The sequence below is a fragment of the Oryza sativa genome, chromosome 12 (assembly GCF_034140825.1).
Source record: "Oryza sativa Japonica Group chromosome 12, ASM3414082v1".
Classification (NCBI taxonomy): domain Eukaryota; kingdom Viridiplantae; phylum Streptophyta; class Magnoliopsida; order Poales; family Poaceae; genus Oryza; species Oryza sativa.
Genome location: NC_089046.1, coordinates 10992870 through 11064554, shown reverse-complemented (window position 1 = coordinate 11064554; position 71685 = coordinate 10992870). Strand labels below are relative to the sequence as shown.

Genomic DNA, 71685 nt, shown 5'->3' with positions numbered 1-71685 from the left:
AGTTCAGTTTTTTAATCCACAGAATCACCAAAATTATATGATCCATGGTATTAGGTGGTAGGACTACCTATTCATCCTTCGGCAATTTTGTTTTCCAAATCACACGAATTCGGCACATTCTTTTCACCAAATCACTTGACATCTTTTTTTATCTCTGGACCATGCAAAAATTATTCCAGCAAGATTAACGGACAAGCAACTAACATAATGGTTTGTCTATATTCATGGTATCACATTTTTATCAGAAAAAGAACAAAAGAAATTTCATGTATAGTTTACATTGTAATTCCATATAACTTATACTGTAAACTCTATATATTTACACTGGAAAGTTCAAATCTTACAATGCAAATTGCAAAACTTACACCATAATTTTACATATACACACGAAAAAAAAAGGTAAAAAAAATAAAAGTAGTGCATATCAACATTTTTTTTAGCAACATGCCGTACAAGTGAAGACAAATTAAGCAGGAGGCACAATAATGGACTCCTAAAAGTCTGAATGATTTCAGGGTAAAAAGGCGTATACAAATATATAGCAAAATTGTTAGGTGGTTTTAATTAAGCAAAGTGCTTAATAAATACTCGAAAACCCAAAACAAACAAATTAAATCAATTGCACATTCCCCACTTGTATAATTAACAGATTATATATACATCTGAAACAGCTAGCTAGCTTTCCCAATTTGTAGATGGGCAAAGAACACACTGCCGTATTTGCAAAGGAAACTCGAACTTGTGCCTGACAGATATCACTACATCAAATTAGTTTCTTTACTAAAAGCGTTTGCAGATGCAAACGAAACTTCAGTTTCGCCTTGTCGTCTGCATGCCGGTTGAGGATAGACAACAAATTAGACATCGAAAAGTTGTGAATGAACGCCCCAAAACCGTGACTCAATAAATCAGTTGCTTCCCTACACGTCTGTGTGTGAGCATACCCATACAATACTTGCTGTCGTCGTTGAGCCATACTTGTGCTGTGGTGTGTGGTCTACTCTCCGTACTATAAAAACCCAACCTAATGCCAGATATGACACATCTTATTACTATGAGTCTGAACATCCATCGGTCCAGATTCATAATACTAGGATATGTTACATCTTATTCTGATTCGTTTTTTATGAGACAGAGAGTATGCGTGCACGTATATGCATTCTGATGTAATTAGTCTTACTGTCTCGTACCATAATCCATTCATTGCCATGTGTGTATAAATACTACCTCCTTGGATTCCTTGCTGCAGAACACTTATCTTCTCTCTTGAAAAAGCTCTAAGGGTACCAACATGATGGCAGAGACGATGACCACGAAGACGAAGCCAGGGATGGCGGAGCGGTTACTGCTCCCATTGAGCATGGTACTGGTCCAGCTATTCACCATAGGTGCCCTCCTCCTCGCGAAGCTATCATTCAATAGTGGGATGGCACCTTTCGTCCTCCTCGCATACCGCAACCTCATTGGCACCGTCACCATGTTACCCTTCGCCTTCTGGTTCGAGAGGTACGTAACACTTGTGCACATGTGACTTCGGAGCAATTATTTGTCTTTTAGGTTGCGTTCGATCAACTTTGTTAGAGGTTAGTTTTTCTTATACATGAAACGAGGCAAGTTATTGATACATGATAAATTGAGTATGAATTATTATAAATTTAGAAAATATATCTGTCTCATTTTTTAAAGAAACTTTTATATAGAAAAATTCTGCACAAAATGATTTATTTACAAGTTTTGGAAGCATGCTAATGAAAAAGAGGAAGTTGCATGTTGAAGTTGCTGAAAAGAACGGAAGTATAACACTTGGTTAATCTGGGTGAGTAAATAAACACGAGGATTTAACAACGTAAAATGATGAAATAGTGTATTGTTTTGCATGTCGCGTTGTTTATGCGGCTTACAAGGGTTATGGAGAATACAATGTCTCTCCTATAAATAAACGTTATTATGTTATGGACGCCACAAAAAGTAGTTATATTTCTTTGGATGCCAGCTGATGGCATGGATGCTTCACATGTCAGTTAGTTTTTGGTTTCCCAGCTTAGCAAGACAAGCAGCAGACGAAAACAACGTAGTACTACACACTTTCCTTCCTTTGAAATGTCACATCCCTCTTTTGAAATTTCCTTTTGAAACATTTTATTTTCCATAACATTCAGTTCAATCGAGTAATTTTTGGTAGCTGACTTTTAAATTTTATGCTTGTCGTGTCTCATAACTTCTAATTTCAGGCAAATGATGAAAAAGGTTAACTACAAGGTACTGGGCTGGATATTTTTCAACGCTTTGTTCGGGTCAGTACTACACCCCTCAAAACAAGAAATCCTCTCCCCTCCCACCCCCAGAAAAATCTGATTTAATTGGTTTCTTTTTTTATTACTGGAGAATTGTTTTGGCTATGGGGCTACACTACTACGGCCTACGCGCTACCAATGCTGGATACACCGTCAATTTCCTAAATTTGGTCCCCGTCGTTACCTTCATCATTGCAGCGATCTTCCGGTACATCGTGGATCGAAACACTCTATATTCTAGGATAGGTGACTGTATGGATCAAAAGAGAGAATTTTCAATTTTGTTTAATGCATTGTGGGATGAACTGGGGGTTCAGATTGGAGAAGCTGAAGCTGAAGACGCGGTCTGGCATGATAAAGGTGATTGGCACGGTGATCTGTGTTGTGGGCACCATGGTGGTGAGCCTGTACAGGGGCAAGCTGCTGCATTTGTGGCCTACCCACCTGCTGAAGCCGGCGCAGCTGCGGGCGATCGGCGGCAGCGACGACTCCACCTTCCCTACCCACCACAACATGCTCATCGGGACGCTCTTCCTTTGCGGCAGTTGCCTCAGCTACGCCTTCTGGTTCATCGTTCAGGTACAGCGTCCATCCATATTGGCAACATCGATGATCAATAGACTGTAGTGCTATTTGTGAAGTAGTTTCCATGTATGTATACTGATCTTTGCTGAAACCTCAAACCTGCAATAATATAATGCAGGCCAAAGTGAACAAGGAGTTCCCATCTAAGTACTTCTCGACGATGCTCGCATGCTTGATGGGGACAATCCAGGCGGTGGTGATCGGGATCGCCGTCGACCGGGACCGGTCGGCATGGGCACTCCACTGGGATCTGCAGCTGATCACCATCATCTATTCGGTAATAAAGCTTTAATTTAGCTCGATGGTATATATCCATCCTTAGAGGCATCTTATAGTAGCACCATCTCAATTCTGATTAGGCTAAATGATGTGTGTTTTTTTCCTTTCATTGACAACGAACACAAATCACATTGACAGGGGGTTTTCAACACGGCTGCCACCTTCTGCTTGATCACGTGGGCGGTGTCACGGCGAGGGCCAACCTACCCCTCCATGTTCAACTCGCTTGCGCTGATCATCACCGTCGTCCTTGACTCGATGCTGCTTGGAAGCGACATCTCTGTCGGGAGGTGAGAATTAATACTGCGACAGCATGTCTGTATATTCAGTCTTAGGGTCGTACTGTTTTATATATGTACGGTATCAAGTCCGGCAAAAGCATGGACTAGCTACCACATGAGAGGCACTATATATACTACTCCATCCGTTTCATATTATAAGACTTTATAACATTGCCCACATTTATATAGATGTTAATGAATCTATACACATATATGTCTAGATTCATTTACATCTATATGAATATGGATAATACTATAGAAAGTCTTATAATATATAACATGCTTTGCTTGCAGCTTGCTAGGGGCATTTATGATAATCATTGGCCTCTATTCCTTCCTCTGGGGAAAAGGGAAGGAGATAAAAGAGCAGCAGCAGCAAGTTCCCACGAATACAGAGGCAGATCAGAGCAAAATCACTTATCCTAAAAGTAATGGTGAGGTGCGAATTATGTTGGATACATAGACAATGTAGATTGTAGAGATCGCTAGATATAACAAAGGATTGTATTTGGATTACTATAGACTAGAATTAAGTCGCTTGTTTATTGATGAGGTATATGTTGATTCTTCTATCGTCAATAGAGAAAGATAGGAAGGTGAGTGTAGTTTAGCCATTTCTCTTTGCATACATGGAAGGTAAGTACTATATATGGCGAAATAGGAAGCGTTATCACCTCCCGGATGAGGCCACACGTACATTTATATTAATATGACGTGAAAACAGCCTTTCACCGTGGCAGTACATAGATCAATCCATTGTATACCGGTATAGATCACATAAAATGATAACCAACTCCTCTATCCTCTACTTTTCTGTTACAAAGAGATAAACCCTGACATATATATCTAACAAGTATGCCAAGATGGTGGTATGAAAATGGGAGATGGAATTTTTGTTAATTTGAAAGAAAAATGTACTACATCTCTTGCGATCTACATTCACTACTAGAAAAATGATTTTTCCAGGCGGCCCAAAACCATTTTCGCAGGCGGGGAGGAGGACCGCCGCTAACACGTCAACTGTGAAAAAAGACCATTTTCGCAACTGGGCCCGTGGCCTGCCTGCAAAAATCATCTTAGAAAAATAATAAAAAAAAACCACGGGCGCTGCCGCCGGCCAGGGCTCTCCTCCGTCCACTGCCCCACATAGAAGAGGGAGGAGCCGACCTGCCGCATCGGCGCCATCGTCGTCGTTGTCGCCCGTCGTGGCCGGTGGCGGAGGAGGCGAGCCGTTGTCGTCGCTCGTCGTGGCCGACGGCGAAGGGGGCGAGGAGGGAGCCCGCCGGCGGCGCGAAGGTCGTCGTCATCGCCGAGGAGGGAGCCGGCCGGCGCCGGAGGTGGGGAGCCGGCGGTGCACGGACGTGGGAAAGGAGGGAGCTGGCGGCGCGCGGACGTGGGGAGAGGAGGGGAGCTGGCGGCGCGAAGGTCGTCGTCGCGGCCGAGGGAAGCCGTCGGCGCGCAGAGCCGGCGTCGCGGTCGTCGTCGTCACCGAGGAGGGAGCCGGTCGGCGGCGTAGGTGGGGAGCCGGCGGCGCGAAGGTCGTCGTCACGGCCGAGGGGAGCCGTCGGCATGCGGAGGCGGCGGTGCGGTCGTCGTCGTCGCCGAGGGGGGAGCCGGCCGGTGGCGAAGGTGGGAGCCGGCGACGCGTGGACGTGGGAGAGGATGGAGCCGGCCGGCGGCGCGCGGACGTGGGGAGAGGAGGGGAGCCGGTGGCGCGAAGGTCGTCGCCGTGGCCGAGGGGAGCCGTTGGCGCGCAGAGGTGGCGTCGCGGTCATCGTCGTCGCCGAGGAGGGAGCCGGCCGGCAGTGGAGGTGGGGGTGGAGAGAAGAGATTTTTTCTAAGTATGAGAGAGAGAGGGGGGGGAAGGAAATGAGTGGTGGAGAGGAGAGGATAAGGATGGGGGAGGAGAGGATAAGGATGACTAGATTTTTTTAGGTAGGTACAATTTTTGTAGGCGGACCACGTAAGGTGCGCCTGCGGAAATTGATTTTCGCAAGCGTCGCTTAAGTGGTCCGCCTGCGAAAATAGAGAACTTCACTCCGATTTATATTTTTGTAGGCGGTCATTTGGCTTTAAGGGCTATGTTCCACTATGAAAATAAGACCCCACGTCGGGAAAAATATTTTTTCTAAGTAGTGATTGATGGTTTGAGTTGATTGTCAAGCACATATATATAGTAGTGCAGTGTTGTGCAAAATGATTGGTACGTATGGCCATAAATACGGATATGGTGTGCAATCCGCCACATATGGGCACATTAATCATTGCCGAACATATAAATTTCATCATTAGCAGTTAAAGTTGTTTCTATCTAATTGGCAATATAATTGAATATCTCCAAAAGCAACCAAAGCTTGATTAGCAAACATATTATGGACGGGACGTAGATGCGGAGATGGAGAGGCACCACCAACATAATTACCAGCGTCGCCTCGTTGATTTTTTTTTAAGGTTTTAGATTGTTCTGCTTTGATGCGGTGGAAAATTTTAAAGATGTAATTTTCCAAAGTGTGGAGACAATTTAGTATCCCACTAAAATTAAATCAGTGTGAAACACTAAGCTAGGACAAATCAAATCAAATCAAGAATATAGAAGCCCCGTATAGTAGTTTTCTTTTCACTCTCCTTGTAGGTGCACCTGTGACCGAAAACTATCCCCATCAAAGCATTCGGTGGCCGCAAACCAGAAGAATCATGCAAATGCTTGGTTGTCCTCACTCGGTACAAAATACTTCAGGATCACTACACATGACTCGAGTGGCTAAGAGAGCATTATCACTTTTTCTCTTCTAGAATAAAAAAGTGGTACTTTGTGGTTTTCATAGAAATTAATTTTCATATAGGTTTAAGCTCACTTATCAAGAAGAAAAAATATTTATGGATGCAGAGAATAAAGGGTGAATCAAGAATCATATGCTCCCTAAAGTCGATCCATTGTCTTATAAGGAAGGTGTGAACTTTTTATATATCAATTTTAGAATCCTTATTTTCTAATTGCGAAAAATATAGTGCCTCCCATTTTTCATGTCCTTTTATAAAGTTTCTGGATTTCAAGTGTGTTTTTTTGGGGCAATTGTATATTTGACCCTATTTTCATAAGTTTACTTATTTGACTCTCTTTTTTAAAACTGAACCTGTTCTGTTAAAGGAACTTAACGGTGTTAACGAAAATCCAAAATACCACTTTTGCCCTTTCTCATTGAAGAAAAAAAACACAAATGTAGTCAATTAGTGTGTAACAACAATTTCATGAGCAGCAATTAGCAACTAACAATGTTCAGCAGCAATCCAACAAAGAGGAGGCGAAGATGTGCAAGCAATAGCCATGCTAGTGCCTGCCTTACGCCGAGCTCCCTGTGCGCACCGCGCCTGGCGAGATGCCTCCTCCATGACCACGCAGCACGTCGGCGAGTCGCGCGTCTCCATCGCGAAGAACGCCGACGAGCCGCCTATACCTTCTCGGCGCCGCTGCTCGCTCTCTCCCCGTGCGCCGCCAACGCCGCTCCCATCCTCTGCGTGAGTCCCGCCGCCGACGCCCTTCGCACGCCGCAGCCGTGCCGCCGACGCCCTCCGCGCGCTGCAGCCGTGGCTGCTCCCTCTCTCCGCGCGTGCAGCAGGCACGGTCGCCGGCGCCCCTCCCCTCCATGCGTGTGGCAGTAGCGTTGGGGATAAGGATAGGGTTGTGTGGATTCAGAGGGCATTTTGGTCATTTTGGACTAGTAAATGTATGTTTTTTCTTTTTCCTAAATAAAATTTTAACGGTGAGCGAAAAGAGGGTCAAACGGTAAGCTCGATTTTAAAAAACGGGATCAAATAAACAAAACTGAAAAAGTAGGATTAAATTAGTAGTTAGACTTTAAAATAGGATCAACCGAGCAATTATCTTTTTTTTTATTTATTCTACCCCAAAGAACTGTGAGCCCGTTCTGCTGCCTAGGGTATCGCGCGCGCTGTGCAGCCTATGCTGCGATGCAAGCGAGATCACCACGGAGGCATGTTGGCCCATAGGCTACACGTGCTCTAGCCATCGCCTGTCAGCCAAAAGCCGGTCGATCCATCCACTTGTACATTCAATTTTGTTGATTATATGTTTACCCATGTAATGTGTATCAGAGTATCAGACCATTTTAGGACTTTGATTTTTCTCTAGTTTGACTTAATTAGCTCCCTCGGCCCATGATCTAACATAATACTCCCTCCGTCCCTAAATATTTGACATTGTTGACTTTTTTAAATATGGTTGACCGTATATGTTATTTAAAAAATTTAAGTAATTATTAATTTTTTTTCTATCATTTGATTCATTGTTAAATATACTTTTATGTATATATATAGTTTTATATTTTACAAAAGTTTTTAAATAAGACGAATGTTCAAACATGTTTAAAAAAATTAACGGACAGTTAAATATTTAGGGACGGAGAGAGTCAATGTTTATCCACACTGAAGGTTTTCTTTTTTTTTTTTTTTGCCGAAACAAAGCATTGAGCCGCTTGTACTTAACATAGCTCTCAAAAAGTCAGAATTAGCTAGTGAATAAATGTTGGAAATAAGAAAAATAGAAAAATGCCATATTGACTGCTAAACTTGAGACCCATATTGACTGTATGTTTGACATACCTTAGAATCCTTTTAACTGCAAAAATACTGAGGTTGCATATGGTATTAGAGCCACCAAAGTCCGGCGACAAATCCTCAAGCGCGGCGATGGCAGGATCCTCGTCAAGCGCTACTGCTACCAATCCTCTTTTCGGTGTTCAGATTTCAGAGAAACTGAGCAAAGAAAATCATGCGCTGTGGTCAGCGCAAGTCCTACCGGCCATACGTGGGTCGCGCCTAGACGGGCATCTCACCGGCGCCGCTGCTGCTCTGGCCGCGGAGATCGAGTGCGTCACCGATGGCAAATCAGAGAAGATCGCCAACCCTGCTTTCCAGGAGTGGTTTACCTCTGACCAACAGGTCTTGGGGTTCCTGCTCTCCACCCTCTCAAGAGATGTACTCACCCAGGTGGCTACGGCATCCTCGGCGATGCAAGCATGGCAGCAAATATGCGCTATGTTCACCGCCCAAACCAAAGCACGGTCACTCAACGTCCGGCTTACACTCACCAACACACTGTTGCCAACTTTTTGTGACAAGTTGACAAGCACGATCGCAACACCTAAACGCCTTGCGGTGATATGGAGTCGCCAACCACCTCGATCTAGTCAAAGGGCCAAATCAAGAAGGGTTTTGCAAAAAGAAAAGCTAAACCGGCTAGCGGAGCCGATTTAGAGATCAAAATCAGCCTTTAGGCCGATTTAGATCGATATGAAGATAACTACCCATCTCGTGGGCAAAACGGAAGGTTTTCAGGACAAACCTACAAAGAGGTGTCACACTCTCGCAGCGGCGGCGGACGGTTTACGGCGCAAACCGACAAAGATGGACTAAAACTAGGGTAAAATAGAAAACATAGTAAAAGAACGATTCAGGTAAATTGTATTCGGGGGGGTTTTACAATGAACCGGCCTTGTCCCTTAAATAGGGGTTGGTCTTGCCCTCTACAGGCCCTTCTCCACGTCCAACTCGGGATAGAAACTAAAGGAAACACGAAACATGCCTTCCCAAGCAAGGAAACCCGAGACTCGACGAAAACAGACTCGGACTCGGACCCTGCCGGTCTGACCGCCCACATACCTGCGGTCAGACCGGCCCTACTAGCCGATCAGACCGCCCACACACCTGCGGTCTGACCGGCCCTGTGAAGGAAACCCGTCACTTTCCAAACTTTGGCAATTTTCCCTATTTCGTCTATAGGTGCCAAATTTGGGTGTAAACACATGCCCCCTTGCCTTTTTGGTGAACATATGTGAACCTAAAAGCATAGAACATGTTATTTCAGGGCGATAATCCAATTACCGGCCATAAGACTTCCTAAGCATCTTGCCAAATGCTCGGGAAGTATTTCTTCAAGTATTTCCCATTAATTGATCTCTGAAAACACCATCTTGAAGTGTCTTCATCTCCTTCAAAGTCTTCAAATGCTCGTCGATGACATCTTCAAAAATTGCTTCCCATCAAGGTCTTGTAATCTTCAACCGACAAGTCGTCTTGCTTGAAATACCGAAGAGAGCCAAGATTTATCTCAACTGGCAAAACGACAATTTCAACAATGTTTTATTACTCGACTCGGCTTATCCATTAGCCTGAGCGTAGTAAAGAGAAGAACTCAACAACTTAATATCATAAGATTCGGCAAAACTTCTCACTTCCTTGGACATAAAAGAATCTCTTTTAACGTTTGAGGAATACCGAATCTATGAATAATATGCTTCAAAATAAAGTCAATTACCTCCGTACAAGTAATATTCTCGAGCGGCACGGCTTTGGCCCACTTAGTGAAGTAATCCATTGCAACTAGCACGAACCAATGCCCTTTTAATTTGATGACGAAGGATAAATTTGACCAATGAAATCCAAAGCCCAACCTCGGAACGGCCATAGTTTTAATGATAGGGTTCAACACAGCGGTAAGCGCTAATTGAACATTACCAATCCGTTAACAAGTTTCACTCCCTCTGTAGCATTTGAAACAATCATCAATTATTTTCGGCCAATGAAACCCCACTCTCCTAAGCAACCAATTTATCTTACGGGCCGATTGATGAATTTCACAAATCCCTTCATGTACTACTCTCCTAACAACTTTAGATTGATCATTATCTAAGTAATACTCCATCTATTTTTCGGCAATATAATATTTGAACGCTTGCCGCCGAATCTCCCGATCAACCTTAAGTGTAGGATCTTTCAAATATCTAATCAAAGGAATTCTCCAAGCTATTTCTAACTCATGGGCACAAATGTCCGAATTTACAATTAATTCGGCCTTTGAATCAATTGCAACGTGCCCCCCAGCTCTCTGCCCGAGATCGGTCAGACCGGTTATGCAAAGCCGGTCAGACCGCTGGTACCACCGGTCAGACCGGCCATGCAATGCAGGTCAGACCGCCCCTGGTCTATGGTTTTGCTAATTTCGTCCAAAGTTTTGAAATCAAGCATCGGCCTTTAGTATATAATTTTTCTTCACATAATAGCCAGATGCTTGGGGTATCAAATTATTGGACCAAAATTTCTTCTCTCTAGACATATGAAAAATTATGATATCCAACTAATATGTCTAGATGAATACTAATTCAAGTGGCTTTTGAAACAATAATCATCATGGCATTAAAACACTTAGCCAATTGAAGCATGATCAATAATGAATCACAAAAGTCATATGCCTGACACACATGAATTCCAATAAACTACAAATGTAAGTAATCGGCTTGAGCATGTATGAAAAATATTAACAATGCCAATGTTTCTAAAGAAAACAACTCTAGAATAAATCATCACATCGACCATTGACATTAGTCTAATTACTAATAAGCAAAACTTTCATGGTGCAATAATTATAAAATCTATATCTTATATGATGATCCATAAAAACACATACAATTTGGCTTTAAATAAATATCAAAGAGCCTTGAGCCAAATCATACTTCAAACAAATTATATGCCAACCTACCAATTCTACTACCTAGAACTGGCATTTGCAACATGTATGTATAATATTAATTTGATAAGTAAAAACACACATGTGCTAGATAGCAAGCAATGTTCTAACATGGCATAGGCATATAATATAACGATGAACACCATAAACCCATACCTTACCCTAGCATCCAACGAACGGCGGCTTGAAGATGTGATGTTGTATCCATTGCCGTTCTTCTTCTCTTGGTTCCCTCATGAGCATATTAATGTCTTGCCCCCCAAGCAAAATCGGCTTTCTTGATTGCACGATTTCGAAGGCAAGATGAATACCGCACTAACACCCATAGCATCATGTGAAGGAGACATATCTTTAATGACCGATGATTTTTCTCTCACCAAATTGAATCCATCACTACTTCTTTAGGTCTCTACACTCGCTTAGGTGTTGTTCGAGGCTCTAAATTATTACATGTTTTGTTCTCTACATCTTTGGCCTCTTTTTCTTTTTGACCTATGGCTCGAAGATGCTGTAGCCTCCTCTTTTGAGAGCGAGATAAGCCAGAAGGTATCCACTTCGGCTGTGGTTGTTTTCCAGGAGTTAAACAATGATTCCTAATATTTTTTGTCAAAGTAGAAGCTCCCATTTTTCTCTCAATTTTCCCGCTCACCTTTAATGCCCCTCGGTCTGATCGGCCTCTAGGCCCGGTCAGACCGGCTGCAAGCCGTCGGTCAGACCGGCCAGGAAGGTCGGTCAGACCGGGCGCAGTCTAGCGGTTAGACCGGCCAGCTGGCTCAGTCAGACCGCCGATGTCGACAGCAACGACGTCGGCTTTAGTCTTCTCCGCTTGTATAGTTTTCGCCACATCTTCAGTAGGTACTAGAACATCTTGAGATTTCTCCTTGATAGCAACGACCTCCGGAGCTTTGGCTTCTTTCCTCACCCACACCTTCTTCACCTCTTTCACCTTTGATCTACCGGACTGATTCTTTTGTGGGAAACGGTCTTGTCTTGAATTAGATGAATGATTTGGCACTGTCCTAGGTGATTCCTTCCACTCCTGATAATGCGGCACAGGTGGTTGATGCATCCACGGCACGTAATACATAAAAGGATAACCAAACGGTGATATTGGATATGGATATCATGGCATCACAACCGGAAGTTTATATGGAGTTGGTATGGTTGATGGCTCCGATTGCTTTGATGTTTGACCAAATCTCTTCCTACGAGATGATCTTGGTTTTTTCGAATCACTAGTTTGGTTATCAAATCATTGACCGGCTAATCCTTTCTTGTATTTAGCCATAAGCATCTCAAAAGTGAGCTTCGGCTTTTTGGTCCTTTGGATACTAGATAACTCATCCTTTACAACTTTATGATCTTCGGCCTTCGCATTGTTGATCCTATTCTTGGGCCGAGGATCCCCAATAATAACACGTTTCCCTTTCTTTTTGTCAACATCAATAGAACTAACAGGGAAAGGATCACTAACAATTCCGGTCTTAGGCATAGATGTAACCGAAATAGTTTCACAAGTGACCGATGAAGTATCAATCGGTCTTTGCTCCATCAAGCTCGCATCTTTAAAATAATCATGAAACTCATGTTCCATTTATGACCATGTAGAAATTGAATTAGGAGCAAGCGAACTAAACCATGTAGATGAAAAGTTTGACAAAGAAAGAGGAAACAACTTCAACTTAAGCATATCATCCCTACCGGACTTACTACATTGATCAATAAAGTGGCCGATATGCTCCATTGTAGTCATAGCATTCTCACCTGTGAATTTCATGAAGTTGGGCACCTCAAATCCTTGCGGGTATGGGACCGAATCTACATGTTCAGGATACGGCCTTTGATATGTATGCATAGCTACTTTGGATTCTATTTCACCACTATCCCGCAAGACATTGTCATCATCTTTTCCAACATCCACATGACCGATTTGTGATTCGGTCTTAGGTGACAATGCTATTTCACTTTCGCTTGTGATACAATCCGAACCGTCACTTAGTTTGGCTATATTTTCAATGATGTTATTCTCTAAGCTAGCAACACAATCTAAACCATTACTTGGTTCGGCTATTCCATCGTTGTCTAAACTAGTAACACAATCCGAACCGTCGCTTGGTTTAGCTATAATGGTTGTTGCATTATTATCCAAACTAGCAAGGCAATCCGAACCAACTTTTGGTTCGGCTATACTTATTATGGCATCATTGCACAAATTATTAGCACAATCCGAACCATCGCTTGGTTCGGCTATACATGATATTGCATTTTCATCTAAACTAGCTTGTAAGCTATTATCATCCACTCGGCTTTCTTGAGCCAGAGCTTCATGCAACACATGATCAACATGAAGAAATATCTGGCCATTCAATTTCTCTTTAATAGAATCAAGCAATCCATCATATGCAATATCGGCCAAATCTTTGTCAGTTATTTTCAAATTGAAACATCAGCTTTTAATATCTCTAAACCTTTCAATATAATCAGAAACAGATTCATTGTATTTATGTCTAACCGATGTTAAATCAGACAACCTAAGCTCAGTTTCATTAGTGTGAAAATAATCGTGAAATTTTTGTTCTAATTGAGCCCAAGTAGAAATAGAATTTGCCGGTAAAGAAGTAAACCATGTAAAAGCAGTACCGAACAAAGATAAAGAAAACAAGCGCAATTTACATGTATCCCAATTAGCCTCACCACATTGCTCTAAAAATTGATCTACATGCTCCCATGTGGTCCTACTATCCTCACCACTAAACTTGGTAAATTCAGGAATTTTATAACCACGAGGATATGGGATAATGTCATAAAAATCAGGATACGGCTTTTGGTACTCCCTAGCACGATTCCTTAGCTTTGCGAAATGAAATTATCCCTGATAGTATTTCTAAACCAATCCTCCACAGTTTCAGGCTTTGATGGATCTGGTGGTGGACTTGGTGGCCTAAAAGGTGGTTGTTGCGGCACAATATTGTTATATTGGCCATACCTAGTATCGGGAGGATATCCCCTATTAAAATCATCGTAGGCATTAAGGATATGTGGAATAGCATGATTAACAGTATTAACAGGTGATGAATAATTAAAATCAGTACTGCTAGTCGTGGTATGAAAACCTAAAGAAATTCCCAGGACACCAGTCTGACCGGCTATAGATAGCCCGGTCTGACCGGTCAAGCACCCGGTCTGACCGGCCCATGGCCCGGTCTGACCGGTGGTCAATGGTGTGGTCAGACCGGCCACAGGAGGCGCGATCTGGTCAGGATAGAGCACGATCTGACCGGCTATGGTGGGCACGGTCTGACCGCGCGTAGTACACGGTCTGACCGGCCATGGTGGGCACGGTCTGACCGGCATAGGATGCTGTTAGACCGGTGCCATGACCAGTCATACCGTTATCTAGGTTTTGCCTATAGCCGATTTCTGTGTAATCGGCCGTATAAACACCCGCTGACCCCCCCATAGCATTATAAGCATATTGTATAGGAGCAAAACTAGAAGTAGTATATGCATCTACACAATGATTATTAATGTTTTGAATAGCAAAGGACGGGTTGGGCGAATCGGAGGTTACCTTTGATGAAATTACAACTTGAGGTAGCGGGACATTTCCTCTCATGACGCCTTGATCAGTCCTAATGTATTGTGTAGCAATATTGTTGAACCCGTTCCCGCTCGTTATAGTTGATGAAGAAATTCCTTGATTAAATCCGGCCATATAGCTCATAGCCGAAATCGTTGACTGAATAGATTAATATGCTGTCTTTATTTTCCTTGATACGGTACTGTACTTATCAAAATTCCGAAAACAGAAGCTTCACAGTAATAGCCGATGCGAATTGAACCGGCTTTTTGTTTGTTTATTTTTTTTAATACGTGCAAAGCAGTATAAATCGGCTTTGATTCAAAAAACCTGATTTCTCTTCTTTTTGCTCGGTAACAGTTGCCTAATGCACACAAACCAATTCAGTTTTGCTTACTGATTAAATCGGCTTTGTATAGCCTGATTTTTTTTTAACACGTACAAACCGAATTGGATTAAGTCTCTGATCTCCTGGCCGTGTACAGCAGAAAAGCTGCCGGCCCTGCTACTGCTCCACTTCTCCGGTCTGACCGGATTGATAATGTCGGTTAGACCGGCAAGATAGGCAGCCAGATCGGCAGCACAAGAACAATGCCGCCGATCTGAATCAATCAACACAATGATCGATAGATATGTGCAGTGATAGTAGATAGATAGATTGATTTCGGCTGTTTAGCCGAAACTCTAGATTTGACGAAACAGAAATTACTAGATTAAACGAAATTCGACCGTGATATGGCCGATTAGATTGTTCCCTAGCGGAGTCGTCAAAAATCGTGTTGGCAACTTTTTTGACAAGTCGACAAGCACGATCGCAACACCTAAACGCCTTGCGGTGATATGGAGTCGCCAACCACCTCGATCTTGCCAAAGGGCCAAATCAAGATGGGTTTTGCAAAAAGAAAAGCTAAACCGGCTAGCGGAGCCGATTTAGAGATCAAAATCGGCCTCTAGGCCGATTTAGATCGATATGAGGATAACTACCCGTCTCATGGGCAAAACGGAAGGTTTTCAGGACAAACCTACAAAGAGGTGTCGCACTCTCGCAGCGGCGGTGGACGGTTTACGGCGCAAACCGACAAAGATGGACTAGAACTAGGGTAAAATAGAAAACATAGTAAAAGAACGATTCAGGTAAATTGTATTCGGGGGGGTTTTACAATGAACCGGCCTTGTCCCTTAAATAGGGTTGGTCTTGCCCTCTACAGGCCCTTCTCCATGTCCAACTCGGGATAGAAACTAAAGGAAACACGAAACATGCCTTCCCGAGTAAGGAAACCCGAGACCCGACGAAAACAGACTCCGACTCGGACCCTGCCGGTCTGACCGCTCACATACCTGCGGTCAGACCGGCCCTACTAGCCGATCAGACCGCCCACACACCTGCGGTCTAACCGGCCCTGTGAAGGAAACCCGTCACTTTCCAAAGTTTGGCAATTTTCTCCTATTTCGTCCATAGGTGCCAAATTTGGGTGTAAACACACACAACAAGGTAACATGAGTGTATCTGAATATTTTAGGAAGATGAAAGCTCTTGGAGATGAAAATATTAAAAATACCTCTACTCACGGTTTACATATTAAAAATATCCTTCATGTTCGGCAAGCAAAAAAGAATCTTATTTCCGCTCATCGTTTGGCCATGGATAATTTTGCTTTTTTTGAAGTTCATTCCAAATATTTTTTTTTATAAAGAATCGAGCCACGAGGAACACAATTCTTAGGGGTAGTTGTCATCGGCTCTACTCTCTCCCTACTCCACCGGTCAAGCAAGCCTATGCAGCCACTGCTCCTTAATTCTCGAGATGGCATAGTCGATTGGGCCATCCTGCTGTTCCTATCGTGTCCAGAGTCCTTAGCAAAAATAATTTACCGTGTTCTAGTGTTGTAAATAAAGACTCAATTTGTGATGCCTGTCAAAAAGGCAAGAGTCATCAGCTTCCATACCTAAAATCCTCAAGTGTGTCGAGTCGTCCTTTAGAACTTATTTTTTCTGATGTTTGGGGACATGCTCCAGTTTCTGTTGGTGGAAAGAAATTTCCCTTTTCTGAGTTACAACCCAATGCCGGCGCACGCTTGCGAGCTGAAATATCCCTTCTTCCACCATCTCTTTTTCCGCATTCTTCTTCACCAGGGGTACAACAGAATAATCATGTGCTTAATTATCCTCCTGATGTTACTAATCACATTGGTGAAGAAAATGAAGACCAAAATTCAGTCCAAGGAAATGATGCTGCTGCTGCCCCGTCAACAACACAAGTGCATGTTCCTGCTGCTGCTGCTCCGTCAACGCAACTGCAGCCTCCCCATCTATATCATATTTACAGTTAATTTGACAAATCACCATCTATCTCATATTTGCAGGTAATTTTCAGGGCAATATATTAGCTCTGGTATTAGATACAGCTGCAAAAGTGTGAAGATGATGAAGAGCTTATGAAGATTACATATCGTAGGTTTGAGATGACAGTTATGTAACTTTTTGTAAACTATGGATGGAGATCCATAAATAGACTTGAATAAATGTGTACTCGTTATCTCGGTTTGGTCTTTTATTTTAGTTTGGTCTTTTATTTTTATTTTTAACTACACTTTTTAGTACACAAACAAGTAGTACCAAGTAATAGTATAGTATTACTACTTGTGGAGAGACAAATTGCAAAAAAGTCAAGCTTTGAAGAATAATATCTCCCAAGTGATGTAAGGTTTTTTAAAACCGTTTGCACCATGATGCTAGAAAAAAAGAACTTATCAAAAGTAGATCTGTCATGACTATATTTTAACTATATTTTAACGTTGTTACTGCACGTAAGACACAGTGTTACTGTATAGTGGTCATCGTGTTACTGCACCGTCCTGGGACGAGAGCTGAGAAGTGGTGGGTGGTGGGGGGGAGTTAGTAGGTGGGTTTGACCGGTGGGAGAGGCCTTTGACCGAGGTGGGAGGTGGGTTTTGGGCCTTGGTAAGAAGGGGGAAGTGGGTGTGACCCATGGGAGGGAGGGGGGTATAGAATAGTTATTCTATATATCCGGGTGTAGAATAGTTTATATATATATATATAACTACTGTACTAGACCCAGGGTGCGTAGTACCTAAAATGCTCCCCCTCACATCCTACCCCCCCCCCCACCCCCACCCCACCCTACCTGCACCCCAGCACCCCTGCCCCCTCCCCTCCCACATTTACATTTACAGAGTAAATTATTTACAATCAAATCTACATGCTATATATATAACTCTCTCCCTCTTCCTTCGTAGAAACCGTTCCCCCCACTTTCCCCTCTCTCTCTCCACTTTTTACGGATTAGGCAGCGACGATGATGGCTTGCGGGTGCGGCAGGCGGTTGACCGGCGATTGCAGGACGGCGGCGAGCGGGCGACGGCATGGGCTTCCTCGGCTTCCTGCGCCAGCAGCGAGCGACGGGGATGGCCTGCGTTAGCGGCGGGCGACGGGCTCGCCGAGGCGACCTCCGCCCGGGTCCAGCAGCGGTGGCCGTCCCCGCCTTGATCCGACATCGGCGGTGGGAGTTTGAGGCGGAGCTGACTTCGACGGCGGTGGGTCGTCCGGACTGGTCGCCGGCGATGGAGGCGTGGTGGTGCATCGTCCGTCCGTGAGTTGGCGCCGCCTCCTGGGATCTGCCCCGACGACCTACCGCCAAATCCAAGCCCTCGACCATGAAGGAACCGTTCCAGGAGGCCGGTAGCCTCACTGCTCTGGCCTTCCTCCGTGACGGCTGAGATCGTGTGGTGGTGGCGGAGAAAAGCCGACGAAGCGGAGACCACACAGAGGAGGAGTTGGAAGAGGATAACTCCCCGTGGAAGCGTTCCAGGAGGCCGACGGCGTGATTTCCTGCCGAGCGGTGGGAGACCGGCGTGTCCTGGGTGTGGTGCACGCGGTCGGCGGAGTTGTCGCCGGCGGCATTCAATGACGACGTCGCCGACGACGTGTGGTCACTTCTCCGGCGGTACAAGGTGGCTGGTTGATGCGGGACTACGGCAGTGACATGGACAACGCTGCCGCTGCCGGAGCATTCCTTGCATGGAAGGAGCAGCCTGTCGTGTGGACGAGTGCGTGGATGCCTTGAGATCGATTGATCCAACAAGTCCAAATCTGCCATTGCTGCAAATGATCGAGCCTGCGATTCATTTGATTCATTTGTTTAATTTGATTCTCAGTTGATTCCTTTGTTCTTTTTTTTTTTTTTGAACTAGCTGATTCATTTGTATATCTGAATATTCCATTGACTTGTATAGGAGGTAGTGATAGATTATTTGCTTTACCGGTTAACATTGAATCTCACGTTCTTGATGCATGTTATGTATATATCTATGTCCTCTATGCAATTATGAGCTTGTTTGCATTAAGAATTCGACCAATGTTTGGAAGAACTGAAAGGATTGGGATTTTACCTCTAATCGAAGAAATAACATTATGATATGTCTACTGCGTTAGTAAATTAAATTACTAATAAAATGAATCAACTGAGAGTAAATGATTTATCGAGAGAAGGACGTGGGTACAAAAATCAAGAATGAGATAAGGGTGGAGAACTACCTAAGAGTAATACATTTACTGAAAGAAGAAATCAACAGAGAGTAATACATCTATTGAAAGAAGAAATCAACTGAGAGTAAATCAGTAGAGTAATACATTTACCGAAAGGAGAAATCAACTGAAAGTAAATCAATTACTAAGAAAAGGACGTGAGAAGAAAAATCAGGACAGAGAAAAGGTACGAACCAGGGTGTGGGTGGGGGGGTTTTGGGGGGGGGGAGGAGAGAGAAAGGTAGTTTCCTGGGGTAGGAGTGAGGGTGGGGGGGTGGGTTGTGAGGGGAGCATTTTAACTATTACGCACCCTGGGTGCGGTTTAGCGCTGCCCTATATATATATATATATATATATATATATATATATATATATATATATATATATATAGACATACTATACTAGACTCAGGGTGCGTAATAGCTAAAATGCTCCCCCTCACAAACCCCCCCAACACCACCCACCCCCACCACCAACCCAGCAGTGTCGCCAATCCCCAACGTACGCAAGATGTACACCATAACCGCCATCACAAGGACCCCTTTCTATATCCCGACCGCAACTCATCGAGAGTAATTCATTTACTGAAATCGTACATACGCACACGTCTCAATTAGTAACGCGCTTACTCGGCTATCATCTATATTGCCACAGACCACGATCTGTCAAAACGGAACGGCGGAAACAAATCGCCGCAAAAGGGGCGGTTTCCGTTTTACAGTCTCTCTCCTTTATCCTCACGCTCAACCGTCCACCGTCATTCCCCACTTACCACGCTCTCCTCCCCGTCTCTGTCGTCTCCGCCCCTCGCCAATTTCGCCGCTACCCCTTAACCGGGTACGGCGGCGTGCACTCCCCCTACCCACATTCTAGTTGCCGACAACCGCGGAGGCCGCATCGAGGAAGTCAACCGCGCAATCGGCGGCTAGCTGCGCCAGTGGCGGAGAGCACCCCGACGGCGGCGCTCAGCTGCGAGCGAGGCGGCCACCCCCCAGGCGGCCCTCACTGGTACGTACGGCGGCGACTATCAGACGACCGCGGCGGCCGCATCGAGGAAGTCCACCGCTCCATCGGCGGCTGCTATTCGCGGGCGAGGCGGAAAGCATCCAGACGTCGCGGCTAGCCGCGACCGAGTCCGCCACCACCCCGGAGAACCTCATTGGTACGCGCAACTGAGGAATCAACAAACGCACACCAGAGATACACTCATTCTAGCAAAGGTTAGTAGAAGCACCTACACTACCTGTCATGCTCATCCATTTCCCTTATCCAATCCAATACCCATTGTTAGACTACATTGTTCAAGATGAAGCGGAAGGGAAAAATGCCAGAGAACGTTCGGAGCGTCAAGTTCATGGGTTCGCAATCAGAATGCGAGATTGTGCTCGATCAATCCCAGCCGAGCGAGGGCCCAACTACCCGCTCCAAGCGAGCTCGTGCAGACGGAGGAAGTCAACAAGGCGCCGCCAAAAAACGTGGCCACAAGAACCAACAGGATAGAGCCGTGAAGCACGTTGCGCTTGTTGAGGTCAGCCACACTCTATTCTTTGCCACAAACCCTAACCCTTTATTCCATATGTTTGGTTGCTGTCCATTTATTTCTGCATGTGTGGTTGTCGTCTTGTATGATTGGGATTGATGTAAGGACCATGGTACTTCCAAATCTTTCTATTTTTGTCCTTTTCATAAATCTGACAAGAGCTTTGTGTTCTGTGACCCACCATATTTTTTCCCCCACTTGATCTGAATCATGGTAATGCTTTTCATACAATTAAGAGTTAGGATTAAAGGTAAGAGGGATAATGCATGCTTACGATTTAGAGCTGTCACTTGGTTTGTGGGAATTCATTTACCCAACCCACTAGCCAAATAGGGCAATAGTGTAAGAACATACTCAGTGTTAGTAAATGCCTCCCTTTCACCAGAAATGTATCATTTATTACAGTAATTGCTTACCAGACGTGAGATCTGAATACTAAAACATCTAGATTTTGAAATCAAATCAGGGTACTCACACATGTTCCTAACAATCTAGTAGTGAGACGCAAAACTATAGCAAAAAATGATTACAGATGATCCCATTGTTGATGATATAGAGGCTCTTCCATTCGCTTAGTTATCATGTGAAGTAAAATTCATCATTATAACCACTTTAATTATTCAATTCTATGTCCTAAATGCTAAAAACCATATTTGCATTGTAGCCGCCAGCGACAAAGCATTCTGTCTTTACACGCTGCAGCCCGAAGTTTGTAAATGATGCATGTTGTGCGTTGTCGCCGATACACCGACAAGCTTTCGCAGCGCTTGGCCTGGGTGATCTTGCAAAGATGACTCTCAACGGCTTGGAGCAACCTGACCTCACCTGCTGGCTAATGGACCGAACAGACCCAAAATCGATGACCATTGACATATCTGAGAATAAGAAGATGGTCATAACTCCATGGAAGGTTAAAACTGTATTGGGGGTCCCATTGGGAGGGGAACCATTGCAATTACCAGACCAAGATATAATGTCAGATGCACTGGCAGACTTGGCTATTGAGCTTGATCTCCCCCCCAAATCCGACATAACGGCCTCTAGGTTGATTGAAGAGATCAAAAATAGGCCCAAAGACCCATCTATGGTTAGGTACTTTATAATGGTCATTGTGAACAAGATGCTGCTGCCATCCACTGGTCTGTATATCAGGCCTAAGGACGCATGGATTGGATCTGACACTCAAAAGGTAGCAAGGATCAACTGGTCGAAGGCTATTTTTGATGCCCTCCACGACAGCCTTGTACTATGGCACAAGAACAAAACTGGCCCAAGGCAGCAGACATATATACGCTGCTGTGTTGCATTCCTTGTGGTAAGCATCCCTTATTTACCCAACCATTCTATTTCCAATGCAGCTTTCATTTTATAATGTTATTGTCACCCTTCTCTATGCAGCTGTTGTACATCGATAACCTCAAGGTGCCAAAGGATTCATTGACAGTTGATCGCTGCCAAACTCCTCGCATACAGCTCTACACCAAGCAGCTTGTGGAGGATATTTCGCAGGAGGATCGTGTCACTGATTCATCCGGAAACTATGTGTTTGGCAACCTCCCTGTGAGCCCTAACCTCCCTGCGAGCCCTATGTTAATATTGCATTATATTTATCTGTGTAGCAATATAGGGAAGAGCCTGTCAACTATCTGAACTGAAATGCAATGATTTTTTATTGCAGATGAGTGGTATTCTTGGTTCATGCTACAGCCACCCTGACTATGACAAGGAAAAAGAACCACATGGGGACAACTCTAGCACCCCCTTTGCTGATGAGTTGGTATCTGCGGTAGAAATTTCTTTCCCCAGCATGTTTGACACCGTAGGCCCCCATTTAAGTGGTCTCCAAGATGAGCACAAGCAGCGCGTACTGGATGCTCTTGGTGAATATGATCGCCAGTCGAAGTAAAGTGCAGATGCTATTGCCAAACAAATCAGGCTTGTTCAGACGTGCCATGCGCGTGTCAGTGACCATATTGTCAGCATCATCAGGGGTGAAAGCCGCAATCAGCCACCATTGGGTCCACAACCACAACCAGCCTCACATTCACAACCAGACAGCCAACATGGCCCAGTTGCATCCCCAACCAGCGAGGAAGCACAAGACCACCACATTCACAACACCCCGGACATTTCGCCTACCAACTCCCCAGCACCACAGCCCTGTAGGATCATAACACTGGATGTTGCGTTCAATACGACACCACAGATCACATCCACTGAACCACACCCTCATTTACCAGGGGAGCTTTTTCCGACCATGGACAAGACTACCATTGCTGATGAAAATCAAGCCCTCACTCCTCAGCCAGATGCGGATTTTCAAGGTGGCTGCGATGTTGGTATTCCACTGCAAGGTACTACATTTATAACCCCTTCCTTACACACACAACGAGATGTGCACAAACTCACTGTTTTTATTTTTTGGTCCTACTCTTACCTGTTATAGTTTTATTTGTGCCAACTTTGGCCAGCATCCTCAATCATTCGCAAGGTGTAATGCCTTCGCCCGCTTTTATGCAATGTTCTCCTAGTTATTCATTTGGTGGCCCGTCAATTCTTATTCCTTGGACAACATTTACCTTCAGCACAAACCATTACTGCCACACACTTTAATATTTATGTAACAACAATATCTATTGCCAATAGGAAGACATGTTCTAATAACAATGATTACAACTGACATCTACATTTTTTTGTTGCACCAGGAATTATTGATTTTACCATGACTTCCGAGGGCACATGCACAACCCAGTCCCATAGTGCAGATGGTTTTGAAGGGCACCACGATCTACCAGATGTGGACGATGAACATGGCATTGAGACTGACACCTCCATGCAAGGTTGCCAGCGTTTCCAGTTTTTCTTTCCCACTGCATATTTTTCGCAACCTTGTGCCACTATTCTCATTTTTTTTGCAAAGTACAGTCACAATCATATGCAGCGCTGCTATATTTCTGCTTCCTATGCATATCTCCCATCTAATTAGCGTTTATCTTTACTAATTGATACACCTGTGATGTGCAATGCAATTACTACCATGGATTTTTTTTGCCAAACTAAAAAACTTACTGATAGTAATACCTTTACTACCAGCACAATACACACACTGATCGTGTATTGCCCCACCTGCAGCACCATCCCATCCAAACCTAGCAACCCATTTACTACAAGTTCATTACATTTATCTTGTATATCAGTTTCCCGTATATATATGTACATTATTCAAAGTCCTAACCAATAATTTCACCAATGTGCTTAGCTCTGTTTACTTAGTAAAATTTCCTTCATATGTATTAGTGACACATTTTCCCCTACTTTATCGTTGTAACCATGTGCAACAACGTTTGCCAATAGGTTTACTTACTTGTGCCATACCACAGGTAATACTGCAGTTAACGTGACCACCGAGGGCACAAACACAGCCAAATCGCCCTCTGCACATCAAAATGATGGTCACCACCATCATCCAGATGCAGATGTTGAAAACAACAGCAATTTTGACATCCCCACGCCAGGTTTTCTGCTAATCTAGTACATTTGCTTTACAGTATGGTTTTCATAGCGGCTTTTATCTCACTAGATTTATTTCTTACTTCCTAATTTTTTTGATCATGTGACATTGTCCTCATCTTTTGCAAAATTAAACTTCCTATATTCAGTGATGTTATAGTTCTGCTTTGTATTCAAAGTAATTCAATTTCTACCACCTGTTCTATTTGCCATACTACATTCTGCCACATAGTAAGACACTTATTACCATCACAATACACACACCGGAGCCCTACCTTGATGCAATAAAATGCTTTGCTAGTAACACAGTAACTGTCACCTCATTATCAATTTTTTCTTTTATCATTCACTTCCAGAATTTTGCATTACTGATATTCTTAAGTAGTAATCTTACTATGGATTCTTTTTTCCAATCTGCTTACCAATGTACTTAACTATGTTCCATTATTTTCTAATACACTCTTATGCATCAGTAATAGTCTTACCCCTATCACACTGCACCCAAGTGCAGCAAACTTTAGTAATAGGTTTACTGGTCTGCATTCACAATGTGGTTGCCCCTCTAAATATACAATATGTAACAGTGCTGATTACTGTTGGTCCGGGAGCCATTGTTCAATTACTCATGGTCTTTACTATATTGATGGCCTAGCTCCATCGCCAACTTCAACCTCATGCTCACTCACACCATCATCTGCATCTAACCCGTGCACATCTGCCGGAATCTCTTCCAGCTGATTTCTCAGCCCTTTCATCACTGATGTCGCCCTTTCGAAAGCAACTGACGACCTCCTCCCCCACTTTACTAGTTGCTGTGCATCCAATGACAACACCTTTGTCCTGTTTGATAATTTAACACCATCTAGCCCCGCTATTGGACGATCACGCCGGTCAAAATTGACATCACTCTTTGCTTCCCTTGAGTAACGACGCAGTACATATGTATGAGGGATCTTCTCAACTTGAACATGCACGAACGCTCTCAGTAAATGGGGACAGAACAAACCTTCAAAATTACGATTGAATCAGCAAATTTTACAAAAAAATGCACAACTCAACTAAAATACTAATATTCTGCCCTAACCTGTGTGCTCCCATTGCATGCACTCACAGATGAACTGCCCATTAACTACGTCCGCCGTTACCTTGAATTGACGTTGGCACCAGTCATGCTTCTCTGAACGCTTGCTGTGAGAAATAATCCATTGTGTCTGGTCCACTCCATATTGCTCAATCCTAAAATGAACACTTTCATCTAGCGTATTCTCGAACACTTTGAACACTGCACGGGTGTACACTCTAGAAAGCTGCTCTGCAAAAGGCCATGCTGTCTTCACATTTGGTACATCCTGAAAGACCATGCAAACAAAATTACATCCGTTGGTCCAATACAAATAGCAAACATTTTTTTATCAACATTACATTACCTGACAAGCTCGCGTCTCTGCAGCCTCCTTCTCCTTCCTTGAAAGTACCACCTCAAGTATCCTCCGAGCAAACCTGTGCAGTGCTGTTTGGTGGTCTACAAAACTACTCTTCACTAACCTGTTAAAGCTCTCGCTCCGCTGTGTTGACGTCATATGGCCACAGTAATCTTCCTTGAAAAAGGCAGGGACCCAACGATGCCTTATATCATACAAATCCCGCAACTCTGTACTATCATGCAGCCCAAACTTGTCTATGAACTCTTTCCAGGCATACTCAAATTCAATCGGCGTATATGTCTAGTTAATGCACACCATCATCTCTGTCTCAATGTCCTTGTGTCTCATGAAAATAGTATTTAGATGGTCCGAGTGGCCGTCTATAATGTGCCACCTGCACAACCGATGGATAGTTTCTGGGAAAGCACGACCAACTGCAATAGCCATAGCAGTGTCTTGGTCTGCAATTTTTCATAAGCAGGCCACCTATCTGTTAGTCACCTGTTCAATAATATTTTCATAAGAGAATACAAACAGTAAAAATTATCTTAGATTACACCTGTAAGAATGCAACGTGGTGTAGGGCAGTCTCCCATGCAATTCTTGAACGTCTCAAATAGCCACTCAAATGATTCAGCCCTTTCATCTCGAAGCAAGGCACATCCAAACAATGTTGATTGTAGGTGATGGTTAGCGCCTACAAACATGGCCAGAGGCATCCCATAAATGTTAGTCTTGTAGGTGGTGTCAAAAGTAATGGCGTCGCCGAAATCAGCATATTCTGCTTGCATACTAGCGTGGCTCCAAAAGACATTCTTTACCACCCCTTCCTCATCTGTTCTTATGTCCTAGTAAAACTTAGGATTATCCTTCTTGCACTCGTTAAAAAATCTCAGCAGCTTGCTTATGTCGTCCGCATTCCCCTCACAAACATTAGCCGCTTTCCTGCAAAAACACTAGTTTAATTAACACTGCAAAGGTATTTTGGCGATAAAGTCAAGAGCGAAAATTTAAATGTACCATTCAATTTTTACTACCTGTTTTCCAGATCTCGGGTTGTGAAAGGGATGCTTTCACGGTCTCCATGCATATCGGACAGCACACCCATTATACTACTCTGTGGTTCGCGACATTGCTGCATAGTGTCTACAAACTCTATCAATGTGTCACCCCGTTGCTTGTGCGATCTCATGTGCTTCACGGCTGAGGGCGATGGCGTCAACGGGTGGTTGTGTTGTACAACAACATCATCAAAAACCACTGATACCACCTCTCCCTCTATCACAACATTCCTCACCCTCACATATGCACGGCAACCAATCCTAGCTGATCCACGACGGCGTTCACGCTTAGTCTCATCCCCCCGGTATTTGTTCTTGCCCTCTTTGCTGCAACAAATTTCCCTGTATGCTGCCCTGCTTCGACTCTTCCTCACGTTAAAACCAGCGTGCTCTACGTATTTGTTATAGAACGCATAGGCCATCTCGTACGATTTGAATTCCATGCCAAACTTGGGAACCATTTCATCTGGGACATGAGCTCCCTAATTAATTATTTACATTTCACATCATCATATTGTAATCTTTACATGAGTAAAAACCAATGCAATGTACACAGTTCACACTATAAATTAATTGACACTATAGATCCAAAACTATGAACATATCACCAATTTTGAGACTGTCACAAGAATGAGCTCCATAATAAATTATTTACATTTCACATCATCATAATGTAATCTTTACATGAGTAAAAACCAATGCAATGTACACAGTCCAGACTATAAATAAATTGACACTATAGATCCAAAACTATGAACATATCACCAATTTTGAGACTGTCATGAGAAAGACAGCTTACATGAATATGCATGACATTCCTCGTCGGCATCCTCATATGAGCATCATCTACACATGGAGGGCGATCCGTTCTGGTTGACTCGCTCCCTGTATCTCCTCCTCCATCTCCACCACCTAATTGCTGCAAACCCCCTCGTTGAACATCATCATGTAGACGAACATCGTTGCCTTGCATCAAATGCGAGCGATCTGCGACAAGGGCTGGGACGTGTGATCGCACATCAGATGGCCCGGGATCCTCACCCCCACTCGCCATTGGCTTGACCAAGAACCACGGGCGCCGAGTTCTTCTTGTTGCGATCGGTTTCCGAGATCCCACGTTTATCTCGACCCGTATAACCACCTCAGGAGTCAATCTCACCCCTCAAGTCCGTTAGTAAGCAATTTATTCCATAAAACCAGCAGAGATAGGCAACCACTTACGATGTACCACCCCCCGCCAACACCACGTAGAAACATAAGTAACTCAGTTACTAAGTTATTTATATGGCCGATTGACTCTTTCCTTAACAAATCGTGCACCAGTAATTCATTTACTGCACGCGTGCGAACATCTCTCAGTTGGTTAAATTTTTTGGTGCGTGCAGTCCATACAGCTGGGAGACCGATACGGGGGTGGGGGTTACCGAGGGTGGAGGGGGATGGGGCGGGGGTGGGGTGGGGGGTGGGTGGGGATGGTTGTGAGGGGAGTGTTTTAGTTATTTTGCACCCTGGGTGCGGTTTAGCGCTGCCTATATATATATATATATATATATATAAAGTCATACAAAGCACGACTACGGCCCTTTTTTTCTCCAACAAAAACTGGATAAACTTTTGGATAAAAGTGGTATGCTTTTCAAACTGCTAAACGGTGTATTTCGTGCGAAAAACTTTCAATGTTCTAAAATATAAGATTAATCTATTTTTCAAGTTTGTAATAACTAAAACTCAATTAATCACACATTATTACCACCCGCTTTATATGAAATACTAAATATTTATCTTCATCTTTATCTCGAGGAGATTCAAACACTACCCACACCCTTCGTTCCGAAAAAACCAACCTAATATGTGATGTAACCTAAAACAACGAATCTTAAAATACTCTAAATATATCACGTCGTTGCTTAGGTTGTTTTTTAGGGGGGGCACGGAGGGAGTACATGGCTAGTGAGTTGAAAGTTAGGACATGATCATAATTGTCACCATTTGAAAACGGCGAGTATTTTGGCCGAGTTTAGTTACAAACATTTTCTTCAAACTTCTAATTTTTCTATCACATCAAAAATTTCCTACACACAAGCTTCTAATTTTTTCAGTCCCATCGTTTTAATTTCAATCAAAACTTTTAATTTTGAAGCGAAAACACACCCTTTATTCGATCATCCGAAATCCCTAATCCTTTCGTCCACTCTGCTTGCGCGACTCTCCTTCCGTAGTCCGTACCCTCCTCCCCCCTGCCTCGCCGGCGGCGACCGCACGTGCCCCCCTTCTCGCCGTCGCGCACCCACCCCCTCGCCGCCTGCCTCTCGCCCTCTCCTCGCGTGCGCGCCACCACCACCGGGGAGGCAGCCGGCGACCGCCGACCGACCGGAAAGGAACGGGACTCCGTCCGACGGCGCGCATGGTGTCCGCCGCGGCGGCGGCGTCGTCGCTCCGCTGCTTCCCTCCCTCCCTCGGGAACCGTGGCCCCGGGGCCGCGACCGCGCGGGGTGGCCTCGTCAGGCTCTCCTCGCGGCGGGCCCGGTCCACGGCCGGCGTGGCGGCGCCGTCGCGGGAGGCGGAGTCGGCCGCCTCGCTGGGCGACCTCACCCGCGTCGACTTCCCTATCCTTGACCAGGTACCCCCACTTGCCTATCAAGCTTTGTATATCATGTTATCTCTATCATCTGAAATGTTTGAAGTTATTCCTGATTATAGACCATTCTTGAAGTCGGTTCATGCCTATTTTACAGTGTTTTCCACTCAAAAGTATGTTGCAGTTGCATATTAAAGACCATCATGTGTTCTTTAGTGATGAAACTTCTCCCCTTTTACCATACTGGGTCTGGTAGTTCAGTACAGTACATGATTGCAGCCATTAGCATCTCTGTTACTATCTTGGGTCTCAATGTTGATACCGGCATTCAGAAATTGCTTATGGAGCGCTTCTTATTGAGAACCAATGTTCGATTTCCTAGTTGCCTTGTCAACTTCATGCCTCATTTTCTCTGAATGAAATGCCACATAAGTTGTTCTTGCTGCTTGCTAACAAAAAGGAAAACGATGTTGGTTAGTGGGTTGATGCTACTGTGTTGGAGAATGAATGCCTAGTTTGATTTAGGCTGTTTCTTGTAAACTTTCCTTATATGCGGATACTTATTTAAAAGTCTTCTTTGATTAGACCAATTATTTGAACTCATTTTTGGACAAATATGGGGCTTTATTTCATTGTAATTGTTCTGACTATTATCTAGTCTCTTGGTAATAATCACTGTGGAAAAATCAACATTGTTTACCTTTTTCATATGTTGGTCACTGCTCCATGTTGCAACTTTTAGTGTAATCTATAATTGGTTTTCTGTTGATCTGATTACTCGCTATTCCTTGTGCATGATGAGACACACTATTATTTTATTCGTTACCTATATGCTTTGCCTTGAATTGTTGTGGCTGCTGTGTGTTCTGTGACCTTAGGGGGTGCAATTAGTTTCTGTAGTTTTATTTTGTTGCAACCAATAACCTTTTGTTTTCTTACTTAGAGAGAGATGAGCTTTATATCATATTGTTGTCTCTGGTACGCTTACCACTGGGAGCGTGTGGGTTGATGCCAGACTCATGTACTTTGTAAATTGATTCAATTTTTGTTAGTTCTGGTGCACTTTTCATTATGAATGTGTGGGTTGCTACTAGATTGGTGTAATTTTTAAGCTGATTTACATTTGTATTAATTCAAGTCAATTCTTATTTATTCAGTGAAGCATGTGAAAGCTCCATGTTTTAATGATTGATTTTAAAGTAGCTGTTTGACATGGTTGTTGTAGTCAATGTAGCTTGAGGAATTGTAATGTTGACTTTTCTGTTGACATATTGGATTGTCATTCTTGTTACAAAAAAATATTAGCCTTGGAGTTGCCAGATAGTAATCTTGGCATTCAAGGTAGGAAAATTCCATTTTATCTGACAATTGAAACTTGCAGGAATTTGATGGTTCCAAATTAGTTTACTTCGACAATGGTGCAACTTCGCAGAAACCTTCTTGTGTAATGAAAACTTTGGATGAGTATTACCGGTTTTACAATTCGAATGTTCACCGTGGAATTCATGTTCTCAGGTAGTTTTTACATTTATCAGTTATGCCTTGTATGTGTTCAGTGTTTGTGCTTATATAAATCATGTGCCCCACTGATATGCTTGTTTCATTGGCATCAGTGCAAAGGCTACCGATGCATATGAGAGTGCAAGAACAAAAGTTGCAAATTTTGTCAATGCAGCTAATAGTAGAGAGATTGTTTTTACACGTAATGCTACTGAAGCTATCAATTTAGTAGCATATTCGTGGGGCATGTCCAACTTAAAACAAGGAGATGAGGTGAGTCCTCTATTTTTGACCAGCTGATTAATATGTGTTTTAGGCTGACTGTACCAGTTGTTGTAGTTTTATAGTGCATGTAATTGTACAAATTGTGTTTCTTCTAATATTAAGTACTTAAGTTTTTGCTTCAAGTGCTTAGTCAAAATCATTTTCCTTTTTTTAGTCTGGACTCTGGAATTACCAAATTCTTCATCTAATCAAATGCACCTGACCATTGTAGTTAACTCATCCGAATTTCACCAAGTGTCATTATTTGGTATATATCATCTGAAGTTTGTAGTCTTTGTTGTACCCTCCTGATAAGAACTGTCTTCTATTTTGTTGGCCAGATTGTTCTTACGATTGCAGAGCATCATAGCGCTATTGTTCCTTGGCAATTTGTTTCCCAGAAGACTGGTGCTACTTTAAAGTATGTTGGGCTAACCAAAGAAGGGGTTCCAGACATTGAGCAGTTGAAAGGTCTTCTGTCAAACAAGACGAAGATTGTTGTTGTTCATCATGTCTCAAATGTACTCGGTAAGTTGATGTTTTTTTAAAGAAAATATTGTTGAGGTTTTGAAACATCATATTGATCCTTAACTGTAATTGTGATTCCTTTTTTAATGAAACGATCATAGGGTTGGCTTTGATACTGGCATTGCCAAATTTTTGTAGGGTGGAGATGTAGTTGACGTGTTTGGTTTGATGCCAACACTGTATGGGCAATTGCTGAAATTTTAGTAGGGTAATGTTTAGATGAATTGTTTGGTTTGCTACCTTACCATAATTTTGGTATTGTACCAAACCAAACAAGCCATTAGATTTTGTCTTAGAGCTAAAACATGATTGTGGAAAAGACATGTTTTTTATGGCTAACGAAATAATGAAAATGGATAACAACAGAAGTTAGTGTTTGTCCAAAGATATTATAGTTAATGACAGAATATTTAAAACAAATGTTTATTATAACACCCCTAGGTATTGACATACCTAGAGAGCTATCATCATTTGACGGCACTGCAGGAAACAATAGGGGTTGAAGCTGAATTGGGAAGAACCATCTGCACAGGACCCCGCAAAAGAAGAATTATACCTCTGCCACTTATAGAATCTGGGTTCTGTTTGCATACCACAACCATGTTGCCAACCCTGTTGCACATGCAATCTCTCAAAAAAGATACACTATGCAGAATGGCAGTTCTTCCCACATTTGAAGCTAATGAAACCTTGCTCTATTAGTGCTAAGCGAAGAAATGAGATTCCGAAAGCATGGTTCTGAATAAGACTTAGCTCCTAACTCCTTGGGCCTGAAAGACTGTTGAGTGTGGTTTTGCTCATAGTCTCAAAGTTCCTGGATCGATGCGATCGAGGAACGTGGTATGCTTCTTGTGAGAGGTTTTTACAAGGTGGGGATGAAAATGTCCCGTGTTCCTGGAACATGGAAGATGTTCCTGGGTTGAGGAATGCTTCCTTCGACCCTGTTTTCTGTGACTTTGGTTTTTTGCTTGGACTTGTTGAATGGGGATCGCTGGTAATTCTTTTCTCCCTCCTGGTGAACTCTCTTCTGATCACTAGTCACTACTATTGCCACTGGCACTCCTAGTTCTCTTGTGCAGCAGTAAGTTGGATATCTCCAACTCCTAGTCCTCTAAAGAAACTCCTGCCCTTAATGTTCCACACTTCCCACATTAGGCACAGAGGACAATGCTGCTAAAGTTTCTGTCATGCTCATCCAGTCTTATTTTCTTCCCAGATATGATTCAGTTCATCATTAATCCTGTTCCCTCAAGAATCCGGGTGATACTTCCCTGAAGAACTAAAGAATAACCTTTCAAGTGATAGCATCATGCGCAGGGGTTCAGGCTTCACAAATCACTCTTATCATATGTTAGCCCGACCAGTTAGCTGGAAAGACAAAAAATAATCTTCTCCTCTAGTGTCGTCCTAGATCCTTCTCATCTTGTGTAGTGTAGCTAATCTGCAGCATTGTTTTTGTGGTATCCTGAGTTCCTGACTCCCTGACCTAAATTGAGTGAAAACTCCACCAAATGAAATATATAGACTAGACCTACAGCTTGACTGGACCATGTGACTTGATTTCATATGGATTTTTAATCCTAGATTTCAAAACAGCGTTTCATCCTATGGATCAGGAAATTAAATTCAAATTAGCAGCGAGCAAACTTGATTTCTACTTGAAATTGATCCATCTAGGGACTAACTAGAGATTACCCTTGCTGTGAGGAAAATCAAATTTAAATTGCCCCAATTATCTCATCAAGTGGCACAGGCCTAATTCTTCAGCAAGATCTCCTGCATCCAGTTTTCCTGGAGCTTCTGGTTCAGCCAGTGGTGCCGTTCAGATGATGGTAGCTCTCTTGGTTTGCAGATACCTAGGGCATTACATTTGCATTAGAGCCTGTATATGATAAAGAGTAGTTTCTTTGTCACGTAACGAGCTGAAATTAGGTTCATGGTAACGTTGAATTAGTCTGTTTCTTACTGTATCGTGAACTATGGTGTATGGTATTCTGGGAAATTTTCCCTGATTGAATCCATATCCAGTTCTCATTTCATGTGATGTCTGCCTAGACAGCACATTTGGTAACACGGATCTTCATCTTTTCCAGGTTCAATGCTTCCTATTGAGGATATTGTAACATGGTCAAACAGAATTGGTGCTAAAGTTCTTGTCGATGCTTGTCAAAGTGTTCCTCATATGCCTGTCGATGTTCAGAGGCTTGGTGCAGATTTTCTTGTTGCATCATCACACAAGGTTTTATTATCAATTCTTTCTTCTAAATAAGTTTGTAATCATTGAGAGTAGCGCAATAATTGACTTTGACAAGTTATGGGCTAAACTTCTCAGATGTGTGGCCCTACAGGCGTTGGATTCTTGCATGGAAAGTTTGACCTCTTATCATCCATGGAGCCTTTCTTAGGTAAGATACTGTAGGACACTAGAAATTTGCTCACTCTATTATCAGAAGTTAAGTTGGATAGTTAGCATCCATTGGTGAAGCATGGCCATGACTAAGAGGAAGTATTGTTTCCTGTTCTCGGGGAAGTATTGTTCTATAACTACCCTCGAAATTCTGATTTCCTTTCAGGTGGTGGTGAAATGATTGCAGATGTGTTCCAAGACAAATCCACATATGCTGAGCCTCCTTCTAGGTGAATCATATTGTGACTTCTTACTTTGATCGTTCTAGATTTCATCATCTATGTCATATCGTCTTAGGAAAGTTGGTGCACAATGTATATCAGTCTAGATCTTTCATGAACTATATCATAATCTTCTGGAGGAAAGTCAGTGCAGAACAATAAAATATCTAAAGTGATTAATAGTACAATGTAATACAGCAGAATCATTTGGTCATTTTGAATAATGGTTATCACTAATATTTCTCGGATCTCCCAAGCTGTTGTGTGGAAACAACTGCCACACTCTTCTTACTTTCCTAACAAAGATATGTCTTTCTTTCCTCTTCATTTTCTGATATAAAATTGATTTGTCCCATAAGACCAAGAATATGAAGATAACATGTTGCAGATTCCTAGACATGTGAACCATAATCATTTCACCAAAAACTTGATTGTGTTAGAAAGTTGATATGTTATAGATTTTATTACTAATTCACTATGTTAGAAAAGTATCTCCCTTGTCCACATTTCTTCCAAGATTGCCTCTGCTTTATATTATCTGTCAGTAAAATTGAAATGAATCCCTTTTGGAATTTCATGGGACTTCAAAATAATTGCTAATGGTGGCTGTACCTTTTTTCTTCATTTCATATCTGGGGATTCTAATTGTAGTTGTTCTGAAAAGATTTGAAGCTGGAACACCTGCGATTGGAGAAGCTATAGGATTGGGAACAGCAATTGATTATTTGTCACAAATTGGCATGCAGAAGATCCATGAGTATGAGGTCAGAATAAACTGTTTATGTTTTACCTCCTTGCATTGTTCTCAAATGTACTTTATTATCGTTTCAGAAAAACAAAAATATTGCTCTATGTCATCATACTGTGCTTATTCCGGTCTTTAGAAAGGTTTCAGCTATTTATAACATTCTCACAAGTGTTATGTTTTGCCATCCAGAATGAGTTGGCGACCTATCTCTATGAGAGCCTTATTGCTGTTCCAAATGTTCGGATCTACGGTCCAGCTCCATGCCAAACTGTTCACCGCGCCCCATTATGTTCTTTTAATGTTGAAAATGTTCATCCAACAGATATTGCCGAAATTCTTGACCTCCAGGTATGCATTCTGTCAACCACTAACCTCAGATGCAAATGCTAGTTTTGAGTTTTATGAGTACTAGATGAATAAGTGCGGCGTGACGCCGCGCCCGTTAATGTGTACATAATGTTAGTTGAAAGTAACTAAACAAGCTTTGCCAAATCATAAGACTTGAAATCTCTTACAAAACATAAGTTTATATCCAAGGCAGTCCTTCCATCCTGTAATCAAATCTGAGTTTAGAAAACAGTATTGGTCTATATACTATGCTACAAAGCATCGGTCCACGGAAAGACACGCATTAGACACGCATTTGAGATGACAAAGCCATAGAAGTCAATAAAATCCGCATGAATAATTGCCGATGAGTCAATGACTTACAACAGCCTCTCAAGGCCACATCATCACAATTACAGTCTTCCATTTGACATAAAGAAATCTGAATAATGCATCCCATATTTTTACAATTCTGCGGACAAAGACTGAGGTATTGAGGTAGGCATCTATTACCTTATATTCTTCTAGTCTCAAATTCCTTCGTATGTTTATACAAAATGCATTAATTTGCAAGTTAATTTCTTCAAAAAGAGAAATATTTAGGGCAACAAGAGAACTCAAGTCACTTCATCAGCTTGAGAGGATGGTTATTTGCACAAACAACTTGAGCTAGCCATCGACCTTAACATCCAGTTTAATGGTTTATAACCAATTATTTACTTTTTTTAAGGGAGGTTTCAACCCAGTCAGAAATACATATTAAAAAAATGAAAAGACATCAGCTAGTGATCAACCTAGAAAATTATATCAAACAGCACAGGAAGTCAAACAAAAGGAATAAGCCTAATTTCTTATATTGCAATGCTCTGCTTTCTGAAATTTCTCCTATGAACCAAAAAAAAAAGAAGCATGCTCTAAACAGCGATGCTATGATGGGAAAATAGATCATGCTCAGTATTTTCTGCTGCTTCCTGCTAGCCTCCTTTTTGCTGGTTGTTTCTTCCAGAGGGAACTGGGACATCAAATGGCAGCCAAAACAGCTGACCATGGAGCTGTCATCTCAAAGTGGCCATTTTCAGCTCCATGTACTTACCTTTGTTCTTCCAAGCTTGACTGAAGTAATAGTGGATGTCACCATCTGATTATATCACAAATACTGAAAAGTAACTTATGCAGAGATTTAGAAGTAGGTGCTTAACAGCATAGTCAATCCATGGACCTTGTATTAAACCTCTGTAATTCATGTAAAAGATAATTGAACCAAGAAACATAAACACAAAATTCATAAACCTAATCCTTATGTCTCAACACTCAAAAGCCCAAAGCAGCCACTTTGCATTGTACATCTGGAAATTATTTTATAATCAGAATAAGAACACAAAGAAGCATACTTCGATGCCAACATACTGAACACTGGAAATACATCCTAAGGAGCACAACCTGAGTATGTGTATTGATCAAAAGACATTGATAATGCTCAGCAGCTAAGTAGTGTAGCAAAGAAGAACATCCCAAATAACTGCAGAGTAGAACTCTGTAAGAGGTGAACAACAGAACAAAGTAATCGGTGGTGATACCTTTTCAATGGACCGTTGCTTTGAAATACAGATCTGATAGCATCATAAGAGCAACCGAGCAAGCCAGGAATAAAAATCTAAATAAGTGTTTTCACAGAGTTGTGCATTATTTTAAAATTAAAGTAAAAATTGAATACAATCACTCACTAAAAAAAAGAACATGCTGTGATTTGAGTAAGTAATAGCAAGGGTGCACAACCAAAATGCCCCCAGTGGAATCCGCAACCTCCTGGTGCAAGCGCCGGGAGTAGCGGCTGGTTGGCTGCACGAGACCAACCAAGCACACAGCCTTGCTGTCAGCTAAAAGAGGAGGCAGAGAAAGAGATGAGAAGTGATTGAAGACCTCAACTCACCGGAGATAAGAAGGATTGGCTGAGCCCAAATCCTTGCAGATCTAGCCCCGACGGTGGGCAAATCAATTGTTTACCAATGTGGACAGCCAGGCACCGTGTCCTTCACCTTCCCCTCCAAAGAACCAAATCACAATACAAAGATGACCGTAGCAGGACTCTTCTCGGTGGAGTCGAGGTTTGTGTCGAGGCATAAACGCTGGTGGCGCCATCGGTGGAGGCGGCCGCTGAGATGTCGGGGTTGAAGGAGGCCACTGGTCGTTTTCATCACAGTCGCCGTCATCGTCATCGTCGCAGCCACCGTCGCCGCTGTCGTCATCGTCGTTGCAGCCACCGTCGCCGTCGTCGCCGCAGCCACCGCCACCGTGGCGACTCGCTCCCGCCCGCCTAAACCCACCGCCGCCAGTCCCGAGGGCGGAGGCGGGCGGATCGGCGTGCTGCCGGCGTTCCCGCTCCCGCCAGGCCACTCCCAAGGATGGAGGCTGGTGGATTCGTGCGCCGTCATCTCGCAGGTGGGGGAGGATACTTTTGGGGGGCAGCGGAGTGGTCGAGGCAAGTGAAGTCGTCGCCGACGGCCGGCCCGGTGTCGGCGTTGGAGGAGGCCACTCCCGTTTTCGTCGTAGCCGCCGTCAGCATCGTTGTCGTCGTCGCAGCCACCATCGCCATTGTCGTTGTCACAGCTGCCGCCGCCGTGGCCGCTCGAACCTGCCCGCCTAAGCCCGCCGCCGTAGCTCCCGAGGGCGGAAGCGGGCAGATCCGCGCGCTGCCGTCGCTCCCGAGCACGGGAGGCGATGGATCCGCACGCCGCCGTCCTTCCCAGTCGCGCCTGGCCGCTCCAGAGGACATAGGCCACCGGATCCGCGCGCCGCCGTCTCTTCCGAGAACGGGGGGCGGCGGATCTGTACGCCGCCTTCCTTGCCCCTACACTCCCCCCTTTCCGACGACGCGGCGTACACAAGGACGGACGACGTCGGCAGCGGCGGGTGGAGGGCGGACGACGACGGAGGCGACTGGGGAGGGTGGACGGCAGCGGGGGGAGTTCCTGTTTTTATATGTCAGTTTTCTCCTCCCCTCCGCCTGAAGCCTCCGCCGCGACCACTGCCGACGCCGCGCCAGATCCGGAGGGGAGGGCCGCCGCCGCCAGCGCCACCCCCCTTATGGCGGAGCCACCGCCGCATCCACCCTCCGCGTCGCCTCCACCGGATCTAGGAGGAGGGAGGGGAGCCGCTGCTGGCTCCACCCTCTGCGCCGCCGCCGCCACAGCCCTCCGGCGGGAATCTACGCGCGAGACCGCTGGGAAGGGAGGGGAGGGGAGGAGAGGGAGAGAATGGGGGAGGGTTTCCGGATTGGGGGTTTAGCGTAGGACTTTTTGCCGAAAAGCCCCTATGTTTTTTATGTTTACAGCGCTACCCCTGGAAGCGGAATTTTCTCTTCTTCGCATTGTATTTTTCTGAAAGACAAGGGGTTATACGTAAGAAACAAAACGGGATGTCAGTCGGCGCGAGGACGTATGCGATATTCCGTGCAAATACGAGGAGTTTTTTACAAAAAGCCCAGCCCTCTCACCGGGAGCAGCCCCTCCACCTTAACCGGCACGCATGCACACCACCACAGCGCCCAAAATTTGATTAACCGGCGCACCGCTTATGGGCGGTTGCCCCCGCTGGCGCGAGGAGGAGGAGGGGTTAGCAGCGACGTGTAAAACAACGAGATAGCCCAAAAAAAATTCAAAAAAATGAGAAAAACGGTGGGGTTAGGGGAGTTATTGATTGATGATACGGTTACTGCTCGCATGCTAGCTCTGTAAATTTTTTTGGATTAATAAAGAAACACTTTTCTGATAACTTTCTAATTCACACCATATTCCTTTTAAGTATTTATGTTCTGTCTCATAGCTGTTTGTATTCAGCTGTACTTTACCTAGTTTCGACTGCAAACACAAAAGGGTTTAAAAATTTTACATCATGTATTATTAAGAAATTATGACTTCCAGCATCCAAAGCGTAAATATTTTCTTGTGAAAAATTCTTAAATGTTTCCATCTGCTTCAAGAAGGGTTATCTTCTCAATAGCCTTCCCTGAACAGCATGTTGTTTAGTAAAGTTATTTGTTATTGTGCCTTCTTCAATTTATTTTTCTAGCCCTTGCAATGTAATATTGATGAACTATTTGTTTCAGCATGGCGTGGCAATTCGGTCAGGCCATCATTGTGCACAGATATTGCATCGAACTCTTGGTATCAATGCAAGTGCTCGTGCTAGTCTTCACTTCTACAATACCAAAGAGGAGGTGGATGTCTTTGTCGATGCGCTGAAAGATACTATTGATTTCCTTACTTCTGAACACTAGTACCACGGTTCGATTAGTATACGGCATTCTCCCTTTTTACAAGTTTCAGGTTGACTTTATCTAGCCAAGGGGTCATACAATTACAAAATGAAACAACCAACCAAAACATGTGTATTAGATTGCCTACTTTGGCCTTTCTTGTAAATCAAGTCCCTTTTTCTCCCATCCCTGAAATTTTGCAGAAGCTGAATTTGTACAACAGAATAATTTAAGTGTTGCAGCAAGCTGTGAGAAAGCTCATGACCTTGAAGGTTTATTTGTAAATTATGCTGACCTGTATGTTCTCTTCGTTGAAAATCATAAACAAGGTTACACAAGCATAAACAAGTTTTTTTTTAACACGTGATGCCTTCTGTTTCCTGTTGGAATTTTTTGAACGACATTTACCTGTGAGGGGGCGACAGTAGTTTCCTGTTGGAATTAAGCTGTTTGCCTGTGCTATTCGTGCTTCAAATGGTACTTCAGTTTTTCTTATGGAGGGTCACCATATCATATTCAAGGCTGTTAAAATCGCAATCAGAAGTTCTCAACCATAGAATTGGATACATAAAAACATCATTGAATCGGATACATAAAAACCATAAAATCAGTGATTCTACCGATATAGAATTATAGAATGAGACACCTTAAATAGAGTTATAAAGTCATAAAATTATATAACAAAACTGAGATTTTAACCTTGATCATATTGGTTAATGCTAGTATTCCAAAGTAACAATCCGCTTGGCTCCGTTCAAGTTTGAAATGTACTCTCTCCGTTTCATATTACAAGTTCGGGTTTATAATGTACTCTATCCGTTTCATATCATAAGTCGTTTGACTTTTTTTTTCTGGTCAAAATAAACTTACTTAAGTTTTTTGACTTTTTTTTTCTGGTCAAAATAAACTTACGAACAAGTTTATAGAAAAATATAATAGTATTTTCAAAACAAATATGTTATCATAATATATTCAATGTTAGATTTAATAAAACTAATTTGATAGTTTAGATATTGCTAAATTTTTCTATAGTTAAATTTAACAAAATTTAACTAAGAAAAAAAGTCAAATGACTTATAATAGCATGAAACAGAGTAAGTAGCAATGAGGAGGTTTACTACCAACATTATTACTCCTGAGAATCCAGGCTTTTGTTGAGCCTTGAAATCACAGACTATTGTGCCTTGCTGAGATAAAGAAGGGTTCAAACCCCTTCCTTAGGAAGAGGTGTTTGATAGTTGAAGCGTAGGGCGATCAGATATTATCCCAAAGTGCAACGAAACAATAGCTGATGAAGGTGCACTATCTATCTTGAAACTTGAAAGCACCCAACTTCGTGGACACAAAGATCTCGAGTTCTCAACAGTGCATTGCGGATCAAAACAAACAAAACGATGAAAACAGCAATGCTACTTCAGGGAGAGACTCCTTGGAGTAGAAAAAGATTTCACAATAATAAATATCACTACTTGAGTAACGAGCACCCAAAGCTTGCACAATCCAACAACAATCCCAGGCACCAAAGTATTAAGATTCCACCCTCTGTTCCACAAACACCCCACCACCATGGTTAACCCGCTGGATCATACATAATAATACAGAATTCTCTAAAACTGGCCATAACACAATTAAGAGACTGAAAGGAGCTCAAGATTGAATAGGCTTGATCTTGAAGTGGAGATTGATGAGTGAAAACACGAAACATTTCAGATCCTGCACAGGGAAGCATTAGAATTTGTTAGAAATAAATTGGTCTGTATGCTTGCTATACTGTGCACAATTGAAACATTAATTCCCTCGTATGAAGTTAAACCAAATCAGGATGGCGTTAGAAGATCCAACACATTACATGCTACTAACTAGAAATCTAGAATGTGAACAGCTAGCAGTTCCTTAACTGTGGCATACAGTTTATAATATGAACTTACAGATGTAAACTAATGAACTCAAAAGAAGGATAGATGATATAACGGTATCTCACGAATCTCTGATATCATGCAATTCTGGTCATTTTTTCAGCTAGAGGGATGAAACTATCGCAGAAAATATGAATGCATCTCTTACTATAAAACTTCAGATGAAACCACCCAGTAGTTTCATCAAACAAAATTATTCCCTACAACAAGTGATGGAAGTCACAGAACATGCTACGCAAGTCAACTGAGTCTGTCTAGGGTGTAACCACTGGATCATCCTGCAAGATTTCCATGGAACCCACTGCATCCACAATTCCACTAATTTACAACAATAGAGCAGTGTGGTGCTGACATCTAAGTTATAGATAAGGCTATAGTTTATTAACCAATAAATTTGACCCATTGAAGGGCTTTTGCAGTTAATCTTAACCTGAATATTTCCGATATCTATTTTCATGATCTCAGGTAGCTATAATAAGACTTGAACTGTGTAGGTGTTCATCAATTAAGGAAGTCAGGACACTACAGACAAAAGGCTTCTCGAAGACAGCAGTCTTCATTAAAAATGACTAAGATTATCTTTTGCAATTATTAGGAGATTATTCCACCAGCATGCTTTGTAAAAATGATGAATTATTAATCAAATTATGTAGTTTAAAACTTCTAACAAAAATTAACAAAAACAGAAAAAAAAATGAAACAGTTCGCATCCACAACAAAAAATCTCTTAAGCTAAAATAGCCTGGGTTGTATGGTTGACAAGAAACATACTGACAATTAGGGGAACAGTTCACTCTTGTTTTTCCTTTCTTGCTCCATTTAAATCATTTTCGTTACAACTGTTGCTCGCTAAACAATCCAAAGCAGAGTGATAAAACTCAAACAAAAACAATGATGATAGATACTACTACCAAACTAGCATTGTGTGTTTTCAGTTGACATCTGAGTTTCTCATCATGTTGTTCGGTGTCTTTAAACAATAATCGCTTAAAGTGGATATGATCTGGTACGCATTATTATGATTCCTGAAGACACAAAACAGGTAGGCTTGTTACTTATGGAGTTGAGCTACAGTGACTGATGTCAGGAGGTTGGTAGAACCAGGTTGTCCTCTTCGTCAATGGGAAGGGATGGTCCCAATAACCCTCCCCCACCAACACCACATACACAAAAAAAAAAAATCCTGGAATCACTGATAAATATTCAACTTTAAAAGGGTAAATGCCAGGCAATATCTGCCTTTTTCCCCTAGCTTGGATGGATTGTTTTGAAAACACAAACAAATAAGATTCTTACAATGTTATCGATCATTCAAATGTGTTGCATCGCATTTTAGCAAGGCGACTCAGCGCAAGCACAGTTAGAGTTGATACTGCTATTCCTCTATAGATCATAACTGCACTTAAAGAACGTCACTCAGATGAAATAAGAGTTGAAAATTATCATATATGCATCCATTCAATGCTTAGTTAATTAAGCTTTGTACCAAATACTTCTTGTACTATTAACGGAACGAGTGAACAATCCCACTGGCATGAAGGGAGGTGATATTCACCTATTTAACATTCATACGCCAATCCTAAGTCACGCAGAGCACTGGAAAAGACAAGCAGGCAGGCAATGGAGCAACGAATGTGAGAGGCAAGGACCTGGACGAGGTAGTAGAAGATGCGGAGGCCCTCAGGGTCCTTGCTGGTCTGGACGTCGACGAGGGAGCCAATCTTGGAGGTGGTGAAGGAGATGTGCTCGTTGCCCATAACAATCTCGAGCTCCTGCCTCCCCACGCGGTCGGGCTCTGGCCAGTTGTTGTCGTCCTCCTTCATAATCTACACAACAAGCAAACCAAACCAAACCATCCATCATTGGAGAGGGAAATCGGGAATCGGGAATCGATCGATCCCCCAATGTTGGAGATAAACCCTAACCCTAGAAATCGACGGTGGGGGAGGGGTAAACCAACCTCGGACTCCTGGATGATCCTCCGGGCCTCGCGGAGGACGGAGGGGGAGACGAAGACCTCCTTGCGGATCATGGTGTCGTTCTTGTAGTTGGAGTTGTTGGCGTAGCGGAGCTTGCCGTCGGGGCGGAACTCGAACTCGAGGAACTCGTGCCCGAACTTCCCCTTGTGCCCCACGTAGTACCGCAGGTAGAACTCGCCGCCGCCGGGGACGTCCTCGCCGGCGGCGCCGCCCGTCGCCATCGGTCACCTCTCGTTCTCTCCCGCCGCCGCCGCCGCTTGGTCGCGAGATTTTGCAGCGCCGCCTCTGTTCGTGGTTGGCACGTCGTCGCCTCGCAACGCAAATAGAGGAGTTGGATGGATGGGAAGGTGGGCTCTCCTTTCCTTTCTCTTTTTTCGTTGCTTAGTTGGGCTGTAATCAAATTGGGCCCAAATGGGCCGGCAGTGACAGCCATACGAATATGATTTTTTTTTTTGTTTTCTCTCTTTCTTAAAGCGAAGCTGAATGAAAAACGAACCACCGCCTTCCACCAATGTCCGTCAAAAGTACCCCTACGCATTTTTGGGTCTAACATATTTCACGTGAAACCTGGTTTCCCCGACCTTCCCTCTCTCTCTTGAGAAACTTCAGTATATGTCGCTCGATTCGTAATACTTGGTTTGCCAATCAATTGTAACAGTTTCAGAATGTATCATCAAAGGACACGAATTGTTTCATTCTAATATTCTATGCAATTCCATCCATTCAATGTCTACTTTAGTACCGTGCAGTCGTTCATCCACATCAGACGGTGAATAACTCATTGGTCAGAATTACTGGCGTCGGTTGGCAGGTCCTCCTCGCATGCTGTTGATCAGCGAGGTCCTCTAGGCATGCCATCGAGAGCTGTTGCTAGTCACCGAGGTTCTCTCGATGGGCACATTCAGCCGCCATCAATGAGCTACTCATTGTGCACGGTGTCAGCCGGCAAGGTGCTTCCCACACACAACGCTTCTGGCCACCAGGGTTCGCCCAGCGCGCACATCTGGCCACCGTTAAGCACTGTCGACCAACAAGATCCTCTTGGCGTGCATGCGGCTGACATCGACGAGTTATTCCCTATCCTAATGTTGGTGAATATATGATGAGGTAGCACGGATGGACGGACTGCTGGACGTAGCTTCGGATGGATGGAGTGGTACGGAATGAAATAATCCACGTTTTCGTTGGCGAATTCTGAAATCTTACGATTTGAGTGGCAAATTCTAAAAGTATTGTGAATCAAGTGGCATATATTGAAATTTCTTCTCTTTCTTCTCTCTTTAACTTAGATGTCATGATAGTTTTTTTTTTGTTTCCTAAGTAGCAGTATGATTAATTCTATGAGAACCATCATACAACACCGGGGCTACCTTATGGTTTATTTGGTTCACGCCTATGGGTATGAGTTATGGCCATATATATTTTGTTGGATGTGACAATTCAATTTTTTATTTGGTTTTGTAACACTTGGATGACATATTTGGCAGCCCTCTATATAGTAGATGATCCCCCCCCTTCATCACTTCCTATGTATATCCACGTAGGTTCTTATAGGAATTATGATGAATTGACCATATTGATAGTTAAAAAAAGGTAATGAAAATTTATATAAGGTATATAACATCACCCAAAATAGCATAAGGCCGGCTTAAAAGGTATTTATTCCCTCCCTCCACCCCATAAAAGGTATGCGTTGTATTACGGGATGGATTTTTTTTTCCAAAATGGGCATGTATCTTTGTTCCATTCCAAATTCTCCAAACTGTAAGAGGACCAACCCCAGAGAGTACCAAATTAAACAACCAGGAAAAACATTTAGTTGATCGCCTTAGCAAACCACACGTATTTTTATATAATCACCTTAGTAGATACGCGGAGAGATTCTAGTTCAAATCTAGCATGAGAAGTCAATTGGAAACTTATTAGGATCATGTTATCCAGGACTGTGATGTTCATTTTTATTGAAGATGAAGTTAGGGTAGAAAAAAACATTAGCAAATAATTAATTGAATTTTAATTATTATAAATTTTAAAAAAATGTTTATCTGATATTTTAAATCAATTTTAAAGTTTTCATAGAAAAAATACCGTTTAATAGCTTCATTGTAAGAAGGGGGCCTACTATTAGATGCGAATGGACAGTGCCGTAGCACATTTACAATTTTTTTTTGATAGTAGCACATTTACAATTTTACTACACATGAGCTAAGGACAAGTTGGTTCTCAATCTAAGCGGACAGACACACTAGGATTTGGATCGCAGACGACGTGGCTGCGGCCGGAACACACTATATATGAACTGTGGGCAAACAGGCCCCACGATCGGTCTGGTGCGCGGATGAATCGTTGCATGCGCACGCACGCACGCACGGGCGGGGCTAGTGGTTCGCACAAATGGGCTCACACAGCCCCGGCCCCTCGTCGAGGGCAGTATGTACGGGGGAGGAGAGGAAAGCGTGCCGAGTGCCGGCTGTCTGTTGGCTGTACCAGTGTAGTACCACCCGATGAGATGAGCCCCCACAGGGTACGCGGTCTGTGCGTGTACCGGAGTACCACGGGAGCGCACGCACGTGGATCCGTCCGAAAGCGGCAGAGAGAGAGACGCGGCCGCGACAGCGACGGATGGAAAAGCCCACACACCAACCCCACCACCTCTCTCCACGAGTACACGCACACGCACACGCACACGCACACGCACACGCACACGCACGCCGTGGCAGCCGCGCGCGCGGATCCCCAGGCGCCCGCGCTGCTGTGCCGCATACAGTGGCGCTGGATCGATTGGACGGACGGGGTGCTGCCGCTCCGGCTCCGCTAGGTGCTGCGTGCGTGCGTGCGTGCGTGTGTCGACGCCTCTCGCCTCGACGGTGCGATTGTTAATCAGGCGGGCATCATTGCTTTGCCGGCCGCCTGCAGGCTGCAGCGTGCGGCCTCCCCGGCTTACCCGGTGCCGCGCTATACCTAGGGTGTAAAGCGGAGCGAATGCATGCGCGATAAAAGCTTTTGCGGTCGATCCAGAGAGAAACCTCCATCCTTTTTTTCCTTTCTGTTCTCTCTCTCACTCCATCGCGCCGCAGATGCACGCACACGCGCGCGAGCGGCGTGAGCGCGCGGCCGCTGGGCTGGTTTGATCCGTGCAGGAGGGGGGCGGGTTCACAATTTCACATCCTCTACTTAGTGACAGAGTTAGGATAAAATTATAGCAGGGATAAATCAAAATGTCCAAGAGCAACTAAGAGAGATTTAGGGTTGGGTTAGAATTTTTTTTTTTGGCCTTCTTAGCCTTTTAAGACTTCTAACAATCTCAAACAAAGTATATATTAGCCCCTCATCTATAAATATATGGATTAGATTTACCATTTAGAGAGACATTATGAGGGCTCTAATGGTTTATTAGGGGGTAGAGGGTCTAAAGACCCCCCGCCCTCATGCTATCTCCGCTCCTGCCTCTACCATAATTGTACAGTCACTAATACGTGAGATGATTGTAATAGTAGTGATATTATGTTATAGGATTTTTATCCGGCAAGTAGAGATGGTTCAGACGAGTATATGAACGACTGAGAGCACTGGATGATAAAAAAAATTTAACAGGGGATTGAATAAACTAGATAAAGCCTTAAATGTCCTTTCTCATAAATCTATGGCAGAAAATTTGAGGGGGGTCAATGAAGATTCACATAGTTTCATTGTCGGAAGTGCGCGTTTGAGGTGCCCCTTGAATAGTTTCATTGTTGTAGCTTAACTTGAATTGAAATTCAATGCGACCTTGTATATAGAAAGACCGGTCAGTTGCATCAAGAGAAGGTGCGTGATCTTAATAATTACTCATTCCTTCTATAAAAGTTACACATATTACTATTATCACCAAGACAATAAGAAATTAGCTCATCTTGCATGTAACAAAAATCAACAATCACCGAGTGTATGCACACATGCAGCCAATGACTATTTAGATGATTCCTCGGATTTCAATTAAACATTTAATTTATCTCTTCATTTAAATCTTGATACATAAAAAGTAAAAATAGGAACAATTTATTTAAAAAAACTAAATATGAAATAGTTCTAACTCTCGTGGATTGGAGGCACGTGTGCAAGAGCGAGCCCTCGTCCACTGGCGTGGGACCTTGACAGTGCATGCATGCATACAAATTGAATGGGATGCGTATGAGAGGAGATGAAATTGCATGCATGCAATTTGGATTAAAAAAGAAGGGCAATTGCTTATTTGACCCTGTTTTATAGCCTAACTACTAATTTGACCCTACTTTTTTCAGATTGCTTATTTGACCCTCTTTTTCAACAATGAACCCTCCGTCTAACCCTGTTTGGGTACACCGTTAAGGTTAGATTTTAAAAAGAATTAAGACATATAATCAATATTCGTAATGCCCAAAATGCCCTCACTACACTTATCCACACTAACCCTATCCACACATTTCTCTCTTTCTCCCCCGTGCCGGTAACTTGCGGCGGCGGCGCTCCGAGTTGCGGCGGTGGTGCAGGTGCTGGCTCGTCGACTCGTGGAGGTAGGGTGCGGCGACGACACCCTCACTCGTGAAGGGAAGGAGTGGAGGCGACGGGAAGACGACGGAAGATGGCGGCGGCGGCGGCCATCGGCTAGCAGAGGAAGGGAGCGGCGACGGCACTGCCGAGCTTCTGCAGTGGTGGCTGCACCGAGCCTCTGTGACGGCGGCGGTGGATCCATTGCGGCAGCAGCAGAGGAGAATGGGGGAGGTCCCCCAACAGAGATGGGGTCGGCGAGATCCAGCGACCGCGCCGCCACCTCGCCGCACCGGCCGCCATCCCACACCATGCTACAGGAGGAGAATGGAAGGGGGGAGCTCCCCCGGGAGAGAGGAGGCCAGCGAGATTCAGGCCTCTTCCACCATCACCACCGCCGCCACCTCGTCACGCCAGCCTCCGCGCCGGCCACCATCTCACCCACGCTACTGCGAGGAGAGGAAGGCGAGAGGGGCGAGCCTCCTCCAGCCGTCAGTTGCCGCGCTGACCACACCGGCCGACCTTCTCAACCGCCCGCGCCCGAGTCGGGCGGCCTTCTCCATCGCCGCACCGCCACCTGGCCCGTGCCAGCCAGACTTCTACATCACCGTGCCACCCTGGAGGAGTGAAGGGGAAGGGCCCTAGGTCAGGAGAGGACCGCCGCGCCATCCTTCTCTGTTGACCGCCACCGCTACTCCGTCGCCATCGCAGCGCAAAGGGAGAGAAGGGGTGAGAGACAGAGATGGATGGATGGCGTTGTGTGGGATTGAAGTCAATTTTGTCAAAATTATATTAAATTGAAGTCAAATTTGTCAAATTTATGATAAACCTTTCAAACTTATATTCAATGTCAAACATATGTAAAAAATATTACAAATATGTTAAAATATTTGAATGTATACACGGTATGGCATAATAGGGTCAAAAAAAGCAATCCAAAACAGGTCAAATAAGCAAGGGCAAAACGGACTATTTACCCCTAACTTAACGCCGTTAACTCACCTTAATAGAATAGGGTCAGATGGTTGGTTCATTTTTAAAAAAGAGGGTCAAATAAGAAATCTCGAAAAAGTAGGGTTAAATTGGTTGTTAGACTATAAAACAGGGTCAAATAAGCAATTGCCCCGCAAAAAAAACTCAAATTTAGCTGTTGCTTCTCTTTGCCCCCCGTGCGCGTGGAGACTCCCTCCCCAGCGCGCCGCTACCGCATCGTCGCCGCTGCGCTCGTGCTCGCTCTCAGTGACCACGGCCTCTGTTTCATCGCCGTCGTCGTGCTCGCGGTCGCTCTAAGTGACCACGGCCGCTGCTTCATCACCACCGTCTCTGACGACAAAGCGGACAAACCCATTGTCCATCTTGCTCTTGCGCAGCACCGGTGAAGGTGGCCTTGACGAGACGTTACGAAATAGGTGTAACTTTTGTGAATGGAGAGAGTACTACATAATTATGTAACTAGGGGATTTTTCCATGCATGTAATTTTTTTCCGACCGTGCTTATGTTCCAATATTTACCATTATACTTTTGTATGAATATTTTAGGTGTTAATGTGCTAGATCGACCAACGGTAGGTGTATGGGGATTTTTTTTCTGAATTTTTTAAATTTTATTTTAAAAATAAACCTTTCTGAAACATCTTAATCTTTGGCCACACCTGTTTAAATAGCATGACAGTATTATTTGGTATAGGCTGCCGTGACTGTTATTTTGCCACGCCAGCTCGCCTGGCATGGCGAAAAGGTTTAGATTTTGAAAATTAGTTTTAAAATTAAAAAAAGTAAAAAAGTTTAAAAATAATAAAAATTGGTATATAGGCAAGCTAGCTACAAGAGCGAAGAATAAATTCTAGCACTGGAAACATAATAACACATAAAAACATAAATATCATTATAACATCAACAACTAACCCAAAACCCACTGATCAGTCGATCATCAGGTCATGACTTGTTCTATAATCTTGAGTGAAATACATGGCCGATCTCTAAAGTTGTGTGGTGATGTCACTTAGGTCCGTGAACTTGAAAATTGCACGCTTAGGTCTGTGAAATTGGGGTTAATATACCACCCCCGGTCCAAACATCATTTGACTGTGTTTGAATGCTAACGTGACATGCCACGCAGGCAACACTTTTGCTCTCAGCCCCCCCCCCCCCCAAACATCACAAGACATCGCATATATCTCCTTGTATGTATAGAAAATGCGGTCCTGATTAGCAATTGTCATTGCTCTGCGCTCCAAAATGACCTTATCCTTGAACAACGGGCATTTGATCAACAACACCTTCTTCCGTCTTCCGGCGACTTCAAGACAAGGACGGGCTTGGGGAATCCACGGGGATGCCTAGCGTGCAAGCCACATTGCACTGCCTCCCGCCACTAATCCGGCCGCACTGTGCCACCGCTAACCCTGTTACACTGCGTTGCCTCCTGCCGCTAATCTCACCGCCGAGGCCACCACAGCCGTTACCTCTCAGCCTCCTTCCGTTAACCTCACCGTCAAAACCCTAGCCGATTTAGGGATATTTTGGAGGATTTGGGTTGAAATACACTGGTCAGAGCAAATTATGTGCGAAGGTATATGTGGAAGGGGCTGAGCACAAAAGTGTTGCATACGTGGCATGCCACGTTGGTGGTCGAACATGGTCAAATGACGATTAGACCGGGGGTGGTACATTAAACCAAATTCACGGATCTAAACGTGTAATTTTTAAGTTCACGGATCTAAGTGACACTACCCTCAAAGTTTAAGGACCGGCAATATATTTTACTCTATCATCTTTCCCAGGCACCATGGTCGTACGTAGGTGTCATCTGGCCAGTTAGCGATAGCATTGACAATGACAAGAACTTCACTCTACCGATCTATTGTACGATCCAGTTCAGGCTTTTGCCAATGTACCTGCTTGCTGGTCTGCATGCACACTTTTGACCATGCCATGCTGATTTGGGCCGTCACCAACTCTATTTATATATGGAGTTCCACTGCATGAAGACTTGCGGTCCAAGTGTGTAAATGACGACAGAACACGGCCATATAACGGTCTATATCTTGAGGCGTACGTGTCCATATGCTACGTTCTTTTACTAGTTGCATCCAATGATCTTGTCTTCACTAGTGATAATAGTGCGCATGAACATCGATCAAGACAAGAGTCAGGGTGACATTGTTCATGAGCCATAAAAACTTTTCTTCTATATATATTTTTTGTGCATATTTTGCACAAGTATTTAGTGCGTGGTGATAAAGTTGTGTTTCTAGTTGGTATAGAGGCCAAAGTTGATTTGTCACATGTTTCATTGAGAAGAATTTTGTAGAATTTTTACGGGTTTCTCTGAAAAAGCAGGATTTTTTTCTTTAAAAGAAGGCCTTCTCTTCCAGAGATATAATCCCTTTCCTCGATCACTTCTTCACCTTATCTCCTCTTCTCCTCTCCTCTCCTCTTCTCCTCTAGCCCCCTCCCCTCTCCTCCCCCTCCTCCCCTCCCCTCCTTTCCGGCTCCCCTCAGGTGGGCGGCGGCGCCCAGGCGGCATGCGGCTGCGGAGCGAGCCGGCCACACGGCAGGCAGCCGGGCGGCGGCCCGCGCGAGGGGTGGCGGCTTGCGGCGGTGGTGGCACCAGGGCGGCGCGAGGGGGGCGAGGGCGGCAGTGGGAGGCGGCAGCCTCTGAGGGCCGCGGCAGTTGGCGGCCGGGCAGAGGGACGCGGTAGGAGGTGGCCGCTCATGTAGAGGGCAGCGGGCAGTTACCCCGGGTCGTCCTGCTCACCCGGCGCGCGAGCGGCCCAGTGCTCGTCTCCCTCTCGGCCAGCCGTGGGCGCTCAAGTGTGACGGCGGTGGCCCGTCACTCGTCTCCCTCCCGACGTCGTTGTTTCTTTTGTTGTTTTCTGTGATGTGTGGTGATGTTGTGTATGATTAATTTTGTTGAGTATGTGAATTTGTGATGTCAATGAAATGTGAATTTGTGTTGTTATTTTGATCCGTTAATTTTTTATTTGTGGGGAGTTTGGCGTGAAATCAATATACAAACAGGAAAAAAAATAATAAAATAAGAGACCTTTAGTCCACAAACCAGGAGTAAATATGGGGACGCTCTCATCTTTAGTCCTGGTTGGTAACACCACAGGACTATTTCAACCGAGACTAAAGATGGACATCTTTAGTTCCGGATTGAGTGTCCTGGTTGCATACCCGGGATTAGAGGGGTTGTGAACCGGGAGTATTGTGGGATTCTCCAGGAGTTCCCGATCCCATCCTACAATATAAATATTTTTAGCTATAAATCTGAAAAAACATGTTTGTTCTAGATTCATAGCTAAAAGTCATTATTTTTTGGAAGCAGTAATCAATTCATCTTGTTTCGACGTGCTTACCCCTATTAATTACAATTGGCTTGGATTAATAGTGCTTGTGTATGTTTCGATTAATAGTGTGTTTTAATATGGAAAACAATAAGAAAAAAAATATAGTATAGCATTAAAGAGGTATAGTGAATCACTCTAAAACTATGCTTAGAGATAAATTCTGAAGATAAAACTAGATTGAGAGATGGAGTACAATAGAGTCCATATAATCGAATCTTGGTTGATAACTTCACTTAGAATAGAGTCCTTATTATTAAATAGGGTTGGTTTCGATTACATTTTCTAATAAGTTGATAATACATTGTTCGACAAAGGAAAAAAAACACTAGGTTTCATGCAAGAAATCAGGTCTATGTTTCCAAGATATGAAAGCGAGAGAGGGAAAGGTAAACATGATTGGTAAAAGAAAATATTTAGACTCATAATTACAAATAATACAATGGGCCCATATGTGACATGTCATATGTGAAGCAGTTTCTAATTGAAGTGAGTGTCTATGTCATATGTGACATGGCTATGTATATACTCATTTCGTCCCAAAATAAACCAACTTCTATAGTTTAAAATTTGTCCAAAAAAACAACTACTGCCTTCATACCTACCACCAATCCGCAAATCGAGAAATTTTATTACTTCAGTACCCCTCACCTACCCAACAACCAATACAATTTTCACAATTTTCACATTAATTAAGGGTGTTTTTATCTTTTGTTTCTCTCCTTAGATTTTTCTTGGGATACTAGGGTTTGATTTTTTTTTTTGGGACAGAAGTGGAGTACACTGCTAAGAGAAAGTGCCATAGGACTCCAACCATTTAAATTTCACCTATCACTATGGCATAATATTTTTCATGGCAAATCTATCATTGTTATTTTTACACATCAAATCTTAAATATTCCTGCATATGTTGCATAATAGGGTTTGAGCCTTTGGATCAGCATCTAAACTGTATAACACTCCCACGGATCCTATACAAACTCCAATGCTACCGCATCTACACTACGCTAGAACTGCCCACCTGTGACGGCCCACCAGTAACGGGTCAAAGTGCTCGTCACGGTGTAGATTATGTGATCTACCAACATGAGTGCTTACCCTAAACATGTTAATGTACATACTAAGGGACAAACCCACAAGGATGATAATATGTCTTACTTAAGCAAGTGTTGGCGGCTATAAATGCCAATTCTATGCCGCTAATACCAGCATAAACAGAAAGTAAAACATCCAACATAGTGATTAGATTTAGTTCTAACATATTCCACGAGTGTTGGTGTATATGTGCATGCAGGTAATAAACCACCAAAGTTGGGATGAAAATCAGACTTAAGTGAAGGTGAAATCCTATCCATACAACGAGTGGGCCAAAAACTACACAGAACATCAACAAATGGGCCTTCCACTCGAAGAAATAGATAAGGGAGGCTGAGGAGGAGCAACAGGCCCAAAAGTGGGCCTGTTGGACCAGGCATGGGTTTGGCCGAACCACCAGTGCGGCCGTTCGATCCAGGTTTTGGCGTGGACGGTCCAGATTTCCTCCTGATGGTGATTGAAGGACAAAAAGGACAATTCGCATAGCCATAACCGTCATACCTGCCCCATATAAAGACTTCACATCTTCACTTCACTCACACACTCCAAGCTTGAGCTGAATTATAAGAGGCTCTGTTGTACTTTATTGTATAATAGATTAGGGAGAGAGTAGAGTAGAAGAGGTTGGAAGAGTTCCGGAGTTGTCGGTAGTCCTCTTTTTATTTCTTTTGCTCTGTTAATTACTCTGATTATAATAGAAATATCTTTTGAGTAATTTAGTTTTACTTGGTAAGAATTATCTCTTGGTTAGTTCCTAATCAGTGTGCGGGATCATCGTTCACTATAATCCAGTAAAATATAGAGATTGCTTTAGTGTGTAGCTAACATTAAAGTAAGTTATTAATTGCTTAGACGCGGTGTCTAGGTAGTTGATTTTTGGTGTTTGCTCTGTATCCCACAGTAGGTGTGAGGTCGGGTAGAGGTGGTGACAGGCCTCAAGATCACTGAAGTCCTACCTGTCCGGGTACATAATAGAGCGATATCTGAGAGCAGCGAGCTGGCCAATGCCCGAAGTATCGCATTAGGATTAAAGCTAAGCTTTCCGTAGACACTGTTTCTCACCGGTGAATCCTCTCTACCCTTAGCCTATCTTAGCTTCGTATCCTGGGACGAACCTGGTGAAGAGCTGACACACACGTTCCTTTTGGAAATCGATACCTGAGAATACTTCCGGGTGAAGTGCTACACCAGTATTTTCCGTGAGCTTGTGGATTTTATCTGTGAGGTTAAGAAATACCAACAAAAAGCTAATTAAAGACCAGAAGGAAATCTCATACACTTACTTTATTAAAAGAAGCATCCGTCGAGATACAAGAGAGGATGGGGCGTTGATAGCTCTGGTACTCCTCTAGACAATCCCCCCACTATTTACCTATGTTCTCCATGCTATTAAAGTGATGTCTAAAGTATGAAAGTGAGTTGTACTCTACTTTGTTGTGTGTTTTAGAGTGAAGTGAGCTCCTCCTTTTATAGCAGCTCAATGACGGTTTTAGGTCGGTAGTTAAGTCGGTAAATACCTGTAACTGTCATTTGGGACCAATTGGGAAGCGTCACGTGGAAGCAGGCGGTAGGAGCGCTAGCCTTGGTTCAGCCAAACTAGGCAAACTTCCTCTGACCACCGACTTTCTTCTGTGTATGATATGTGGACCCCTATAATGGTGCACTGTGGATTAGCTTAATTTTAATCGGTTTTAACTGATATGTGGGCCCTCCAATCCCTGTGCTCACATATGATTGGTCGGAGGTACATGTCGTCACATGGCGCGTGTAAATTCATCCAAAATCACCTACATACAAATATTTACCAACACTCATAGAAACCCCAACCATTAAGTTTGATATTATATTTTGTATTGTTTTATGCATGAGTTGATGGCCAAAGCTGGTACTTAACGACCATCAATTGGAGACAACACAGATCTAGCCTCCATGGACCGCCACGCTCCTTCTCTGACGACCATGCTATCCTTACTCCATAGAGGCGTAGGGGAGGGAGGACATGTTGCTAGGGCTATAACGGTTATTTGTAGAGTCTTCCTTCTTTGCCGGTTGTCTCAAGCTTTGTGGTGGTGGTATAGACGGTACTTGGTAGCAGTGACCTTGACGCCCGAGCGGCTTAGTATGGTGGAACGACCATGTCGACCAAATGACCAATGGGATCCCAATGAGTCCAGACCTCCCCTTTTTTTTGCGGGCTGAGAAACTTGTGCCATCTGCAATGCACGAGTACCCTCATGAAGCAACTCGCCCTCTCGCTTCCTCTCTCTAGCACACGGCAGCAGGAGTAATATGTGGTCGGACGAGACATACTACTCAGTATGATAGGAGCACTGTGAAACAAAGAGTGCGTTTCTAGGGTTATGAACAACCTGGTCATTATTTTTCTCTTTTCTTTTTCTAATTTAGCTGAATAAATACACATACATATACATGCACGTATACAGGATTTAGAACATGTGCGAAATGAGTCTCCCTGACCATGTCAATTTCGTTCCTAGTTAGCTTACCCGTTAAGCCAGAGAGATGGCATGGGAGACGGCGGCTGAGAAAGCCAAAAAAAGGTCGTTTCATAGGGTGAACCAAAAATGAGGTCTGTTTTTCTTTTCTTGAGAACTAAAAATGAGGCCGGTTCGTATTTTTCTTAGCACATTCCTGTTTGCAAAGAGGCCAGGATGGGAGGGACACCGATGTAGTTTGACACTTTGATGAGCAGCCGGGTACTCTAATTTACCTTACCTTTGATGGTAACGGAATAAAAAACAAAAACCGTTCAAAATCAAAATTTTCCTTTGATATCATTGGAATGTAGTTCTTACAAGACAACCTAGCTAAATGAAAATGAAAAGATAGTAAGATATATTGCTTTTGTCACAGAGATAAAAATATCGAACATTTGTTCTCCCAATATCATTTATCTTGTCTGGTGTGGTCCACCATGTAGGATCGAATAAGACCAAACAAATCTACCAGGGGGGTGAATGGTAGGAGCATCAAAAACCAAAAACTTTTAGCGAAAATAAAAGTAACCCTCGTAATTGATGGAGATCTTGATATAGTCGATCTGACCGCCCCTATGTCCCCGGTTTAATCGGTATTGTCCAGCCAGTCGGACTGCCGCTTCCTCGCCTTCTGCTGCTCTCCGTCGCCGGTCTAAGCGCTTGCTTGCCGCCGGTTAAACCACCTCGGTCTCGCCGATTAGACCACCGGTAGTACTCCGGTCAAACCGTCGGGATTCAGAAAAATAGGTATCAACAAAACTCTTAAAAATAGATTAACTTTATTACATCAATATGTGTTTATAAAGTGTATCTAAAGCACTCCTTTTTCAACTCATGAGTTAGGATTGAAACCTCATTGCTGGATATATTGATGCTGCAATTTTATACAAACATTTTCCCTTCAGTGTTTTTTTTACTTTCACCTCTCCAGTGGTTGTCAATCACAATCATTGATACGTCCCAATCAAAAGATTCTTTAATATCACGTTCTTTTCAACTTTGATTTCCATGCTTCTGATTATTCAGATTGTCTGGATATACGTACATCACGGCTCCGGTTTTTACGGCCGATGAGAGTGACATCAACTAAAGCAGAAATATAAAATGGACTCTTTTCATTCCATCCGGAGCAAAATGCCGTAGAATACGTCATGAACTTATATTAGAAAAAATACGAGTGTCTTCGCAAACTGCCAACTTTGGGAGGATCGGCAATGGCAGAACTGTGTGTTGTCGTTGACCAGTCGAAACAAGAGTCCTTTAAAAGGTCTACGCAGTTAATTTAGGAGGGTCTTATTATTTTAGTGGATAGTTAAACCTATGATTAGATATTTTTTTCTAGTTATTAAGTTGCTAATAGAAATAGATATCGGTTACTTGGAAAAAAAAGATAAATTAGGGGAAGCATTGGTGGTTTGTTTTTTTTTTAAAGGAAGCATTGGTGGTTTGTTGATCGAGTCGTAGATATATGACCCCACCTCGGGCTCAAATTCTTATGCTCCCACGAGGACACGGATCCTCCATACTGCAACTATAGTAGCCATGGCTGGCAAGTGGATCTACCCACATATAAGCGACAACTACTGCATATGCAATACTGCAAGCAATCCTCTCTGCCCACAAATATTACACATATACAAATGGGTTTTTAATAAGATTTTAGTAAGATTAGGGATATGATATTGGTTTCTACCTCTTCGAGCGTGTGACATGTATTGGTGGATACAATGGTGTGTATACGTTTATAATGTAATAAAAATATTATATCCGGAGTGCCGGTAAAAACAACGATAATAAGTGAACCAGCAAATAGTTGGGCAGGAATTCAAGGGCGGGACAGCTCTAGCTTAAAAGGTGGGTTTTATGGAGGTCGGGGACGAATGGCCTAGAGTGAAGTTCGAAAAATAAAGCCAGAGAAGACATAAATTATACAGCGATTTAAATTGTCGTTTCATTAAAAGTGAGTTGAGTATTGCATCACATCGTAGTTCAGTACAAACTCATGAAGATATGGCTCCGTATGAAGAAATCAATTCGAATAGGGATTTTGTTGTACATAATATCCGCATCTAGATATGAATAGTACTACGTGATAAAAACAAATATTTTGAACTGGTACACATACACTGTACGTACTCGGAGGCATCACTGAAACAACTTAATTTGAAGGTGTGTACGTACTTCATTGGTACACAAGTCCGCCACAGAATTTAGTTTGCCGTTTTTCTCGTGGGATTTAATAGTCTGTCGGCCGACAAGATTAATTTTACTCTTACTATATATATCCAAATCATACAGAAGATAAATTCTGGCACACGATTTTCATGCCCATCTAAATATTAAAATCATATAGTAGTCTCCTTATTTCCAAATATAAGCATTTCTATGATTCAAATTCACCTAATCGCTACTACTTTTGTTCCATAATCACCTCTAATTTAATTTTTTCCTTGTCGTATTATCAACCGCCTCTTATTTAATGGGAGAGACCATAATTTTTTCTTAAACTTTAATATTTATTAGATAACTTAAAAAAAATATCCGTGCGTCGCAACGGGTAAATGCTATTTTAATTTTATTATTTTTATACGGTTTAGGTAGGGTAAAAATTCACTGTGGGAATTCGCTTGAATATTTCTTTTAGAAAATCATGAGTTGCAATTAGGAGTCCGTATTTTATCTCAAGTTAGCATGAGTTTTTTTAAGAGATTTCTTATACGGCTCCTTTTGTTTTTTTCAAAAGCAAACGAGCTTAAAATCCAACTCAAACACGGATGACATACCAAAATGCTAGCAAAAACATCTTCAATTTTTATAATAGTAGAAATAGAGATATAGAAATGTTTCAATTTTGCTATATATTTATTGACAAATTTTCTTCCAAAAATTTGACAGAAGTAATTACAGTACAATCGTAGTATAATTACACTGTAACTATAATATAACTTGTATGTCCTCGCAAAAAAAAATGTAACTTGTATATAACTTTTAAAAATCTCTCCGTAACATGTTATTTCGGTAAAATAAAGGTTGTGGGATAAATCCTTTCACATATGTGTGTGCTGTGATTTTTTTTCTTCCTCACCAGAAATCCGGTAATAGATCTAACAATTCAAAATTACGTAAAACTTACATACAAGTTATCCTGTAATTACATACAAGTTACAGTGTAATTACACTACGATTGTACTATAATTACATCTGTCAAATTTTTAGAAGAAAATTTATCAAAATGTATAAGTTGGTCATGAAATCTTTATATTTGGAAATAACGGAATATATAATGCTCAAATCCAACCCCAAAATCACCAAGCGGACAAGTACAAGTCACAAAATCAGAGCTCCATTTTTTTTAAAAAAAAATGCATTCCACGATAGCTGAAACAAATCCAACAATACGTATATATGTCGCCAGAGTATTAAAAACAGAGATCCTGATTTAGAAAACATTTAGTTTTTAACAGCCCATCATAACGTCACTTGTACAACTTGTACTACAGCTCTACTGCAATTATTACTGCTCTTGTCTTTACCCAGCTGTGCATATGAATGAATGAGCCAGTGAAAAATAGTAATGCGAGTGAAAACCCAGCCAGCCACACCGTCCAGGCCGGATGGGTCGGTCGGTCGGTCGGTGTCGCACCTGAAACGGGTCGCGCCCGGTCGACCGGCTCGAGGCGCAGGCGCACCGGCACCGCGCCGCACCGCACGGTGCTCCCATCCCCACGCGCTAAGCTCCACCCTCACCCAACCCATCCCCCCACAAATCCCTATTGTAAAGCTTTTACCTTTTCAACCCTTTATAAACTAAAATTTCCAAATGGACCTCTAGCAACACTCTCTTCTATCTTTTTTTTATGAAAATATAAAACGTACTATCTCCATCCTAAAAATCCTAAAATATAGTAAAAATATAGTAAGGTATAGGTATGAATTCGGACTCCTAACAGGCTAGAAATATAGACTGAAATCCTAACATGTATAGTAAATTATCTGCCGTATTAGTTTACAACCAATCCATACGTATATGTATGGATGAACTGAGACATATGCTCTTTCGATAAGTTCGGTGCCACACTTGATACTATACGCTTAATAATATGGCTTTCACGCACTATCTTACATGGTATTTACATGACACTAAATCATATATTATTGGATAGAACATGTAACGGATCTAGAAAATTTCTTAAGCATGGGCAAAATAGCTACTGGCAGTGGTAAACACTGGTGAAGCAACATACTCATCCTTTGTGTCATGCGGGTAAGCCCCAACAAGTGCCTAGTCGGGCAATGCCAAGAATTTTCCAAAGCCCAAAACAATTTATTTAGGTTGAATATTTGCTAAAATAATTAAATTTTAATTCCTTATTTTAACATGGAAGTTCTAATGCACGATCACGCGGGGCACCACTTGGAAAAAATACTTACTCCATTCATCCCAAAATATCATAGCAACCTAGTATTAAATAGACACATTCTAATACTTCAAAATAATAACAAGCCTCTCCAGATTCATACTACAAATTAGATTGCTTTATTTTGAGACATGGTAGTATAATGTTCCGTTGTTTCTATGGTGTATATTACTTGAAAAAAAAAGATCATCAAATATCTATATACTTCCTCCGTTTCATATTACAAGACTTTCTAGCATTGTCCATATATATATATATATATATGTATATATCAAAATGAATCTAGGCATATATGTGTGCCTAAATTCATTAACATAAGTCTTATGTCCTGAAAAGGAGGGAGTATGTAAAAAAATAATTTTAGAAGGACCACAATGTAAAGGCCGCACAACCCAACCACACCTCACGAGCATAGAGGCAGAGGGAAAAAAAAAAGGAAATAAACAAAGAGAAAACCGAAAAGAAACGGACCCGAGAACGAGGAGGAAAAGCAACAGCAGCCCAGCACACCACAGCACAGCGCCGCTCCCTCCTTCCTCCCATCTCCTCCTCTCCTCTCCTCTCCTCTCCTCCGCTCTCGCGAAGCTCCCAAGTTTGACTCCCTCGAGACCCACCACCACCACCACGCCGCGAGCACGCGAGCGAACGCGCGGCGGCGGGGGGGATGGGAGGGGTGACGTCGAGCGTGGCGGCGAAGATGGCCTTCTTCCCGCCGACGCCGCCGTCGTACGCGCTGGTGGACGACCCGGCCGCCGGGGTGACCACCATGACGGGGCAACCCCACAGGGAGAACGTCGAGGTGCTCCGCCTCCGGACGCGGCGGGGGAACACCGTGGCGGCGGTGTACGTCCGCCACCCGGACGCCGCCACCACGCTGCTCTACTCCCACGGCAACGCCGCCGACCTGGGCCACCTCTACCAGCTCTTCCTCCACCTCTCCTTCAACCTCCGCGTTAACGTCCTCGGGTCAGTCCACTCGCTCCTGCTCGCTCGCTCGCTTCTTTCCTTCCTTGCTTGCTTGGTTGCTTCCTGCTTCGTTTGCTCCCTTCTCCTACTGGGGAGGTGGGCGTGAATCTGTGTGGTGGGGTTTGGGCGCCCGGTTCGTGGTTTCTGGGGCTCCTCCATGGCTGCGGCTTTCTCGATTCGTTACGCCCCGGATGGGAAATTTCATCTTCTGCTGTGAAAATTTCCCCCCTTTTTGAGCGCTGTTCATGTTGCGGTACTCGATAATTTTGCTCCTTTAGCCTAGGAAATTGATGACTTCTCCCCGTCTTTGAGAAATTTTGGTTCCATCTTTCGGAATATTCGTTTCCGTCTCCTTAGGTTTGCGGCACTTATAAGCAAAATCACGCAAATTCGGCATGTACTAGACGGTGTGATTTGTGAATTGTGATGGTTCGATGCCTCGAGTTCTGGGTTTACTTTGCGAGTAAAGTTGATGCAACCAGGCTGTGCCTTTCGCCAATTTCCTTTTCTTTTACTTTTCCTAGGACTTTTCTTTATGATTTCTGGCTCGCCATAAAAAAAATTTCCCGCTTTAATTTATTTTCCCCTTTTCACTTTCTTCGTTGGATGATTTTATTTTATTTTTACATCTCAAGATTTTATTAGTCTGTTATTGTATTTTTTTCCCCTCACTATAGTGTAGAATATTCAGGTCCAGCTCTGAACAGCTGCGCCGTCAAGATCCTGTCTACCTGTTTTGGGGGTTTGGTTTTGCAGCTTTTCTTAAAATAGATATATCTTGTGTACGCCAATCGGCGTGACCTGATGATCTTTTCCTTGTCGGCTTTGCGCATATTTGTTGTTGTTGTTTGCAAATTTTAACAATGCCAACTTACTACTGGATTTTAGTGATATTTCTGCATACTAGTTTTTAATTCTTAATTGTTTGCGCTTTCACCTATGCATAAGACCTTTTCTTAGAACTTTTTTAAAAACCCTTTTCTTAGAAGTTGACCTATATCACAGGGAAAACATAAACAGTTTCTTGTATCAACCAGAAGCCCAAATCTGTTGTAGTTTATCAAGTTTGCTCTTTTTTTTTTCATTTAAAATGTATGATCCCTTGTTGTTAAAGTAGCCCTGTTGTGCAAAGCGATGTGTTTGTGAAGGTATCACTCAATCTTTCACGCTTGGGTCATAAAACGTCCCTGCGGCAAATTGCTTGTGCATTTTCATGATTCATCTTTCACAGGAGCTAAGATTTCCGATCTACTGGACAATATAATTAAGGTCATACCTGGGGTAATAATTTGTTTAATGTAACAGAAAATTGTTCTGTAGAGTTCATGATCCACCTGGGTCCTCAGTTATGTTCTTGTTGCAGAGTTGATTATATGCATTTTATCGCTAGAATATTTTGTTTTGCTACATCCTTCTTGAGCTAGATTGAATCTTGTCATCAAATTTAGCTTTAGAGTAACCTTTGCAATTTAATTTCAATTTTCGTATGCTTGAAACCTTGGCTACATTGTTTCTTATCTGGAAGGTCTTTAAATTAAGTTGTGTTGTGGATAGTTTGTTACTAAAATCTGATTATAAATGTGGACGAGTCCCACATAATAATTTTATACCAAATCTTTATTTGCACATGTTTACAATTATTACAACTGTTTGATGGGGCTCAAGCAGCACTAGCTTTCATTTATGCCGCATCTAGCAGTCAGTCCTTACTCATCATGATATGGGGCATAGAATGTGATGTTTCATGGAGTTTGATGTGGCCTGGTGTGCCTTGGTACTGCTTAGTTGTCCTTGACATATTTCACTAGTGCTTTCATCATTTGCATTTCTGTGTGGCCATCAATGATTGGTCTATTTAGCTTCTGTTTTTGTGTCCATCGTATGAGAAGTCTGTTTGAAGCAACCTGTGCTCAATCATATTTTTTGTAACTAAGCAGTTCCTAAATAGAGGTATTTTCATATAGTCTTTATTTGTTTCTTGTATAAGATTGAAGATTCATTGCGAACAAAACAATTATCCCACTACACCCTTGTTAAAAATAGATATCATGACAAGGTTAGAGATTTACATTGCACTTTTAGTTGATCTGCTTCATTTATGGATTTGAGATCTACTTTGTGGAAGTAGCACAAAGGAAATTACTTGATCTTGATTGAGCATAACACTTCACATCACAGGAAAAAGGCTTCATGTTGAATCTAATACAACAGACACTACTTATTCTAATTTCCTGTTATCTGGGTTTAATAGTGCTTTTGGAACATTGCAGATATGACTATTCAGGATATGGACAATCATCAGGAAAGGTATGCTGAAGTTTGTTGTGAGCAGTGCATACTACGTGACATTAACACGCTGAAGCTTGGTTAGCTTAGTTTTTCCCTTCTCTGCTTTCAGCCAAGTGAACACAACACTTATGCTGATATAGAGGCTGCTTACAAATGCCTCATTGAGAACTTTGGTGCCAAGGAAGAAGAAATAATTCTTTATGGACAATCTGTTGGAAGTGGACCCACAGTAGATTTGGCTAGTCGATTGCATCGGCTTCGAGCTGTTGTCTTGCACAGTCCTATACTGTCAGGATTGAGAGTTATGTATCCTGTGAAGCGTACATACTGGTTTGACATATATAAGGTTTGTTATCCTTTTTTATTCCATGTTGATTTAGCTTGATCTATTATTTCTTGCATGCTGCCCTTTTCTATATTAACACTCAACTTTCCCTCGGTATCCATTGACTTCCAGAATATCGATAAAATCCCTCAGGTCACCTGCCCTGTGCTCATTATACATGTAAGTGCATCCCATCATGCATTAATTTCTTTAAGAATTTGAATTATTGAACAAGCAGTTGCCAAGCTTGAAGTGAAGTCTTATAATTCAATCTAGTTCTTTAAGTACTGCTTTGATTGATAATTTTAATGGCTAGCAAGCTGGTTAATTAAGTGCACCACCAATGGTTCAATTTTCTAGTTGACTACTAGCAAGTTTAGTTGATGGTTATTCAACATAAATTTCCTTGTACGACATACATCATCTTACATGCACCCGCAATTACTTCTCTATTATTTTCCACTAGTTGTGCTTGCCGCGCTGAACTAATCTGCTTGAGGATCATAAAGGGAAAGAAGCTCAAAGTCTCAAACACATTCCTATTATGCATCATTGATGTTGAAAGAAAGAGGTGCACTGTCATTGTTCTTAGGGACTAGAGGTGCACTGTCATTGTTCTTAATGCAATGCCATATCATTTACTGTATCATAATAGTTGTTTCTGCTTTAGATGACACTTTTTTCTTGGGCAACGACGACTGTAAGTAGGGTTTTGGTCTCCCCAACCTCACCACCCAGAAAAACTGATCTCTCTCCCTCCATAATGGGGCATAATGGCCGATGTCCAAGTTGAGTGCCTAAGCTTGAATTGTTCATAACTAGTCAAGTCCTGTAAACAGCAGACCTTAAAATCACATGATTTATCATCTGGAAGTCAGGATGATGGCTCTAGTCTGTGATGGCATGGCAACTTGATGACTACACCAACTAATTGATAACTTAACTATTTTTATTCACCAATCCACGAACCATGAAACTCTGTACATTACTATCTTTTTTGCACATGCATATTATATGCACTAGCTAATGTGAATTTTTAAGGAATACTACCTTACAGTGGAAGGGTTTATTGGGAGGAATGAGAAGTTTTTTTTCCTTTTTTTGTGTGTGTGTGTGTTGGGGGGGGGGGGGGGGGGGGGTGGGGGTCGGTTCTGCCATCCAGTTTTTTTTTGTCCTTTCTGCCATAAAATCCCTTTTCATCTTTGCTAACTACAAGGCAAAGCAATGTTAGTCTATTTCCTGGCTTTGGTAGAAGGCCCATCTTATTTTCTCCATGCTTCTAAAAATACGATTTTTCAAAAAAATGTTTTTTTACTTCATTGGTTAACCTATTTGTTCAGTTTATTTCTCAAAATATTAATTTACCATGTTAATCAAGTTGATCATCCAACTTCCACGTTTCATCACTTTAGAACCCTCCCTAAGGACGTCTCACTGTTTATGTGAGGTAAAAATGCAGGAAAGAACAGTCCTCCAAATTACGCTACTATCAACACGGAAGTGCCTTGTTTACCTAGGATGGAAGGGTCTCTTGTGACCCCTGTAAGTGGAGAATGCAAAGGGCTTATGTGTTGTAGCGGTTCCTGTGCTAGGAATGCAAGAGCTGGACTATCTTCTGTCTAAGCCACTCTTCTAGACTGAAAGGGAGTGTGGTGTGCATCACAAGTGAGGGCATGCTCTTTGCGTCATGCAGAGATTCATGCTAGCACCTCTTCGCAACTATTCTTGGTTTGCTGGTTTTTGCCAATAATTTCCATTCCTGGGTCGCTTGATTCATCCCGAATCTTGTTCCTAGTTACTAGTTACAGGAAATTTTCTTATTTGCAATATTTAGCGTGCTCTAGAATCCTCCATAATATGTTGCTTTAGTAGCACTCTAACTAACAAATATTGCAGCTGCTTATTCAAATTCCAGTTCCAAAAGTTGTCCAAACTTATTGAACTCCTTTAGTTTCTTGGTGACCCCTTGTCCAATATCCTCCAGATACAAATATGTCTTAGGCTGCGTTCTTTCCACAAGTTTCCCAACCCCTTTCCCTCGTTTTCCGCGTGCACGCTTTTCAAACTGCTAAATGGTGTGTTTTTTACAAAAAGTTTCTATACGAAAGTTGCTTTAAAAAAACAAATTAATCCATTTTTGAAAAAAAATTAACTAATACTTAATTAATCACACGCTAATGGATCGCTCCGTTTTCCGTGCGGTGGAGTTGGGTTCCCAACCCCAAGTATCAAACACAGCCTTAATATACTCTGGGTTTTGGGAATAAAGGCATTAATTTTCAGAACAGTCAGCTGAGTAAATGGTTTCACTGGCTAAGTAGACCAGCTATTTGAAGAGCATGGATGATTAACACTTGCATGGTCTGTTGGTTATTCTGTTTTTCTTTTGGACCAAGGTTGGCTGGTTATTCTTTTGTTTTTCTTATGCCTTGTGCCAAGGCAAGCTGGTTATTCAGATTGGTTTTAATTCTATATAAGTTGATCTGATGTTACATATAAGCTGGGGCTTTATGTAGTTTCTCATATTCAGCCTGTAAAATAATGTGGGGCTTGACCCAGCAGCAGTCATGGACTGATGGACTTTCTAATTTCTAATATCATATGTCCTTTTAAATTTGACATTCTAGAATCCACAATATCAAAATTTGACAATCATGATGTTTAACTATCTAGATTAGAAATATGAGTATTATTCTACTGGATTATTCTAAATAATATTTTCATGACGATGTTTTTAAAGTGATGAAAATTGTTAGGTCTTAATTATGTCTGCTGCTGCACTTGCATGCAAATAGTGTGAAGTTATGTATGCAAACCATGTTGTATGGGATTACAAGTTTTAGTTTTAATTTGTTCCTGATAGGCCAGTATCAAGTTTACTTGAAATTGTGCATTGCATAATCCTGCATGTATGCCTGAATATTTTATTAGTCTAATCTCTTTCCTCCCTCTGCAGGGAACTGCTGATGAAGTAGTTGATTGGTCTCATGGTAAGCAACTATGGGAGCTTTGCAAAGAGAAATATGAGCCTTTATGGCTCAAGGGAGGGAAGCACTGTGACTTGGAGCTCTTCCCAGAATATCTTCGGCATCTCAAGAAGTTTGTCAACACAGTAGAGAAGTCACCATCCCCAAGGAATGCCTGGAGGGAAAGTTTGGACCGGATTGAACCCTCTCGGAAAAGTGTCGATTGCTTTGAACCCTCGAGGAGAAGTGTTGATTTCTTTGAACCCTCGCGGAAGAGCACAGACCGAAGGGAGAAATCAAGGCCAACCCGTGATAGGATGAGAGGTGTTGAACACAGATATAGCAATGTTGAGAAGACGGACAAATTAAAGTTCTCATTCGACCATATGGAGAAATCGAGGAGAAGCATTGACATCTTTGAGAGGCCAAAGAAGAACATTGAACAGCTCGACTGTGGAAGGAAGAGCGTGGATAGATTGGACCGGATTTGGGCCAGTTAAAAACTTTTTTAACATCTTATACAAGGTATACATGGGGCTTGGTTGTTTTGGGGGGGTTTTACTTGTGTATTTATTTGTATTCACCCATGTGCTGGAAGGTGTGGCATAAGAGTTGGTTCGCCGAATCTAAAGGAGAGAAGAAGAAGAGCTAGCTAATTGCTGACAATGTTGTTTGTCTCTGTTTAGAACTTGTACTGGTTTGTGTGGTGGAAGAAGTGTATGTTGGTCCTCAGCAAATGGTTGTTCTGTTAGGGTTGTTAAAAAGTTGGGACTAGTCCATGGATGGCAGCATTGTGTATAAATTTACTATCTGTTGCTCTGCCATCGTTATTTTTCTTCCTTCGTTTTCGTTATTGTTTTTTTTTATTACCCCCGTTGGTATTTGCTAATTGATGCAATATATATGTTGATATGGCGCTGGCAATGAAATTAGCATTAGCAGGAATAGCTGATCGTATTGTCATCATATTATGTAGTAAATCTACAGCAAATACAATGTGTTGCAGAAAATGATCATAGCTGAACAAATCCACTTGTTTAAGAGGGAAAAAACAACGAATATGCTCCCTATTCCCTCCGTCTCAAAAAATAAAAAAGCTAACCTGGTACTAGTATTTGATATATTATAGTACTAGGTTTTTTTTTTTTTTTGGACCGAGGGAGTATTTGTTTGTTTAGGGAAGTATTTTTCTAGTGTAATTGTGTGAAGCAACCTTTTTTGACAAAAATGAAATGGAAGGAAGCAATTGATCCAAACGAATCTCGTCATCTTTTTGGGTCAGCGTCAGCCAACGTGAGAACAATATCTTTAATCAACAGAGTATATATTTAATCAACAGTTAACAATATTTAGTCATATGGGGTACTTGCTCTATAATCTGACATCACACCATTGTTTATGTCTTACTCTATAATCTAACATCACACCTTTATACCTATTCTATACTCTTACATCACACCACTATTCATGCTCTGATAAGATATGTGAATCCTTTTAAATTTGAATTTGTGATTCCCTCAGCCTCCTCTTTCTTCCTCTCTAATCCCGAAGCATCCGGGCCCACCTAAAGCTCGAAGAGCTCATACGAGTGTGCACATGATCCCCTTCCTCATCTGCTGCTGGCACCACCGCCGGCGGCTTCTCCCCCAACGCCGTTGTATCTTGCCTTGTTTTCCAATTTCCATCTTGAGCCCACGGCTTATTTCACCAAAGAAATTTCATATGCCATAGTTTATTTATGAATTATGCTTTATTTTGTGCTGATCAAGGTAGAAATATGTACTATAGTATTTTTCCTTTCTGAGTGAGCATCATGAATGGCTCCATGGACGATTTGGCTCCCTAACAAATCAATAGGTTTAATAGGTTTTTAATTTTTTAGAGAGCTACCTTAGCATTGATAGGTTTAATTGATTGAAATCAATAGCTATCTTTCCACATGATGTTTGCCTTCCCTATTGTAGCTATTAAGGAGTATGTGGGCTTGGTCTATGCAAAATTGGAATATGAAGATTTTGATGTCAGATATAACTCATATGAGAGTATATTAACACATGGCAATTGTTTTGTTTACGAGGGTCAAGTGACGAGGTTTACAACTGCAACCAAATGAAAGGAGGTTTGCTCCTGTTATTATATTATTTGATATTTGAGTAGCAGTCCATAATATTTATAGACAATGGAATCTTTCTTACAGAACTAGATGGACTGCTCCGCATGTTTTTTCTTTTCATATGCACATTCAATGGATCTACAAAATCTGGATCTCTCCATTATATTTGTCTACAAAATCTGGATCTAGAGGATTCAATAGGTTGTGCAAACCTATCTGAGAACAGGGCCGAGCAACGTTGTGTGGATGTTGATTACGTGGAGATTCTTAAGGCAGGGATTATGGATTATGGGGACGGGGGCTCGAAAGCAATCGATTCGAATGAGCTGATTCATTTCCTTTCCCTAATTTATTTTTTCTCGTGCAAAACTATAAGTGTCGGGTGCTTATTCACAAACGACACCTATATGTAGTTATAGATGCCGGTTATGGAACCAACGCCTATAAGTTGCTGCATCGGTGCCAGTGGCGAATCCGGCACCAAAGGCTGATTCCCAACCGACACTAAAGTAGATTTTTGTAGTACTGATGGTCGCTGTCCTACTCGATCCGCGTGCACCGCCCATACCGTGTCAAGTACTCAGGATCAGAGGATAGGTACACGGTGTCATGTCATTATAAATCTTGCAAATGGGAGGCCTGAGCTCGTAAGGGGAAAGCAAATAGGTGGAAGATAACGAGTTGGGCCAAGGGCATACTTGTGGGAGCGCTGTGGCATTGGGCAAGGACTTGCAACTAATATCCAAGTTCATTGGCAATTGGTTGTAGCCTTTCATCCGAGCTGAATGTACAATCTCCACCACCGATATAGTTGAAGCCATGGGGTTGATCTTTAAGTACCAGCCATCCTATAGTGATGGTTGTGGGCCAAGCAAGCGGTTATGAAGGTCATATTCAGAGAATGGGATGAGGCATACGTGTGCTTGCCTACATTGCTCAATGCTCTCAAGGCAAAGAACCCTTGTATGCACTAATGTGTTGAACCACACCCCGAGAAGTCAAGAACGGTGAACAGTTTTGCAAGGCGTGTATTTGGCCAAGCAACTTGAATTTTTGGGCAATACGTGGAAGCATTTAAGCTTTTAAGACTTGTTCTTGCGATTGATGGGATTTTCTTAATTAACTAGGAAGTTTAAAGGGACCTTGTTGACAACGATTGGGATTGATCATGGATAAAAGCTTGTGCCCCTTGCATTTGCATTGGTAGAAAAGGAGAACAAGGTAAGTTCATACGTGTACTGAGGCTTCGTCCTGCAAATTAAGCTTTGCCACACGTTGGCAAGTTGAGATGGCCTCCACGCTACCGGGGGCATGACATTCAGGCATTCAACGCTCTTTAACTTGGCACCAACACGTGAACTCAGTGTGATCTCCCAGTTTAGTTTTGAAACAGGTATTGGTCATGGTAAATTTTCGAAATAAGTTTTCCTAAAGGGCTAAGTTAGACCAGTGTACGTAGGTAAGAAACAGTATCATCACTAGAGTAATGTTGTACTTATTGATTGTTGATTATTACTGATCTAGTGTGTGAAGATTTGTTGAGTGTTTCAACAATGAAAACGAAGCGTTCGGCATGGATTAAGCGTTCAGAAATGAAAACGCCATACGGTTCACTCGTAGATAATGGCCTTGCTGTCCATCAGTCCATGTACTACATATAAACGGCATGCAGTAAGGCTGCATATATTGGCTTTTACCACACTGTCTGGAAACCTCTTTTCTTCTCAGAAGCTGGGTAAGAACATTTTGAAAGTCCGATAAATATCATCAATTTGAAATCTTTTCTATGCAATCAAATTCAATCGTTAGGATTAGCTATCTTCTTCAACAATTAATTGGAAGAGATAGCAGCCCATCTTTAACTCTAACTTGTCCATGCATTTCAGTCGCCATTGCTTAATTCAGCACATTAATGAAGAAATTGAATATCTGTACCTTTCTACCTGAAACCAATTAATTGTGGTCAGCAAATGGGATTATCATTCCTTAAATTCCAAAGAAGAAGCAGTTTTCGCATGAGCAGACATTGTTAGAGTTTGTGTCGAATATATGTACGTAGTCGGTTACAGTTTAGGTCTTGAAGGAGTTGTAATAGGTATTAGGACTAGAGTATAAGTCGGACTCTATCCTAGGATCTCTCATAAATAGAGGGACGTGCCTATTGTAACCGCATGGCGACTTAGCATAGCAAGAGGGAGCGGCTGCCGGCGGCGATCGGCCATGAGTCATTGTAACTCTGATACGCTGTAATATGCTGGATCAGGGAGGAGCGCCCGTAATCAGTGCCCCAGAGATGTAGGCCTCGGCTGAACTCCATTATCAAATATCGTGCCTCGGTGTCGTCATCATGTTTGGATCTCCTATGGCGTTTTCTTCCACGTTTAGCTACCGATGTCGATTTCGGGGCTGGTTTTTATAACAAGTGGTATCAGAGCCTGTGGGAGATCCATGGTAGAGGTACGAGGGAGGTGCTCCACGCCGCGATGACTACACAGGGTGTCCAGGGACGGACATGGACACAAGGTGGAGCACGGCGGCGATCAACGGAATTTAATCGGTGGAATCGAACACTTCTGGCGGCGGCCGGAACCGTCGATGGCTGCTTCAACAGGGAGATGACTAGACGTGGTGCTCAGGTTGATGGCGGCGGAAGCGATTGGCGAATTAATCGGTGGGTTGGACACTTCGGGCGGGTGGCTCGAACTTTCCAGTGAGCTACTTTCAGCAGGGAGCGGCTGGCCAGACGCTCGGGGTTGATTGAAGTTGGAGGCGATCGGCGTTCTCGATCGGTG

The 71685-nt window shown here is 42.8% G+C and overlaps 5 protein-coding genes across 8 annotated transcripts in view; 3 read left to right on the top strand and 2 right to left on the bottom strand.

Annotated features, from left to right (window-relative positions):
• LOC4352000 (WAT1-related protein At1g09380) overlaps positions 1-4053 on the top strand; it is a 5169-nt gene extending 1116 nt beyond the window's left edge. The window contains exons 1-8 of one of the 4 annotated variants that reach the window (XM_066306139.1): positions 1054-1166; positions 1250-1506; positions 2232-2294; positions 2386-2502; positions 2612-2873; positions 2998-3156; positions 3297-3448; positions 3734-4053. In XM_066306139.1, the coding sequence (XP_066162236.1) occupies positions 1292-1506; positions 2232-2294; positions 2386-2502; positions 2612-2873; positions 2998-3156; positions 3297-3448; positions 3734-3902 (1137 nt within the window). In that variant the 5' untranslated portion in view covers positions 1054-1166; positions 1250-1291 and the 3' untranslated portion in view covers positions 3903-4053. Of the gene's footprint in view, positions 1-1053; positions 1167-1249; positions 1507-2231; positions 2295-2385; positions 2503-2611; positions 2874-2997; positions 3157-3296; positions 3449-3733 lie in introns of those variants that run through there. The other 3 variants (XM_066306140.1, XM_015763569.3, XM_015763568.3) reach the window with 3 other exon arrangements.
• Positions 4054-24792: 20739 nt separating this feature from the next.
• Positions 24793-26671, bottom strand: LOC107276495 (protein FAR1-RELATED SEQUENCE 5). The gene is given in 5 exon segments (XM_066306037.1): positions 24793-25163; positions 25242-25506; positions 25585-26042; positions 26141-26526; positions 26619-26671. Coding segments are annotated over 5 exon segments (1533 nt in total).
• Positions 26672-28828: 2157 nt separating this feature from the next.
• LOC4351999 (cysteine desulfurase 1, chloroplastic) lies at positions 28829-39832 on the top strand. Its single transcript, XM_015765189.3, has 10 exons — positions 28829-29262; positions 30602-30735; positions 30834-30993; positions 31326-31512; positions 33606-33751; positions 33845-33917; positions 34086-34149; positions 34805-34904; positions 35078-35236; positions 39321-39832. The coding sequence occupies exons 1-10, from the start codon at positions 29047-29049 to the stop codon at positions 39489-39491; spliced, it is 1410 nt and encodes a 469-aa protein (XP_015620675.1). The 5' UTR covers positions 28829-29046; the 3' UTR covers positions 39492-39832.
• A 696-nt stretch (positions 39833-40528) lies between these two features.
• Positions 40529-43694, bottom strand: MAGO2 (protein mago nashi homolog 2-like). Its single transcript, NM_001404728.1, has 3 exons — positions 43347-43694; positions 43036-43212; positions 40529-41183 (listed from the first exon to the last, which is right to left on the bottom strand). The coding sequence occupies exons 1-3, from the start codon at positions 43584-43586 to the stop codon at positions 41118-41120; spliced, it is 483 nt and encodes a 160-aa protein (NP_001391657.1). The 5' UTR covers positions 43587-43694; the 3' UTR covers positions 40529-41117.
• A 17032-nt stretch (positions 43695-60726) lies between these two features.
• LOC4351997 (uncharacterized) lies at positions 60727-67619 on the top strand. Its single transcript, XM_015765128.3, has 5 exons — positions 60727-61200; positions 63471-63507; positions 63599-63835; positions 63947-63994; positions 66771-67619. Exons 1-5 carry the CDS (start codon positions 60899-60901, stop codon positions 67278-67280), a joined length of 1134 nt encoding a protein of 377 aa, XP_015620614.1. The 5' UTR covers positions 60727-60898; the 3' UTR covers positions 67281-67619.
• The last annotated feature ends 4066 nt before the right edge of the window (positions 67620-71685 follow it).

What these genes read in the sequence shown, in the direction of transcription:
- MAGO2 (NM_001404728.1), bottom strand. Translation starts at nt 43,586, where the DNA reads ATGGCGACGGGCGGCGCCGCCGGCGAGGACGTCCCCGGCGGCGGCGAG. An exon ending in GGATCATCCAGGAGTCCGAG is followed by an intron (nt 43,213 to 43,346) that starts GTTGGTTTACCC and finishes CTTGTTGTGTAG; the next exon opens with ATTATGAAGGAGGACGACAA. An exon ending in TCTTCTACTACCTCGTCCAG is followed by an intron (nt 41,184 to 43,035) that starts GTCCTTGCCTCT and finishes TTCCCTGTGCAG; the next exon opens with GATCTGAAATGTTTCGTGTT.
- LOC4351997 (XM_015765128.3), top strand. Translation starts at nt 60,899, where the DNA reads ATGGGAGGGGTGACGTCGAGCGTGGCGGCGAAGATGGCCTTCTTCCCG. An exon ending in ATGGACAATCATCAGGAAAG is followed by an intron (nt 63,508 to 63,598) that starts GTATGCTGAAGT and finishes CTCTGCTTTCAG; the next exon opens with CCAAGTGAACACAACACTTA. An exon ending in GCCCTGTGCTCATTATACAT is followed by an intron (nt 63,995 to 66,770) that starts GTAAGTGCATCC and finishes CTCCCTCTGCAG; the next exon opens with GGAACTGCTGATGAAGTAGT.
- LOC4351999 (XM_015765189.3), top strand. Translation starts at nt 29,047, where the DNA reads ATGGTGTCCGCCGCGGCGGCGGCGTCGTCGCTCCGCTGCTTCCCTCCC. An exon ending in ACTTCCCTATCCTTGACCAG is followed by an intron (nt 29,263 to 30,601) that starts GTACCCCCACTT and finishes TGAAACTTGCAG; the next exon opens with GAATTTGATGGTTCCAAATT. An exon ending in CGTGGAATTCATGTTCTCAG is followed by an intron (nt 30,736 to 30,833) that starts GTAGTTTTTACA and finishes CATTGGCATCAG; the next exon opens with TGCAAAGGCTACCGATGCAT.